This window comes from Doryrhamphus excisus, chromosome 8, assembly GCF_030265055.1.
Source record: "Doryrhamphus excisus isolate RoL2022-K1 chromosome 8, RoL_Dexc_1.0, whole genome shotgun sequence".
Classification (NCBI taxonomy): domain Eukaryota; kingdom Metazoa; phylum Chordata; class Actinopteri; order Syngnathiformes; family Syngnathidae; genus Doryrhamphus; species Doryrhamphus excisus.
In genome coordinates, this window is record NC_080473.1 from 15,793,969 (window position 1) to 15,849,458 (window position 55,490).

At 40.3% G+C, this 55,490-nt stretch overlaps 4 protein-coding genes across 7 annotated transcripts; 3 read left to right on the top strand and 1 right to left on the bottom strand.

Annotated features, from left to right (window-relative positions):
* Positions 1-514: 514 nt before the first annotated feature.
* dmac2 (distal membrane arm assembly component 2) lies at positions 515-2,204 on the top strand. Of its 2 annotated transcripts, none has more exons than XM_058080254.1 (6): positions 515-568; positions 809-999; positions 1,304-1,384; positions 1,475-1,614; positions 1,709-1,871; positions 1,977-2,204. In XM_058080254.1, the coding sequence occupies exons 1-6, from the start codon at positions 551-553 to the stop codon at positions 2,098-2,100; spliced, it is 717 nt and encodes a 238-aa protein (XP_057936237.1). In that variant the 5' UTR covers positions 515-550; the 3' UTR covers positions 2,101-2,204. The 2 variants fall into 2 exon arrangements, with proteins under 2 accessions (XP_057936237.1, XP_057936238.1); XM_058080255.1 differs by lacking the exon at positions 515-568 and adding an exon at positions 606-639.
* A 2,657-nt stretch (positions 2,205-4,861) lies between these two features.
* Positions 4,862-10,192, top strand: sirt2 (sirtuin 2 (silent mating type information regulation 2, homolog) 2 (S. cerevisiae)). Of its 2 annotated transcripts, none has more exons than XM_058080252.1 (16): positions 4,862-5,212; positions 5,353-5,399; positions 5,495-5,543; positions 5,766-5,876; positions 5,955-5,996; positions 6,089-6,195; positions 6,274-6,330; positions 6,435-6,503; positions 6,582-6,711; positions 6,791-6,850; positions 7,402-7,457; positions 7,535-7,611; positions 7,723-7,774; positions 7,879-7,946; positions 8,900-8,966; positions 9,391-10,192. In XM_058080252.1, the coding sequence occupies exons 1-16, from the start codon at positions 5,197-5,199 to the stop codon at positions 9,508-9,510; spliced, it is 1,128 nt and encodes a 375-aa protein (XP_057936235.1). In that variant the 5' UTR covers positions 4,862-5,196; the 3' UTR covers positions 9,511-10,192. The 2 variants fall into 2 exon arrangements, with proteins under 2 accessions (XP_057936235.1, XP_057936236.1); XM_058080253.1 differs by having other exon boundaries at positions 4,862-5,188.
* A 139-nt stretch (positions 10,193-10,331) lies between these two features.
* rinl (Ras and Rab interactor-like) lies at positions 10,332-21,962 on the top strand. 2 transcript variants are annotated; one of them, XM_058080250.1, is made up of 12 exons: positions 10,332-10,894; positions 11,004-11,093; positions 12,473-12,638; positions 14,336-14,447; positions 14,704-14,776; positions 14,926-15,014; positions 15,417-15,499; positions 16,668-16,899; positions 17,028-17,684; positions 17,783-18,100; positions 18,159-18,290; positions 19,571-21,960. In XM_058080250.1, coding segments are annotated over exons 2-12 (2,205 nt in total). In that variant the 5' UTR covers positions 10,332-10,894; positions 11,004-11,091; the 3' UTR covers positions 19,912-21,960. The 2 variants fall into 2 exon arrangements, with proteins under 2 accessions (XP_057936233.1, XP_057936234.1); XM_058080251.1 differs by having other exon boundaries at positions 10,332-11,093; positions 16,668-16,881; positions 19,571-21,962.
* Positions 21,963-26,299: 4,337 nt separating this feature from the next.
* Positions 26,300-40,443, bottom strand: meis3 (myeloid ecotropic viral integration site 3). Its single transcript, XM_058080653.1, has 13 exons — positions 39,549-40,443; positions 39,348-39,438; positions 34,112-34,251; positions 33,703-33,877; positions 33,577-33,627; positions 33,452-33,502; positions 32,660-32,809; positions 32,442-32,550; positions 32,033-32,178; positions 30,712-30,788; positions 28,970-29,028; positions 28,802-28,888; positions 26,300-27,273 (listed from the first exon to the last, which is right to left on the bottom strand). The coding sequence occupies exons 2-13, from the start codon at positions 39,357-39,359 to the stop codon at positions 27,074-27,076; spliced, it is 1,257 nt and encodes a 418-aa protein (XP_057936636.1). The 5' UTR covers positions 39,360-39,438; positions 39,549-40,443; the 3' UTR covers positions 26,300-27,073.
* Positions 40,444-55,490: the final 15,047 nt, after the last annotated feature.

Sequence of the window (55,490 nt, forward strand, 5' to 3'; positions counted from 1 at the left end):
CATCATGTGTTGTTAGCTAATCGGTGATACCAGCAAGTGCCAGACATCTTTCACATGAATGTGATATTTGTGTGTGTGTGTGTGTTTTAACAGTGTGTGTTTTAACAGTGTGTGAGTGCATGCAATGGAGTCATACTGGGGTCACATCTTCCAGCTGAGCGTTTCACCTGCTTTTGTGGCCGCTCTCCCAAGGTAATGCAGAAATGTTCTAGTTGATGTTTGGAGGTGGAGGACAATCACCCTGCCATCTTGCAGCATCACATCTATTTCTGATGGTTATATTATATCGAATGATTAAACAAAATGATTATAATTTTCGATTTATTTAAGGTTAACATTTGTATTTGAAGAACTACTATGCTTAACACCGATTCTATTTTCTGTCGAGCTTGTTTAATGTAATAACTAAAGTGTGTGCGTGCATATTCCATGCTAGCTGTAATAGGGAAGGCACGTGTCTATAGCGACCTCGTGTGGTCAAGAAAGGAATAACACCCTGCCTCATAATGCGGAAGACACATTTGACCCTCGTGGCTTCCTGTAGAAAAACATGTCGGCCCCGGTGGTGGTAAGTTACCCTTCACGTTCGGAAATATTAGTAGAATAATCTACAACTACTTTACGGAGAGCGACATAAAAGTAGAGCGACAGTATTTCAACGTTTATAGATCATATGTTGTGTTAGATATCTGTTGTAAATGTTCTCTTAGGGCATGCGCAGACGTGTTTGCTACATTTTGTGTTATTCATTTCTTTTGCACATCAATGGTGAATGTAATACTTATATATGTTCCATGTCTCTGCTCAGGCTCTACTTAGGTGCTGTCAGCGGTCATCTCGGCTCATTGTTGCTAAGCGACCATGGAGCTCCAGCTCTGTGAGTTCTCCTCCTCTGCACATAAGGATGCTCCTCTTCCTCACCCAGCGTTTCTATGACGTCGAGATGTTCCTCAGCTGGAAGGCTCGGCTAAAGAGGAGAGGACTATTGAAGAAAAACGCGTGAGAACATTTCTTGCACCGTTTATGCCATTATTACTGGACAATGTGTAAGCAGGAAATAGCACAGTTGGTCACATCATTAGGTATACACTACATCAGGTCCAACGTTAACGATCCATCACAAATATTCAGTTTCTTCTATTAGAATGTTGATGTATTTGTATTAAGCCTGTAGTTACGCCTTGAGAATACAAAACCCAGGCAAATCTACTATTTATTTCCGAGTGTCATTTATCCTTTTATGCAACATGCATGATATGAGATGTCTATAATTTCCTGACCCAACTGTCTCCTTGCCTTTCAGTTACTACAGCTACACTGAGAGCCGTTATGGGGCTGACATTGCAGCGGCATATTATGTCTTGAATTTAAAGGGAGGATTTCGGTAGGTGTCGTCTGAGATTGTTGGTATTTTGGTACAAAGTACAAATTTGTTGCAAAAAATCTGTTCTCCACATCTCTTCTGCATCGTCAGTTTTGTTGGACAATTGGAATGGTTCCGTGCAGACCGCAAGGGCAAGTTCAATTGGGACTTCTTGAACTATAGAGACACACCTCTTGAGGAAGTGGACATGAGCTATACAATTATTAACTACACTGGACTGTCCAATTTGGGTAAATATTACTTTATTTTTTCTTTAATATATTGATAACATGTGTTATCACAAGGCTGTTCATTTTGATTTGTGTTTTGTATGTTCCGTCAAAGAGGGGCAGCGATCTCTGCAGACTCTGACCTTAAGAGGATGTCCTGAAGTGGATGACTGGTTCTTGGCCCGGCTCCATGTATTCCAAAACTCTCTAAAGCAGCTGGACATCTCTCATTGCCCACGCATCACCATCGGCGGGCTGGTTGCCTTGAGGAACCTCAAGTAATTCATACTCGTATCATAGATGATCACACGTTTCATAAGTAATGTATCTGATCACTTCTATGATGTTAAATACTCATTTTTCATTGAACCCATGTTTTGCAGGGGCCTGCGCCGTTTGGATGTGTCATCCCTCCCACAGATTTCATCTCCTGGTTTGGTGGTCATCCTGCTTGAAGAAATGCTACCACAGTGTGAGGTCGTCGCTAATGGCTATAACTTCAGCTAGTCAGGGAGTCACTGAGAAGTGCAAGAAAAGCTAGAAAAAGAGTTCACACAAGGACAAAACATTATACTGTATTGCACATGGTATATATGTAATGTAATTGTAATAAATACATTTTGATAATCAAGCAGTGATGATGATTATTTGTCAAGTCAAGTCAAGTCAAGTTTATTTATATAGCCCTTAATCACAAAAGAGCCTCAAAGGGCTTAACAAGCAGGCAACAGAAGAAGACAGACAATAGACGACAAACGACATCCCCTGATCTGAACCCCCATCAGGGCAAGGAAAAACTCAAAACCCATTAGGGAAAAAGAAACCTTGAGAAGGGACCGCAGATGGGGGAATCCCCCTTCTAGGATGACCAGGCTGCAATGGATGTGGAGAGGTTAACATGTGACAGTTAAATATAAACATAGAGTATAATAGTCCAGGTCCAAGATGTGATGCCATTAGGACAGTTGGGCAGCCACGGGTCTTGAGATGATCACTATCCCTCTGCTGCAGCGCCTCCAAGGTAGGCCACGACCGATGTCCAGTTTCGTCAAGGCAAACTTCCAAAACAGCCTCTCCTGGACCCCCCCCCCTCAGCCGGGGGGGGCGGTATGGGAGAGAGAAGGAGCGGCAGTCAAAACAGGCAGGGAATATTTTTAACTAAACGCTAAAGTATAGAAATGAGTCTTAAGTCGGGACTTGAACATTTCTACTGAGGTAGCAGCTCTAATATTAACAGGTAGATCATTCCACAACGTTGGGGCCCGAATGGAAAAGGCTCTAGAGCCCGCATACTTCTTTCTGGCTCTCGGGATAGTCAAAAGACCGGCGTGTTGTGAGCGTAGGTTTCTAGACGGAGCATAGGGTACAATTAGGTCCACCAGATAACAAGGTGCCAACCCGTGTAATATTTTGTAAACCAGAAGCAGTACCTTAAAGTCACATCTTAAATGAACTGGGAGCCAGTGCAGGTTGGCTAGTATTGGTGAAATATGGTCACACTTACGTGTCCTTGTAAGAAGTCGCGCTGCAGCATTTTGTACTAACTGCAAGCTTTTGAGACTCGCCATTGGAAGACCAGAAAGCAGTACATTACAGTAGTCAAGGCGAGACGTGACAAATGCATGGACTAGGGTCTCTGCATCAGAGGTGGATAGAATAGGTCGTATCTTCGCAATATTGCGAAGATGAAAAAATGCTATTTTAGTAACATTCTTAATGTGTTTATGAAAGGATAGAGTCGGGTCCAATATCACACCCAGATTTTTCACAGAGTCACTTTGGGAAATTATGCTATTATCAAAACTCAGAGTGGTGTCCTTAAACAGGCGGCTCTGTTTAGCAGGGCCGATGATCACCATCTCAGTTTTATCAGAGTTCAGGAGTAAAAAGTTACAGGACATCCAATGTTTAATATCAATGAGGCAAGCCTCCAAATTAGAGCAGTCCCGCGGGTCAGTTAACTTTAGTGGGACATATAGCTGAGTGTCATCAGCATAAGAGTGAAAGCTAATCTTATGTTTGCGAATGATGTCGCCAAGCGGCAACATGTAAATGTTAAACAAAAGAGGGCCGAGCACTGAACCTTGTGGAACTCCACAAGTGACTCCACAGAACTCTGAAGTCATATCATCACAAACGACACGATGCGTCCGATCCTTAAGGTAGGATCTAAACCAAGAGAGTACCGGACCAGTAACACCAATATATGTTTGAAGGCGTTCCAGTAGGATAGAGTGATTGACAGTGTCGAAAGCAGCACTGAGATCAAGTAATAACAATATTGTAGATGTGTCACAGTCCATAGAAAGAAGAAGATCATTCGTCACTTTTGCAAGGGCTGATTCAGTGGAATGGTTTCTCCTGAAACCAGACTGAAAAGGTTCAAAAAGATCACCCAAAGCCATGTGGTCATTGAGCTGTTGTGCTACAATTCTTTCAAGGATCTTGGACAGAAATGGGAGGTTAGACACCGGCCTATAGTGGGAAATACTCCCGGGGTCGAGGGTTGGTTTCTTCAGCAGGGGTCGAATCACTGCAGTCTTGAAAGCTGCAGGCACAGTGCCAGATGAGAGTGATAGATTAAATATATTTAAGAGTGAGGGGGCTAGAATTGGGAACAGTTCTTTAACAAGTTTCCCAGGAAGCGGGTCAAGCAGACATGTTGTCTGCTTTGCTGTACTGACAAGTTTTGTAAGCTCGTCCAGAGATACTTCCTCAAAGTAGGAGAAACTAGTGGGACAGAGGCTGGAAGTAGTCCCAGCAGCGATCATGGCGGTTGACATGTAATTCAAGATATATTGTACTATTTTGATGTGTCTGTACAGCCTCAGAATCATATTTGCCTTTGCATATCATGGATTAAATAACGGTTGATATAATATTGAATCAGCATACAGTACATCCTAATATATAAATCTTTAAGTCATTTAAATTATTTTAAAATATACAGTACAGTATTTATTGTAATGCCAGTGAATCTAAATAATGTATACTGGGCAGACTCTTTTTTTGTCTTGTAATACATCTTAAATTGTACCTGTTTTACCTAATATGGGCGATGCACAGTATTTCCTGTAGCATGCAGGCTTATGAGTGAAATGTAAATCTCATAATCCATTTAGAGATTGATCATGCACAGGGCAGTTGAAGATGAGTGCGGCTGAGAGAAGAAAAGGGTGAGTTTATGTTATGTACAACGCCATTTAATGGAGTGTTTTGCCAGCATTATGATTACCTTTTGTGTAGTAGTACTTTCACTACAGAACATGTGTTCCCCCCCTTTGGTGACTAGTGGAGATAATCCTGCACCTTCCGCATTCAAATGTCTGCCCACAAACTGCCCCTTACTCCAACTAATTGGATGTTTTTATTTAAAAAAAAAAAAACATCCCCGTTGGGGTCAAAACATTTCATGGGTAGGAACCAATAACGTCTTGGCGCTAAGAGACACCCGGATTGTATTTTTGGGCGGACAATAACATAGGCCAACTGTCTCGAGACTATTATACGTAGATAGCTGTCATAATTGTTAAAAAAAAACGGTGGGTTTAAGCAGGTTGTCGTTCGGGCCACTTTGACAAGAAAGAGTCCAAAGGTGAATAAATGTCTGAATCTTCAGGTAGGACAATAATATCACTTTCATGTATGCTTATTCAGATGACGTTCTTCGTGGTGGTTTAGCTAGTAGCTTCTAGCTAGCCTAAAGCCACTAATGGATTCTCAAGGCATTTCATGTGAACTGATGTTTTACGTTTTTAGAACTGCCTACTACAAAGGAAGAGGAGGAAACTACATCTGAACCAGAGGTATTAAAAAAGGTTTCTATCCAACAAGCTGTCATTGTCATGAGTTGACATGATTCCTATTAGTACAATGACGCACTTTGTTGTTTTTCTGCTAGGAGCAATCCGACGATAGTAGTGAGGAGGAAGCAGCTGGAAACTCAGAGAGTTTGTCATAACCTCTTTATTTATTAGTTATCTTTCAGTTATCTTTATAGCGCTATAATTATGTTGTTTCATATGAAATAGTAAGGCAATTCCTATTATTTATTACTATGTATTACTTATGTTTACAATACTGTGCAGCAAATACAAGCCACCATTACATCTGTATGTAGTTAAGTTTCATTACATTTACATCTATTTTACTTGTTCCTGTCGTCCTGCCAGTGGACTTCCTGCGGAACCTGTTTTCTCGCACTCTGGGCCTCGGCTCAACTGAGAAGGTTTTGGATGATTTGACCCTGGAGGGAGTGGCACAATACATTCTAAGTGGCAAATGTGAGTTTCCATATGTGCTCTTTCATCAACTCTTGCATCGACTATGTGTGGAGGTTTACTAGGATGTGTTGCTTACAGGTAAAAATATCATCTGCATGGCTGGAGCAGGCATATCTACATGTGAGTATTATAAGGAAAGAAAGCATTTACAGATACATACATTTCGGAGTAGTGCTGATTGTAGTTTTACTTCTGTAACTGAACGTGCGCAGCGGCTGGGATTCCTGATTTTCGCTCACCTGGTACTGGCCTGTATGCAAACCTGCAGAAATATAACCTTCCCTATCCAGAGGCCATCTTCCAGATTGATTATTTCAAGGTAGGTTGAATGTTTGATCGATAAATTGCATTCATTGTATTTTTTTTGAAAAGCAAATGTCATCCTGATCTATCCTAGAAACATCCAGAGCCCTTCTTTGCCTTGGCCAGGGAGCTTTATCCAGGACAGTTTAAGGTACAACCAAGTCAGCCATCACATCATAAATGCTTTTTAAATCATCACCTCGGAAATGGAATCGCTTCAGTTGTTTCTTCTTTTGTTGATGATTTCTGTGACAGCCGACCGTCTGTCACTACTTCATGAAGCTGCTGAAAGACAAGGGTCTCCTGAAACGCTGCTACACACAGGCAAAAAAAAAACACAATTTCATTTCCTACAAAGTCTTCCTGTTGCTTCATAAAATTGATGTGATCGTGATTGTTTAGAATATTGACACCCTGGAGCGTGTGGCCGGGCTTGAGAGCGGTGATCTAATTGAAGCTCATGGAACCTTTTACACATCCCACTGCGTCAAGTTCACTTGCCGCAAAGAGTACAACCTGGACTGGATGAAAGGTGTTTATTTTCTTTTGTTTCACACATAATGTTAGTTAGACTTTCAGTGTTTGGGACCAAAATGTCCTTGTTTTTGCAGAAAAAATATTTTCCGATGACATTCCCAAATGCGAGAAATGCAGCAGTCTGGTCAAACCAGGTCAGTTTTTTCCCTTTACAGGAGCTCTTATGGTTATGAACGAGTTCCGTTTCTAGATTGTGATGCAAGTTGTATTTTAGTGTAAGTCAATTATACCTAAATTAACTCTTAAGTCACTCACACTGTATACAGAACACACAAACAATATATGAAAAGCAGTTATAAAAACGTTAAATACAACAACTCAATGGAATACTAATAAAGACAAGATAGTTCAAAGACAACAACTCCTATTTTTTATCCCTGTGGTTGTCTTGCAGGCTTTTATATCTCCTTAAATGATTATCTTCAGTTAGTGCGGAGGCGTAGCCTCCTCCCAGATCTCTTTGTAACAGCACATGGAATCCATGACCCCTCTCTAGCATTCATTAGCACGCAATAATCTTTATCCTTAATGATTCTTTTGACAGTTGAAATCTGGAAGATTTCCAGATTTTCCAGAGTGTGCCGTAAACTGAGGAACACCTGTATTTTATTTTAAGTATTAATTTGCTCCACCCTCAAAAATCCACCATACTTCAATCATAATCCTCTATATCCCCTTTTCCAAGATATTGTCTTCTTTGGAGAGAGCCTACCTGTACGGTTCTTCACCTCGATGAAGATGGTGAGCTGATGTGGAGGCTGCATTTGGAAAGGATACGTTGCAAAGTATCTGCATTCATGTCCTTTTCGCACATCCAGGACTTCCCCCGTTGTGATCTTCTCATCGTCATGGGCACGTCTCTGCAGGTCCAGCCTTTTGCAAGTCTGGTCAGCAGGTACTGCAAATCGTTTCAGATGAATGAAGCACACACATTACGGCACAACGTTATCCAGCGTAGTTTTGGTGTATTGTAATTCTCCCTTCCTGTGTTGTTTGCCCCCCTCAGGGTTTCAAAAAGCTGCCCCAGGCTGCTCATCAACATGGAAAAGACAGGCCGGGTGAGGTCCCAGCCATGTATCTCATAACTTAGCTTCAATTGATGTTGTTTGTATTGTGCTAATTGTATGCGGAGTGTGCTCTAACAGTATTGTTGTATGTGCAGTCTGACCCTATGTTAGGTCTGCTGGGTTTTGGAGGAGGAATGGACTTTGACTCAGACAAGGCTTACAGGTACCAATTTTTTGGACCAATATCGATATCGGTGCATGAAAAAAGCTGATATTTAAAAATGATAAAACTTGACAACCAAAATGAGAAATAATCAAAAAACATACATCACGTTACTAGACTTAATACAAGGAACTAAGGAACTGTATAAACTTACAGCTAATTACATTACTTGGAACATGGAAGTATGAAGTAAAGTGGGACACTTTGTAGTAGTCTTATTTTATAATGGAGGCTGCATGGCTCAGGTAGTAGAGAGGCCGTATCCCATCCTCATGGATGCAGGTTCGATCCTCCGTCCTCCTGTGATCATGTCAAATATCCTCGGTCAAGATGCTGAACCCCCAGTTGCTGCATCATCACTAGCTTAATGTGCTAACAGTGCCAAAGCACTCTGAGTACCTTGGAGGTGGAAAGTGAAAGACCATTTACTATTCATGATGGCTAGGCGAACAAACAGTCGTATGACGTGCACCTTTTGGTATACACCACCAGAGGACGCCAAAGACAAAAATATCATGTCTCATTCTCTCTACCGGAAAATCATGTTTTCATTTGGTGTTCGGGACGTAACACCAATTTGGGAATATAGAAACTAAGAATTATTTAAATGACAACACATTATGTGGTATCACTTGTTTAGGAATAATATTTAGGATTATTTGCAGCATTGTACAGTAATATATCCACAGTGTGACAAAAGTGCAAAAATACTTTTTATTGGCATCATTTGGAAAACAAAAGCGGCAGGAAAATAAATATAGAAAATATAAATATAAAAAAGAGAGACAACAAAAAAATAAAGAGTAAATATAAGAGTAACTAGTTTGAATTGACATAAAAGAGGACGTAAGATGTGAGTATTTGTATGTATGAGAATTAGTATCAGTAGTAGCTGGTAGAATATTGATGATCCAGATAATACACTGTGCCCCCCCTCCCCCCTCCCCCACCAGAGATGTTGCTCATATCAGCACATGTGATGACGGCTGTATGGCACTAGCTGAGCTGCTGGGATGGAAGGTAATATCAATTGTTGCACTTTTCAGTTCATTCTCATATTGTTTTGGATGTACTGTAAAATCTCAAATCCCTTTTTTTTCTGACGCTTGTGTACTACAACATATTTACTGATAGGTGTCAGTGTTTTGCTTCAGTTAGGCAGAAGAGTACCACACTCTTTTGTTTGTTTTGATTTAGATTTGTATTTTACTTTCAATATAACTTTTAAATACGGACTCTCTATTCATATTCTCAATGCACAGCAACAATGTAAGCCAAAGATGGTGACAACTTAAAATGTAAACTGTGTTCCTGTGCTCTGTGGTTGCTCGTCACCGCTGTAGAGGCTCTTCTCACTTTATGCAAAGCATTGTGTTGCTTCTCTTGTGTTGCCTCATTGTCATTCATTTCAGTTTGAGTCACAAAAAGTGTCTTGTGTCACCAGGCTGAGCTGGAAGAATTAGTGAAACGTGAGCATGCCAGAATCGAAAAGCAGGACAAGGAAGCAAAGTCGAGTGAGAGCCAAGGAGCAAGTTCCTCTTCAGGGACACCAGGGTCCACATAAGAAGTGTGATCATTTGGAAGTTGGTGGTGGTTGAAGGAGATAAATATATCTATATTTATTGTTTACAAATGAAGCTTTGTGTTCAGACTGCATGTATTACAACTAAAACACACTCACAGAATTCCTCTGGCATGCCATTGATTTTTTTCTTTTAGCACTTCAATAACAAAACTTATGTCTGATTTTCATTGTTTGGTACCTTGTATGTGTTCCTCTATGGTCTACATAGAAGGTTTTTACTGCAATGGATTTTAGTGTGTGGATAGTCGGTTTACTAAACAAATTGGGAGCAGATTCACTGATGCCTCATCATACTGGCTAATCATGCTGTTCTCTTGTATCTAACATTATTTCTCTTGTTAGTCTTAATAACAATGGATGTCTTTGTCAGTAAAGTGGAGTGTGGGCCATCAGTAAGGAGTGAGTGATGTGGCAGTTTTAAAATGCCTAATTTTGTTCTTTGCTTCGACAGCTAGGCATTGATGAGATGAAGTTTTGCTTCTAATATTGAGCAACACACTGTGTGTGTGTGTGTGTGTGTTGAGAAAAATAATGGCGTGGCATCCATTAACAGGCTCACTGTAAACTGTGTGCAACATCTCTTATGTGGGCAAATTCAATATTAACATATGCACAAAAATAATGGAAACTAATGCAATAAATTTTACCTTTGTAAAACTCATTCATGGTTATTGTCTCATTGAATACGCACTTTATTGTTTAAAACGAGGACTAAATTATAAACATTACTGCTAAAAATGGTTAAATTAATAAAACATGCAGGGTAAAATTTGCAATCTGTGATTGTGGTATCGCCACAAATGTTGCATCAATAAACTTTCTCACAGCAAAATGTAAAAGTAAAACTAAATATAAGGAACTACACCCATATTGCAGAGTGAGGACGTGGGACAAAGGAAGGTTACATTGTGATGGGGTTCTAAAACAAAAAGTGGTTTTATTGCGGTTAATTGCTTGTAAACCCCTGAATTTCCACAAATTCAATATTAATAAATGGAATATTTGTTAATAGAATAAATAAAGAAAAACTGTTTATTTTTTTGATGTGAAAAAACACCCCAATAAGCACCTTTTACACTATTATTTTTTCTGCGTTGAATAAGTTTGACCTGGAAGAATTTGACTAGGCTGCACAGAGCCCTGATCCCACATCAGTCACCTCTGAACTTCCCTGCACAGACAAACTTGTTGATGTAAAATGGCTTCACTCGAAAGACAATCTGAGTCATATAAATGTCATCCATTTCTGTATTTCAGGTTGCAGTCATCTTGTTCTCTTGTGCAGGGCTAACCACACGGACCCAGACCACAGGTGAAGAGTTTCACATCAGCCTGCAAGCATATTAAAGGACACAAGCTGCAAGTGAAGGCGACACTTTATATTTACATTTTTTGCATGTTTCTTGGAAGGTTTTTGACAACAAAGTTAGCTTCCTATTTTAGTCTCTGCTGAAATGAGTTGTGCCATGCAGAAAGGAAGAGAGGCTTGCAACAGGTGGAGACGTTTGCAAACAGTCCTGAAGAGCCAGAGAGCCCACATGAAGTGAAGCAGCTCAAAGCATGTAAGTACCACTAAGGAATACACAATTTCAATCTATTTTGTTGAACTTGCTGTTGTTTCACTGTGTGTGCACATACTGCATTGTGAGGAGCACTTGAAGAGCTTGCAACCAAAAGGCGCTAAATCCATTTTGACTGATTTCGAGAAAATCAATGATTTTTAATTACGCACATATCAATCTATTTGGTCATCAAGTCTATATTGCAAATGAAAGAGCTATCAATATAGGTCATAAAAATGCATGCTATAAAAATCCTGCACACACCATGTATTTTATATATTTTTTTTAATTATTTTTTTTCCCGGATTTAGCGCCTTTTGGCTGAAATGATGGATTTAGCGCCTTTTGGCTGAAATTAATTTGCAGTCACCTTTAACTTCTTCAATGGCATTGTTGTAAAAGAATGTAAGGTGCTTTAATGTGCTATGCTAATAAAATAATTACAACACAGAAGCCATTCTCAACATACAATACACCCCCCACACACACACATGCACTCGTTCACCTTCACACATTACAGAAACAAAATGTTATAACCTACCACTAGTACACTGTTACTGATAAATTTTGTTAAGATATTATAGCACACATTAACATCATCCACATTCCATGATGATCAGCTTTAACACAACTCAACATACCCAATTATACAAGACAATGGTACAAGACATGTCATACATGGCAGGTGCATTCAACCTGTAGGCTGCAGTAGAGCGACACATGAAAAATAACAATTTGCAGACAATAATAAAAATTTTATTAAAAGCAGTGCTCATATTTGACTGCACCATGAAGGTGACAGTGACAAAAATCATCTCATTACAAACTCTTTACATTGTATGTTTTTTAGTACAAGTAAAATAAAGTTGGAGGTGTGAAGGTAGAGACAGAGCCTTTTATGGCGTAAATTTTTTTTCCATGTTACAGAATACTGTAAAAACACAATTTGTGTTCTCCTGAATTGCATAACATACTGTAACTATCATACGTGTACTTAATGTACACAAACAAAACAGGATGCACACTGATACTGGCTTTCTGTATGTGCAGTGCCAATTGTATTCTTCTCTCTGATTGGTCAGATTATCAATAGATGGGAAACTTGGGCCAATCAGAATAAAGAATAAAGAAAGGGATTTAGCTCCTTTTGGTTGAAATCTGAAATGGAAATAGCGCCTTTTGGTTGAAAGCATAAATTTCATATCACTTCTTTCATATTTTTTAAAATGATTTCAAGACCAAAATATGTGATTTGGATACACATGACAGAGGTCTATTAAACTCATGAAAAACATGCAACTTAGTGAAAATTGGATTTAGCGCCTTTTGGTTGCAAGCTCTTCACTTGTTGTTCATCAGTCCCCCATGCATGTGTCCAGGGCGGATCACAGTCCAGTTAACGGGACAACTGCTGATCCATGGAGGAGCAGAAAGAGGAAAACGTTCCTCCTCGACCATCTTCGAAGCTGTCAGAATGCCTGGTGTCCCATGGCGCCCTGGGATAGAGAGCAGGCCCATTCTGCCCTCTGTGGAACATCTGCTGGGGTGAGCCACCATTATTTCAATGGGATTCCACCTCTGGAAAAATTCAGAGCAATCATTTTCTATTTGACAATTTGCAATTGAAAGTAGTAGATGTCCATCATAACAACTTGCTGCTTCTGTTCCAATTAGGTTAGCTATTGTTATTCTTAAAAATGTACTCAAATAGATTGTTCTGCCCCTGCTAGTCCCTTCCTATAAAAGGACATGTCGCTCTTTCACAAACAACTGCAGTAGTTCCCTTTTTCTGGTTGGGCATCCAATAACAGAACATGCTTTAATGTACTGGTGGAGTCGATTGCACAAGTACTTGACTTTGTAGGACTTCTTCAATATAAGTGGGTCCACGTCCATGCATTGACATATCAAGCTGAGAGAGGACTAGATTAACAAGGTAGACTCTGCATTTATCTACTTTTTTTTAATGAAAAAGGCATCTAACTAAGCGCATATCGCTAACCTGAATGAAAGTGTTTACATGCTGATATACGCGGCTTAGTAGTGTGGAAGGCAGTAAGGAGAAAGCGACTGTCTGAGATTCTATTGAAGCTTTTTTTTTTTCCAATATGCATTGCTGTAAGTTACTTGTTTGCTATTCTCTTGCTTTCATGCACTTCATTCTCACATGCAGAGAACAATCGGGTTCGCTCAAGTAAGCGCAAGCCACTTCCTGTGCAAGTCTACATTCAAAGTTGCAACGACGCAAGGAAAAAATGAGACATGCTGTATCAAAAAACGCAGGAATGGCATCGGATTTCATTCTCCCATTGTAATTCCTACTTATAATTTCAGACATTTAGAATTGTATGGATGCCTGAGTAATATGACAAACAATAATCCACTATTATGATCAAAATGACAAGCTAAAAAAAGCACTTGAAATATGTTATTTTGTTATAATACAGTGGAATCTTGGTTAGAGTTTTTAAATTCCAGTAGGTCAGGAAAAACCCGAAATTAAAAAACTAACCAAATCAGTTTTTCCCATGAAAAATAATGCAAATCTAATGAAATCATTTCAGACATTCAAAAACGGTGACACAAAATACTTTCATCAATTCATTCATTTTCTACCGCTTATCCTCACGAGTGTCATTGGGGTGCTGGAGCCTATCCCAGCTGTCTTTGGGTGAGAAGACTAGTGGCCAGCCAATCCCAGGGCACATATAGACAAACAACCATTCACACTCACATTCATACCTATGGACAATTTGGAGTGGCCAATTAACTAGCATGTTTTTGAAAGTATGTGCGACAGCACATACTATATTGTGCAGCAACCGAGACATGTCCTCTAACCAAATATTTTGTGAAAAATGAAAATATGACCACTGGGGTGTACACTAACCAAGGTTTCACTCTACCTGGGACTGGATGGATTAATACTAGTCATTCCATCATGATGTTCCCTACTTTTTCAGAAGCCATATGCAGATATAGTCCAGCTCATCTCATATTAAAAAGCCTCCCTAGTGAACATGGTACGTCCATGTATAATGCACGATGCCTCTCTTGGTGAACTGACACTAATTCTTGTAACTGTCCACTTTCAACATGAAATTCATTCTGCTGAGTCACAGAGAAACTCCGTCTTCATTTCTTCTATGTTTTCTCATTGCTTTATTGAGTGTTTCTCAGCATCGTGATGTCACATTTTTCCGCATGAAATACTGAAATGAGTCATTCTGTGTCTCCTCTAGAGTTTTGTGGTTGTGCGGGATGGTTTGACATCTCTGCCCAGTTTGCTGTGTGTGTCTGCAGAAGGAGACGATGAAGCGGTACTTGATTATGATATCACATGGACAGGCACAGGTATGGACTGACGATGACACCTAACCCAAATTATTAGGAATAGATTTGACTGTGGCTGCACGGCGGATGAGTGGTTAGCGCACAGGCCTCACAGCTAGGAGACCCGAGTTCAATTCCACCCTCGGACATCTCTGTGTGGAGTTTGTTCTTTGCATGAATATATTATTATATATAATATATCGATTTTGTATAGGTTGTATAGGTTTGCATAGGTGGCAAAGTACAATGATGACGAATTTCTCTGTTTCTTCATCAGTATTCCACCTCTCTGGGTCTTTTCTTTCTTTCTCGGATTTGGCTCAACTGGTGTTCTTCTACTCTTTGAGCAGGTGAGGTCTTCCCGTCTTGGTTGTTTTATCATTGTGGGCATTTTCAGTCACATAGACTTGCACTGCACCACATTGGGAAGAAATAACGTCATCAAGTGACATTCGGGTATTGAGTGTTTAAAAGATACTATGTCTATCCTCTGTGGTAGGGACGTGTTGGCCCTCTGTCTAAAGATACCTCGTTGGATCTACAATGTAACTGGGACCACCAAGGACGGTCTTTCCCAGCTTCAACCCAGTGAGTCTCCTATGCGGGTCTTAATGTAACCCGGCCTGGTCCACCCAGCCCAGTGTTGTGTTGTGTTGTGTTCTGTTCCAAGGGTCTGCAGAATGAGAGTAAATAGCGCTAGCCATCGAGCTAAAAGCTCAACAAAAAATTATAATAATAATGATTAGATTAAATGGGAGCACACATAACTTTTAATTTTTCTTGAGAGTGCTCAAATCCAGGATTATTATTATTATAAATTATAAAGGTTTTACTCTTGTATGTGAAGTATGTAAACTATACTATATACTATACTATACTATATGTAAACTATGTAAAGTATACCTGACTGCAACAGTGTTCCATCAGTGATTTCCTGTCATGGACCAACATCATATTTGATCAATGTATCATGTCACTTATGTAATGTAGAAACCTGGCTCAGCTCACCACCTGACCAGATGTCTGATGATGGGAACCAGTTGGAGCCAAACATCATAATGTGCTCCATACAGGTACTATGTATACTCGCTAAAATGAAAGTAAGAACTATGAACACCTGCACTAAAATAATAATGTCCACTAATGTGATTTATACTGGTTTTTTTGCTAATATAAGTGTTGCATTTGTGATTTACATCATATGGATGGATGGATGGATGGGTGGGTGGGTGGGTGGGTGGTTGGATGGATGGATGGATGGATGGATTGTATGTCCTGTGTGGGTGGTTGGATGGATGGATTGTATGTCCTGGGTGGGTGGGTGGATGGATGGATGGATTATATGTCCTGGGTGGGTGGTTGGATGGATGGATGGATTATATGTCCTGGGTGGGTGGATGGATGGATGGATTATATGTCCTGGGTGGGTGGTTGGATGGATGGATGTATTGTATGTTCTGGGTGGGTGGTTGGATGGATGGATTATATGTCCTGGGTGAGTGGTTGGATGGATGGATGGATGGATGGATTATATGTCCTGGGTGGGTGGTTGGATGGATGGATGGATGGATGGATGGATGGATTATATGTCCTGGGTGGGTGGTTGGATGGATGGATGGATGGATGGATGGATGGATTATATGTCCTGGGTGGGTGGTTGGATGGATGGATGGATGGATTATATGTCCTGGGTGAGTGGTTGGATGGATGGATGGATTGTATGTCCTGGGTGGGTGGTTGGATGGATGGATGGATTATATGTCCTGGGTGGGTGGTTGGATGGATGGATGGATTGTATGTCCTGGGTGAGTGGTTGGATGGATGGATGGATGGATGGATTATATGTCCTGGGTGGGTGGTTGGATGGATGGATGGATGGATGGATGGATTATATGTCCTGGGTGGGTGGTTGGATGGATGGATGGATTGTATGTCCTGGGTGGGTGGTTGGATGGATGGATGGATGGATTATATGTCCTGGGTGGGTGGGTGGATGGATGGATTATATGTCCTGGGTGGGTGGTTGGATGGATGGATGGATTTGACTGCTAAGATAGAGGATTATATGTCCAAAGTGGATGGATGGATGGATAAAATAGAGGATTATATGTCCTGGGTGGGTGGTTGGATGGGTGGATTTGACTGCCAAGATAGAGGATTATAAGTCCAAAGTAGGTTGATGGATGGATGGATGGATGTTTCATTGACAGTATCTTCACCTCTCCATGTGCGTTTGTGTAGTTAACCTCCACCAACGGTGCTTTGTGTGTCATCAACCCGCTCTACCTTCTCGAGCATGGAGATGATTGGCTTACACATCAGGCAACCAGTGTGCAGAGCGCCACACAGCCGTCGCACTACAAGCGAGAGAGGCGCCTCAGTTCCACACGAATATGGGCCGGGGCGGGTCTGAGGAGCAAAAGAGCAATCTCCGTGGACCACGAAGCTGTCTTTGGTAGCACTGAATGTTCAGGTTGATTTTTGTTCCTAATTGTCACATTTGTTCTTCTCTAGATGGCATATTCATCTTAATGTACTGCTTGTGTGTTGGAAAATATGAATGTATTTTTATAGATGTTGATATTTGTGTTTCATATCCAGGCATGGTCAGAGCCAAATCAGAAGAAACGCCACCATCCTCCTCGATGTCAGCCATCCAAGGAGGTGTAATCCTGAGGAGATCCACCCAAAGTTCCAACTCCAGTCTTTCTAACAGAGGTAGCACAGGAAGCTTGCCTCCGTCTTCCAACCGCGGCAGCCCTGGACCTCAGTCCCCTCACAGGGTCTCGTGGATCGAGGACGGATTCTGGCTGCCGTCAGCCAGCAGGCCTTCGTCTTTACTTCATCCACCATCCCCTGAGCTGGACTCGCTGTCTGTGAGCAGCATAGAAGAAGAGCAGGAACATCGGCCGCCGAGTCCGACATCCCACCACCCGTCAGCCCACCGGCTGGCGGACAAAGTCATGAATCGGCTCTCAGCGGTCGGCCAGGCTCTCGGCAGTCTGGTGTGTCAGAAGAGGAGGCTGACCAATCGCGTTGTGGAGCTGAGCGACAGGAAACGCGGACCATTTGCAACAGCCGTCAAGGAATTTGTGGAGGTGACGCTGCAGCGAGGAACGGATGGCGGTGACTTCACGGGGTCAGAGTTCTTACAGGAAGTCAGGTCATTGTTGACATCACTGAGGGAGACTCTTCTGGATTACCCTGATATCCAGACACTTTTGGACAGCATGACAGACCTGAGTGACTCGGAGATAGGTAAGTGATGTAATGACTTATTTTTAACTTCAAATTTATACACAGAAAGTGCAATACCTTTTTCTATACTCTAAATATTTCATACGTATCTTTTATAGATCCCCTGCTTGAGATCTCGGTGCACAAGGTGGCTTTAAAGCCCGTTTCGGCTCACCTTTACTCCTGCATTCACATCTGGCGTACAAATGACGGAAGTTTGCAGCGTCTGGAGCACAATCGGCGTGTTCTGGAAGACAACGGCGTGGAGGCGCTTGGAGGGGCGGCAGGTGTTGGCGTTCCAGATTCAGTCACCCTTGAGCGGATCCAGCAAAGGTGGACGAGCATGCACGAGGCCTACTCCCCCAACAAGAAGGTCCATATCTTGCTGAAAGTCTGCAAGACGATCTACCACAGCATGAGTGCCAACGCCAGTTCAGGTAGTACTTCTTGAAGCGTTACGCAATACATGGCGTACATTTACGGATGTACTTGCAGATGTGGTATTAGGAGCGGATGATTTCCTGCCGTGCCTGACCTGGGTGCTGTTGCGGAGTGAGCTGCTCAACTTGCAGATTGACACGGACTACATGATGGAGCTGCTGGACCCCACACAGCTTCAGGGAGAAGGTATGGAAGATAGTCTCACCCAGTCTCAGTATCACAATTATTCCCATTTATCCCAGTATTCCCATTTTCATCCAGAAGAATATACGGTATATGAGCGCAGGTGTCACTGGTTTTATATGAAAGGGCCTTTCTTGCTTATGGTTGCTTTTTTCACGGGCTGTGGGTCAGGGTTCTCACTTTTTTCCTTACAAAATTCACCCAAGCATGTCTTTGTGGACTTTTGGTAATGGTAATGGTAATAGTAATGGTAATGGTAATGGTAATGGTAATGGTTTTATTTCATTTGAACATGCATCAGATTCCAATTGAGTGCATCCCATAATCAGTTCCCAGTTCCACATGTCCAAAAGGAGTAGGAAGAAGCAAAGCTTATTAAATCCTACCCCTCCATCTGGTACTTTTACAATCACTAACTGTTACATTTGTTCACTTCCTTCACTTTCCTAATATAGTTTAAGTTTTTGGGGTTTTTTTATTTTAAAATTTTGTAATTTTTTGTCAATCAGTAACTGTTACATTTGTTCACGTCCTGCTTTCCTAATATAGTTTAAGTTTTTTGTTTTTTTTTATTTTGTAATTTTTTTGTCAATCAGTAACTGTTACATTTGTTCACTTCCTGCTTTCCTAATATAGTTTAAGTTTTTTTTATTTTAAAATTTTGTAATGTTTTGTCAATCAGTAACTGTTACATTTGTTCACTTCCTGCTTTCCTAATATAGTTTAAGTTTTTTGTTTTTTTATTTTAAAATTTTGTAATTTTTTTGTCAATCAGTAACTGTTACATTTGTTCACTTCCTGCTTTCCTAATATAGTTTAAGTTTTTTGTTGTTTTTTTTATTTTAAAATTTTGTAATTTTTTTTGTCAATCAGTAACTGTTACATTTGTTCACTTCCTACTTTCCTAATATAGTTTAAGGTTTTTTGTTTTTGTTTTTTTGTTTTTATTTTTAAATTTTGTAATTTTTTTCCCATACCAAAGTACTCGGTGATATGAGCATCCAATGCCATAATGGGTACCATAGTAAGTGTCAATATAGTGATATATATAGCACATCATGACTGGTTCAAGACTCTTCATCCTTGTATTTAGCAAACATCAACTGCTTGTATTGTTTCTTGAATTGGCTCATCGTTGTGCATTGTTTGATTTCCTTACTCAAACTTGCTCAAACTGGTAAATAACTATAATTATTGAAGATCTCTATTCAGGTTCAGGTTAGGTTCAGGTTCCTTTTACTGATCCTTAGTGACTTTCTTTCTTTCATTGTTTTCATCAACAGCTGGCTACTACCTTACAACCTTGTACGCCGCTCTCTACTACATCAGCAGCTTCCAGCCTCGCTTGGCCGCCCGTCAACTTAGCGTCGAAGCCCAACACTCTCTCAGCCAATGGCACCGCAGGCGCACCCTGCACAGCAACCAATCCCGTCACAGTCAGCGCAGATGGACCACTCGCAGACACGCTTGTCCTGAGAAGCCCGTGCAGGTAGGTGATGGAGACACTGGGGAAGTAGGAGGAGGCATGATGGAGGATCCACAGACGCAGACAGAAATGGACGCGAATGAGATGGTGGACTCTGAACAGCAGGATGGCCGGGAAGGTGAAAAAGACACCACATGAGCATTGGATTAAATATGTACGCATTATCTGCTTGTAAATGGTAATGCTTTAATTCATTTTTAACATGAGTTACATGTGAGTAGAGTACCTTACGCAGTACAGTTCACAGTCTCCGCATGTCCAAAAAGGAGTACAGGAAGCAATTTGGCTGCCATTATTTTGAGTATCTTTGCCAACAATAACCAATATAACAATGTGATGCAATAACAGTCATGATATATACACTTACTACAAATTGTCATACACATTGCAGCTTATTATAAAGTTATAATACACACCATGCACATGAATAACCCTTGTATTCTCCTCTACAACATGAAAATACATATTACTACATTATATTCTTAAATGTACAAAATGATGATATACGCCAGATTTTATATTAAGGGTGCATATATCCATACCCATATTTTCATACCTGAATCATAACCATGTTGAATTTGTAGCAATTTAACAGTAAATAAGCAAAGAATAATAAATGGTAAAACACATTATGCCGTTGCAATGATGTTTCTCTACCACTAGAGAGCAGTAATAGGCCCTTAGTGAACTATAGCAGGGTTTCTCAAATTGTACTCAGGCCATGCACTCTTATTTCAATCAAACAAAGAAAATTACTCAATATTAATACTCATTACATGTCTAAAGTGCATTAGTGACGCTTCATTAAGGAAATGTGGATGAATTTGTAGCAATTTGATCGTAAATAAGCAAAGAATAATAAACGGTAAAACACATTGTGCCGTTGCAATAATGTTTCTATACCACTAGAGGGCGGTAATAGGCCCTGAGTGAACTATAGCAGGGTTTCTCAAATTGTACTCAAGTCATTAAAAGTGGACCATGTACTCTTATTTCAATCAAACAAAGAAAATTACTCGATATTAATACTCATTACATGTCCGAAGTGTATTAGTGACGCTTCATTAAGGAAATGAGGATGAATTTGTAGCAATTTGACAGTAAATAAGCAAAGAATAATAAATGGTAAAACACATAATGCCGTTGCAATGATGTTTCTCTACCACTAGAGGGCAGTAATAGGCCCTGAGTGAACGATAACAGGGTTTCTCAAATTGTACTCAGGTCATTAAAAGTGGGCCATGTACTCTTATTTCAATCAAACAAAGAAAATTACTCGATATTAATACTAATTACATGTCCAAAGTGTATTAGTGACGCTTCATTAAGGAAATGAGGATGAATTTGTAGCAATTTGATAGTAAATAAGCAAAGAATAATAAATGGTAAAACACATTATGCCGTTGCAATGATGTTTTTACACCACTAGAGGGAAGTAATAGGCCCTGAGAAATTGTACAAATTGTACAAATTGTACTCAGGTCATTAAACGTGGGCCATGTACTCTTATTTCAATCAAACCAAGAAAATGAACATAGGATGAATATGCACACAATTAAATATTAATATTGCTCAACTTAAGATGACAAAATGAGCTATTTGATTTGTGTATATATCATATATCAAGGAGGAAGCTGACTAAAATATTGCTCAAGTTGACTTACCCCTGCTGGTCATTACAAAAACTGCAGCTTCCTGTGACCTTTATGTTCAAAGTATTTCACGTATTAGTACACAGAATCCAACAAATGAGTCCTTCTCGTCTTCTGATCCGTCGAGTTATCTCATCAATAACGTGTCCGCGTCGGAAAAGTGTTGCCGTTATATTTAATGGATGCACATAAATTATGTCGGCACACATGTCAATAGTTATACGCGGGGCCTCTTATGGAAATGAAACACACAAACAGGCTCTATGTACACACATATGGAAGCGTCTTATCGCTGCATTCTTAATGACCCAGCCAATCAAATTTGCTTAATGAGACATCTGGCTTTCTGCCTGCATGTTGATGTCAAGCACAGAAACAGCTGGCTAGCACACACACACACACACACACACACACACGGACAAAACTTTAGAATGGGTTTGGAAGAGAATTATGGCTTAAAATATACTCATACAGTGTGTCACTCTACCATATATTTCATATGCAATATATTATGCATACGCGAGTATGTGTATAAAATACTCACCACATTCATAAATTAGATATATGACTGTGGTGGAGGGAGCGTGTGTGTGTGTGTGTATGTAAAGTGGGGGGGGGGGGGGGTTACCACAGATGGCTGTGCCCTGAGGCATCTGAGGTACTGCTGCAAGATCATGAAGACTGCAAAACACACACACACACACACATGTACATGTGATTTTACAGTATAGAGGGCAATGTCAGGCAAACATATTAAACACATTAATAGAACATAACATTGAGCTAATTAATTCAAACTTGTTAAAAATTTTTGCAATTAATAATGTATCTTGTAATAATAATAATAAATACAGCTGCACGGTGGACGAGTGGTTGGCACACGGGCCTCACAGCTAGGAGACCCGAGTTCAATTCCACTCTCGGTCATCTTCTGTGCATGCATGGCTTTTCTCCTCCCACATTCCAAAAACATGCTAGGTTAATTAGCCACTCCAAATTGTCCATAGGTATGAATGTGAGTGTGAATGGTTGTTTGTCTATATGTGCCCTGGGATTGGGTGGCCACCAGTCCAGAGTGTACCCCGCCTCTCGCCCCAAGACAGCTGGGATAGGCTCCAGCACCCCCCACGACCCTCGTGAGGATAAGCGGTAGAAAATGAATGAATGAATAAATGAATGATTCGGTTGAGCTGGTTTCATAATTACACCTTTTGAGTGTTAAGTTGGTGTGTGATGAGTTTAGTGTTCTTGGTAAGAACACTAACACATTCCAAAAACATGCTAGGTTAATTAGCCACTCCAAATTGTCCATAGGTATGAATGTGAGTGTGAATGGTTGTTTGTCTATATGTGCCCTGTGATTGGCTGGCCACCAGTCCAGAGTGTACCCCACTTCTCGCCCCAAAACAGCTGGGATAGGCTCCAGCACCCCCGCGACCCTCGTGATAATAAGCGGTAGAAAATGAATGAATAAATGAATGATTCGGTTGAGCTGGTTTCATAATTACACCTTTTGAGTGTTAAGTTGGTGTGTGATGAGTTTAGTGTTCTTTGTAAGAACACTAACACATTCCAAAAACATGCTAGCTTAATTGGCCACTCTGTGACCCTAGTGATGATAAGCGGCTTAGTGGATGACAACTGCCAAATAAATATATGAATTTCTGTGAAATGATGTACGTTATAACCGTCTGACCTCAGAGTCCATTTCTACTGGGACCTTTCAGCTGTCGTCACCATCCAACAGCTTGCCTCCGTCACACACACACACACACACACACACACACACCCTCCCAATGCTCTCCCTTTTCCAGTCCTTTTCTGCCCTCTTCCTCTTTTCCCAGCTGCATTCCTCTCTTCCTTTTGTCTCTCCCTCCGCCTCCCACTCACTTATTTACACCCTCCTCCCTCACCCCTCTCTCACACTGAACTCTGACAGGTGTGTAATTGAATGATTAATGACCGGCAGAGTAGCCCCTCCTTACACACACACACACACACACACACTTGTATTTGTACCCCCCCACTACATGGCCTGTGCAGCAAGTAATGGACACACGATAAAGACTCTTTCTGCACACTCAGCTAAATATCAAATAGGATGTTGCTATTTTTAATGGAGTTATTACAGCATTTGGCTTAAAAATATTTCACCTTTTTGCACAGCACACAGCAACACTTTGCATTCTACACACACACACACACACACACACAAACATTAATAGTGTACATTACCTCAATTCCCTGCTCCATTTATCAATAAAGTGTGTGTCCTTCGGCCTAATGCAGCCTGTTGTGTCCATCAGACTGTTACACTAGTTTCTAGCTAATAGCTGATGGGAATGGAATATTTTACATCCCAAAAAATTACATATCACCAAAATGTTGCCTTGGTTTTACACGTGACAAACTAGTCCGTTTGCCATGCGTTGTATCTTTAGCCAATTTGACTGGTGACCAATCAAAGCATCCTAAGCATTGGTGGTTCACCGCTTATATTTTTCTCATTGAATGCAACTGCTAAATAACCCACCATGGGGCCAAGGAATGTTGCAAGTGGCAGCAATTTCATAAAAAAAAGGTGAATTTGCAGATGTACGGCAAGTCCATATTGATATTATGTTCAATCTTTACGTCATTTATGATTGTTTTTGCATTGTTTTTTTCATGTAAAAGGACAGTCATATTTTATATGATAATATTTTTGAGTGGCCGGATGTACATTATTTTCCAATATTACCTCGGTTTTAGTTTTTTGTCTGACCCAATTATTTATTATTATCTAGCTTTTTTACGAATATTTCTAGATATTCACAGTGTGTTTCCAGTCAACCCAGTTGATGCATCAATTATCCTCTTTACAAAAATGCTTCCTAAGGCCGTGTCCTTTGTCAACAAAAAAATGAAGAAAAAAATGGTCAATTTATATAATATTGTAATATTGTTAAGTTCATCATGAAGAGAAAACAGAACAAAAACAGATGCGTGGTTCCGTCAAAAAAAAAAAAAAAAACAAAGAGTGGGAAGTAAAATTGGTAAGGAACCGTCAAAGCTTCGACAGATAGGACTTGGTATGTCAGATAATAATCGGCTGACTAATATTATTGGCATAAAAATAAGATATTGGTTGCCAACTCGGCATGTCCGTTGTCTGAAATGAGCTCAGTCATCGACTGCATTAGTTCCATATTTCATACTTTGCACTTGACTTTGTTCTTACACGGATGTTTGTGCCGCATAGTAATGTGCATTATATGTGAATTATACCTGTTAATCGTAGAAGAACATGTTATTTTAGTTGATTATTATTACTATTATATATTATTTACCAGTGTCTTTTGTCTCATTTTGCACAAACAGTATTTATTTATGAAAAGCATCCAATGGCATCAAGTAAAACAAGCATAATAATAACAAACAAGATGTGATCTGAAATTAGTTTGAGGGAAGAGCGGCTGTCGATATTAGTATCGATTGATAAGTAAGTAAGAAAGCCAATATCGAGGTAGTATTTAGTCTGTACTGGTGTAGAGGGGTGTGGTCACATGGGTACACGGGTGTGTACTCCTACACCGTGTACAGCGGCTAGGAAAAGAAGCAAAGAAGGCGAGAGGAATAGCTGGCTAGGAAGCCCTCATTTTTGTTGACTGTTTTGTCAAACATTAGCTGGACAGCGCGGAGGGGGGGCATCGGGGGGGCCGAGTGAGCGGGCGCCACAGTGGAGGTGAAAGGACGAGTGGGGACGGAGGGCGAGGACGGGCAAGGAGAAATGAAAAGTGGAGGGGTGCTGAGGTCAGGACCTCGGTACCAGAGAGAACAGCCATTTCCTGTTGACCTCAGTTTGAACTGTGGCCCCTGACCCCCCCTATTGCTGCCCCGGGCCCCACTGGGGCGGGGGAGGGTGAGGTCTAAGGGGGGGTATTCAGGTTTGAATGCGTTGCTGAATGTTGAGAGTGAGGATGAACCCTGGGAGGGATTGTGACTTGAAAATGATCCTCCTCCTACAAAAGTCCCACCACCTGAGCTTTGGTGGGAAAGACCCAAGACCCCAAGCATTTTACTATTTTCTAAACCACTTTGCATGGTCCAGGTCCAGATGTATGATAGAAACTATCCCGTGTATCAGGTGAGGGCTTTTCTCAACTTTTAGGTGAAATTAAAGAGATTAATTCGCTCAAGTAATTCCAGATTAATTAATTAATCTCTTGACACCACTATCTTAAATTAGCATTATTGTTTAGTAATCTCACAAACCTTTTGCTGAAGAAATCATGCATTATTCTGGAGTCCCATTCATTTTCTACATAACGCCCTCATTTGGGTCACCCACAGGTAAAAGCTGGAGCCTATCCCAGCCGACTTTGACAGTTAGAATGAAAAGATTAGCGTGATCAAATGTTCTGTTTTATTTTCACACCATTTTTTCATTGGTGCTCTGGGATTGAACGGCGACCAGTACAGGGTGTACCCCACCTCACGCCCCCGGTCAGCTGGGATAGGCTCTTACTTACTTTCCATGACCCTAATAAGGACACTAAAAAAGATGCAGACAACTTGAACAAAAAAAAATGAATGTTTTTGTTTTATGTTAGGGCTGGATTATTTGTTGTTATTTGTACAGTAAGACACAAAAAGTGCTATTATTTTATATACAAAGGATACAATTTTTAAAAAATATATAAATATATAATTTTTAAAATTATATAAAAATTTTAATACATTTTTATTTAATTCAGGTATTTTAATATTATTTTTGCAACACTGAAACTTGGTATCAATACCAAAATCGCCCAACTCTAGTGTCTACTTTGGGTTTTTTTCCCCCCACAGATTTGATAGTTCAATGAATGAAAGCACGGCCAACACTCTGAAAGACGACCAATCAACACTCGGTAAAAAAAACATTTTAATTCAATGAGCACATCATTCAGAAATAATGTTTCAGCAGTCCGAGCAAAGTCGAGCGGGAGCAGAATGTTTAAGTCCTTTGGTTGCAGCTCCGCCCTCAAACACTAAATGTCATCAAATGCTTAAAGAGCCTGTCTCGTCAGTGTGTGTCCTTCTATGTGTGTGTGTGTGTGTGTGTGTGTGTGTAACGGACACCTGTTGGCATATTAAGGAGGTCATCGGTACGACAGCGAGGCAGACAGGAAGTCATTCATTGCGTTTTAGCTTCATGCCGAGGAAGAGCGCTAACATTTGAACATTTGAACATCTGAGCTGCATCCGCCAAGATTTAGCACACATAAATAGAAAAATAGAATAAGTAGAAACTCAAATGGGTCTTAAATAAAACGTGTGAGGAGAGTGGGGGGTGTCCGACAGTCACGTGTGCAGGAAGACGGAGATGGAAGAAGGCATACGGTCACAGGTTCGAGTCCCTTTTAGTTGGTCTCCAACAATGACGTTTAAAGCGTTGGTCTTATCCGTGGGACACAGTGGAGTGGAGGAAGCACTTCTACTCTGAGAGAGGTATGGCTTACATCAGAGTGTGTGTGCATGTGTGTGTGTGTGTGTGTGTGTGTGCTACATTGAGGTTGTTGTCTTCAGGGTAGGGAATGTAAACTTTGGAGCAATTTGTCCTGTTTTTCTTTAAATATTATCTCCGAGTCATGCACCACAGTCACACCGACTCCCGTCCGTCCCGGCTAGTGTGCATGGATGTCCAGTCCTTGTGCGAGGAGGGGCTCTGCCGGGTGTGCATGTGGCGGCGGGTGGAGTAGCATGGCGGCGTGCGGGTGCGGGCCCGGGTAGGGGTGGAGGGAAGGTCCCGGGTGGGGAGGGTAGGCTGCTTGGGACAGCAGAGCACCAGGGTAGTCTCCCTGCAGGGATGGCATCCCCTGGAGACCTGGGGGGGGGCACAGAGAGAGACGGAGGCGTTATTTACTATTCAATTCTACATCATCTAGAGCAGGGGTCTCAAACTCAATTTACTTGGGGGCCACTGGAGCTAGGGTCTCGGTGAGACTGGGCCACATCAGGTTTTCAAAATTTAAAAAAACACATTTTTTTGTATAAAAATATATAAACTTTTTCAGTGCTTTGGTTCCGATTTTCTACAATAAAAGCTCTGATAAAACATTCCACTGTTCTCAAATATCTTAATTTTTATTTTTCTACACAAAATAAGATGAAAAACAAACAAATCAAGAATAAAGAAAATCAATCAATCAGTAATAAATAAATATAATAATAATAATAAAAACTTAAGAAACCACATATAGTTGGTGGGTAGACAAATGATTTTTTTCAGATTAAAATGAACAAAGCATTATTAGAGCCCTGTAGACATGACAAAACACGACTATAGTCACATTTATACTCTTTTTATTTACAACATATTGCGCAACTGCAGGGTCTTGAGACACATGCTAACTTGCAAACTAGAGAGCTAGCGACCTAAACGGTAGCCTTCAAGTTATTTCCTTTCAACTTAAATAGCCAAACACTTACCACTTCCACACGGATAGGGAGGATAACTATTAACAGTTATTTAACCTTTAACATGAACATTAATCAAACGTAATAATTTTTTCTGGGTACATGATACCATACAGCATCCATATCAAACTTGCGCGGGCCGCACTAACATTAAACTTTCATATCAAGGCGGGGGCCTCAAACTAGTGTCCTGTGGGCCACATTTGGCCATAATCTGGTACAGTCTTCCAGAAGATGTGCCATAATCCTCAACTTTGGCAATGTTCTAATCTAAGATGAAAACACTTCTATTCTGTAAATCACTTTGAATTACCTGAATAAAAACATCAGCTACTGTTGTGGCTGGAACCCACCCCAAGATTAAAATCAAATTCAAACCCCACATCCTGTCCACACCACAGTGAAACACAAGTCTTGTCTTAAATGGCGTATTTACTCTTATTATGTATATTATATTGAATAATACAGGTGTAAAGGTGACTATAGGGGTGTTAGTATTTGTCTGGAGAGCTCTAATAATGTTAAAACTGTATTTTGAAGATCATAAACTGCTCTAACCACAAAAATATTCTATTTATAAATCAGGAATGCTTATTTATAATTCCGTTATTACGGGTGTGGAACCAATTACCAGTGATAAACGAGGGATTAGAGTCATTTCCTTTTGTCAGGTACTGTATAATACAAGGCAAGGATGGGGATGTTTTGTTCAGATATCATATTAGCATATATTAATCTACATTGGGTTGCTTTTATCATATTTACTGCACAAAATTTTCAAATTTAAATGATGAAATCTAATGTGGGGAATTTATTTACACCAATCTTCCATGGAGATTCCTTCCATTTTCCTGTATGCTGCCATTGGTGGGAAAAGTCTGGACACCCCATTATCATCATCATCATCATCATCTTAAAAACTGTACTGTGAATACCTGCCGCTCGGAGCCCGAGGTGGGCTTGTCCGTCAAGCCCGTAACCGCCAAGCGCTGCCCCCTCTGGGCTGTAGGGACCACCCTGACCTGTCACCATGACGTATAAAGGAAACGTCAGATATAAAAGGAAGACGTTTAAGGAAGGCGGGCTGAATGTCAATCACTAACCTGAGCGATTTGACTGGTCGATCATGGGCTGAACAATCCTCCTCCTTGCATTGATGAACCTGAAGCAAGCGTGAGCGAGGAAATGGAGGAGGTCAGTTAATGAAGGAAAGGCCGACCCACAGACTGTTAACCTTTTCTCTTTTACAAGCACTTAACCCTTTCAGGGGGGGGAGTAAATCAACGTTAGGAAGGAGCACATATTGATCACCCTTGGAATAATTGATTGATCTGCATTGATGGGATTGCTCTGCGTGTCCGTGGTCCATGTTTAAACATGTGATCCTGATTACACAGCCTGGTATTAGCCATGCGGTCCGGACCGATTCAACTGGATGACTTGGGTATTATATGTTTGTTTTTCATTTTACAAAAAGGCTAATAAAATCTATTAGCATGTATTCACAGCCAAAGCTTCCTGTTATTAATTATTAATGTCAACAGGTCAGTTTTTGTCCTTACATTGTGTCTTTTTGCTCTATTTTAGTTTTATTTAGTAATAAAAATAAAATAATAAAATCTATTAGCATGTATTCACAGCCAACGCTTCCTGTTATTAATTATTAATATCAGCAGGTCAGTTTTTGTCCTTACATTGTGTCTTTTTGCTCTATTTTAGTTTTATTTAGTAATAAAAATAAAATAATAAAATCTATTAGCATGTATTCACAGTCAAAGCTTCCTGATATTAATTATTAATGTCAACAGGTCAGTTTTTGTCTTTACATTGTGTCTTTTTGCTATATTTTAATTTTATTTAGTAATAAAAATAAAATAATAAAATCTATTAGCATGTATTCACAGCCAACGCTTCCTGTTATTAATTATTAATGTCAGCAGGTCGGTTTTTGTCCTTACATTGTGTCTTTTTGCTCTATTTTAGTTTTATTTAGTAATAAAAGTAAAATCTATTAGCATGTAATCACAGCCAACGCTTCCTGTTATTAATTATTAAGGTCAACAGGTCAGTTTTTGTCCATACATTGTGTCTTTTTGCTATATTTTAGTTTTATTTAGTAATAAAAATAAAATAATAAAATCTATTAGCATGTATTCACAGCCAAAGCTTCCTGTTATTAATTATTAATGTCAACAGGTCAGTTTTTGTCCTTACATTGTGTCTTTTTGCTATATTTAACTTTTATTTAGTGTGTAGTTTGACTTTTCTAGCATCTCGTGGGCCGGTAATGAACAAGTCACAGGCCAGGAAATGGACCCTCCCCCACACTCTGCACACCCCTGCTGTAAAGTGTTACGTTTTGCTTTTTGTGCATTCATTACATTTCATGAAATATACGTGTAGTAGTATTATTCTTCTAGGGTTAACATTTTTAAATTGCCAAGTACTTCAATGAGTGTCCTATGAAATTTTGATTATAGGTTATTGATTTGCTGTTGGGTTTATGAACTTGAAGCCCATAAGTTTTACTGCCCCTTTGCTCCTGTAAAAAGATGCCTGGTGGGATTTTCCTTCTCCTTTGTGAAGCTGCTTTATTTTTTTGTAGAATTCATTATTGTCCCATAAAAGCGCTGCCTTTTATTTAATTCACATTTATATCCAACAAAATCCCCTCGGCTAAGCTATAAAAAAAGCTAGAGGAGCTCCGCACCGGCTCGCCAGTTGATGGTATCGATGCAGCACGCTCCGCTTGACAAATGACACTTGATATATTTAACCAAGGCCAAGTGATTATTGATAAAGCGCACAGAGCTCAAATGAGCGTATTGATTGGCGGGACACTGACCAGTTGTTGACCTGTAAGATGGTCAAACCCGTGTCCTGCGACAGCTGCTTCTTCTGCTCCTCCGAGGGGTACGGATGCTGCCGGGGGGACACACAAAGAAACCGTTAAAGAAGAAGAAACACCTTTCTTTTTTAATGCGACTCCATTTCAGTCGTATTTGTGGGTCACTTGAGGTTTTAGTTCAAATCCAGCAAAGTCCAGTACAGGAAAATATCACGGTGAATACCAACGACCTCACATCTGTGCTCCCATTTTTAACTTCATGTGTGTGTGTGTCGGAGCACGGTGGAGCAATTGGAGGGAAGCGACATTTAATCTGGCTCATTTAGTCGCTAATTACCAATATAACAATCCCACTGACAATTACTCACTCCATTTATTTAATTTCCACAATTATTCAGTGGCAAGCATATTCATAAAAGCACTTCATCCCCATGTCTTCATGTAATTTAATTGACCTCCACCATACACTCGCTAATATGTCCATCCTGTCTCACATCCAATGCTCTCTTTTAACAATCATTCTCTCAATTGTTGAAGCTCCGTGGTCACCTCAGTGGATCCCCGCCTGGTGCTGATTCAGCATATTTGCAGATTGCTTAAACACATTTTTGATTTTCATCATAAACTAGTCAATCTTTGGGACTTTGCTGTTCGATAACGAGAATCTTAGCATCAATGCCCAGAGTGTGACCAACAGGCATCCATTTTGGCATGACCCAAGCTCCAGCCAGGAGTCCAGACTCCAGCAGAAGGTACCGACACACTCGCCCTGCCCCAGAAGCAACAAGCGCTCAGCATTTTAATCCATTAATTCTGAACTACTAATCATTTAAATAATGTTCAGCTCTCATGTCTGTAAGGAAACGATAGTTCTTCCTTTGGCAGGAGCCAATCACAAGCTACAAGGGAACTCACAACGATCATGTCAACGCATTGGTAATTGCAGGAGATCATTACTCAGTCCGACTCACCGCATCATCTTAAATCATCACACAGCAACTTAACACTCAAAGGGAGCTAAGAAATATACAAGACATGTACCAATACAAGTTTAAAATAAAATATACAACTATTTTAACTTTTTCCCATTATGAATTTTTTCCAGCAAAGTAGTTCATTGGCCGTTCATTGAGTCAGCCGCCTGTGTCCGCTAGAGGGCGATCATGAGCTCATCTCCAGAGGAACAACACTCGCCCATATGTGCATGACAATCACAAGTGTAAAGCAAATAACCCCAAACAACGTGGAATACCATGGAATTGCTGTAACTCTTATATGCCCCCCCACCAGAATGGAAAAGGTGTGTTCAATGCCTCACCGACAAATGCTGGAAGAGCCAAGCTCGCATGATGTTGGTGGCCACTTTGGGGAAGATGCCTCTCTTCTTGTTGTTCCTCCTCTCCCTGTCAGACTCGTCGTCATCTCCTGTGCTTGGGGAGGCCACTCCAGCATCCAGACCATCTCCTGCAGGGACCGTAAACGTGACTGTCAGACTGCAAGTGTGTGTGTGTGTACGATGCACTCATTTGAGCTTCCAGCATTTGCAAAAAGTTACATATTTCTAGGAGATGGAACACGCTTTTGTACTTTTTTTTGTAATAATTGTTTGATTTATTTTGAACACAAAATGTATGTGTTCTGCATGTATGTAGGTACCTATATCTAGTACTACAGTTGTCTGCTGTATGTATGTATGTATGTATGTATGTATGTATGTATGTAGGTACCTGTATCACTACAGTTGTCTGCTGTGTTGTGTGAAGGCAGCCCACAGGTTCCTGGCGTTCCCAAAGGAGTGGTGGCACATTCATCAGGCTCACGTAACCATGACGCATTCTTCATCACCGAGAGAGGGAGAGAGATAATATCCAAATGATATTATTATTCAAACATGCACTGATGATGTAGAGAGAAATGCTTTCAACGTGGAGTTACTTGGTCTCACCTGTTCGGACAAACTGGTGCAGGATCCATTAAAGTCCTCCATGTCAGACTTGGAGCCCCCCTCCCGATCATCCAGGACCAGGTCTGTGGGCATTTTGCCCTTCAGACAGGTGATGTAACGATGGCAGAAGTTATCACAAAGGTCGTGCACCTGAGAGAAAGAAAACAACAAGATTGTTTACATTTTGTACACCATCCCATGTTTTATATAAGAAGTATTTCAAGAAAAAACTACATTTGAGGCTTTGTGTTGTAGGGGACACATTAGTATTATTAATATCAGCTTTCACCTAACAATATACTTTTTGCATCATTTTGCAAACTGTTTTTTTAAATAATATTTCAACTAGATTTTTCCTCATCCTTTTATCTTTGCTTTGTTTTCATAATTTTACTTTTTACCTACCTAATTTTCCAAAAGGCGCATTGTTATTATTTATGTTGGGAGATATATTACCACTTCAAAAAACATATTTCTTTACTATTTTAACTTTATGCTTCTAAAATATTTTTTTCATCATTTTACAACATAAGTGTTGTAAAATGAATACTTTTCTTCAAAGATGAAAACTTTTTTCTGAATATTATAACCAAATGTTCATAATATTTCAACCATGTTTGTAAAATTACTGCTCTTTTCTTTTTCTTTCATTTAATTGTTTTATTAAAATGTGCCTACTGTGACCACAAATGGCCCCCAGGGTGCATTTTGGACACACCTAATCTACAGCTATGAGCATAGAATAATAATAAAGATCAACCTATCTTTAAAATAAATGGGGCACCAACCAACCTTTTCTAACTCCAGCAAATGAAAGCGAAGAACTTGAATTGCCTGGATCATCTACAAAGAAGAAGAAGAAAGCATGGAAGGGATGTTCTTGTATTTCATGTATTTTATGCCCGAGTGCATCCTACCAAGTTGTCCAGTTCAGGATTGGAGGAAAATATGGGTTTCTCTGAACGAATCTACAACACAAGCAATAGAATGATTTTTAGGGTTTGAACTCTGCTCCGTCATTGGCTCTCTGGGCTGTCACTCACCTGTTTAGCAAATGCAGCAATGTCATCGTTGAAGGACTCGGAGGAGCACACGTCGCTGTGGTTGGTCATGCCGGGGAGGTGGGAGGCGGCTGACAGGGAGGAGGTGTCACGCGGGGAGCAGGTGGCGAGCTCACACTTTTCAAAAACTAAGGCCAACAGTGGGAACAGTGGGTGACTGTGGACACACACACACACACACACACAAACGGTTAACATATTTGACATAAACGCGGTAACAGTTGACACACAGTGCCCACACCATACATTCGCAGGAGGTGTGAGTTATTCTATATCACAGTATTTATGAAAGTGACAGCTGGAAAGTGAACGTTAATGTGCTTCGAGTGTTTGAAATAAGTCACAGCCCCCCCCCAACACATCGATATCAGGATTCCAGCACAGGACGCACCCATAGATCTGGTCCTTGTGATGTTTCAGGGAGTCGGGGATGGCGGCTCCATACTGAGCGGGTAGAAGTGGTCTGACATCGTCCCCGTAGACCCCCAGCGACATGCCCTCCGACCCTGAGTACTGCACCAGTTCTTCATACTGAAAACACAGTTGGAGTGAAATTTACATTTGTACATATAAAGAAAGGCCACAATTATAGTACTCTTGGAAAAACACTAAGTACAATGTGACGATACAATAACATAGAGAGTATTCCTTCAATTTGTATGAGATCCAATTATTGATCATATTGATACCAAAGACCAGCAAACTCATATAACGGCACCCACCAGTACAGTCGTAAAAGGTAGGAACCAGACCAAAATACCAAGTAGCTATCGGTGTCTCCTTTCAGACACCTGCAACAAGTGCTAGCAAGCAACATCTTGTAGTAATACTGCATTCCTGACGGTCACACAAATAGTCTGACACTCTTTTGAAACTTTATTGCCAACCTTAACACGACAACACCGTGCACACGTTTCACCATCACACAAACGCAACAGCACTTCCACCACCAATCACACTCACAGGGAGCGAGGTGCATTCATGGACAGCGGAATTCTGAACATCAACATTACAAGACAAGCAGTCTATAATGAAAATTTTCATACTGTATTTATATTGCTGAAGTACTCCAATTATTATTCTGTTTGACTGTATGGTTTTCCATTTTTTAAGTACCAGTTCGAGCGCTGTTTAAACACTGATACAGTTTCCAAAATACCAATTTGGTACCAGTAATGGATAATATGTACACGATATCCAATACTAACCAAAAGAAGTACTTGTATCTGATCAATACTAGCGTGCTGGCATTGATATTCGTTTATTTTCCCAAATATCTGTGTATTTTTTGCTTGTTTGTGTGTTGCTCGTCAAATATATTGGAAATATTTACAGTATGTAGTTATATTGTTAAAAACTCAGGTCAGATTTGAATGTGAGCCAATAGTTTTTGTTGTTTATCTTGGAATTTTTTTCCTCAAACAATTGTTTAATAAAATAAAATATTGTAAGATTGTTATTGTATTGAAATTGCTATATTACCTCTTTTTTAGGCCTTTTTTTTTACCTAAAATCTTTGTCTTTGTTTCATTATGATAATAATCATGCACAACAAATTATAGGAAAAAAAAAATCAGAAATTTATTCAGGGATTTTGAAAAAAGTTTAAGTAAAAAGTATTGGTATTGGCCATTTTGACCGTGTATTTAGGCCTCCTTGGCACATCCATACAGTAATCCTAGTACACCATGTATGAGACAAATATCACATTTCTCACTGAATAATGCATGAATCTTATTCACAAACTCAGGCGTGTGAAAAGTATCTGCACTGCCAGCTTTTGACTTGGGTCAAAAAATGACGTCCATAAAAAAGATTTCACTCGTTCTCCATGGGGGAGTGAAATATTAATAATCAACAATAATACAGTTTTTTATATTACATAAATATTTTTTTTCAAATGCAATTAATGGTATTTCCATACTCTATGTACAGAAAATCATGTATGAAATGACAATGAAGATTGAATTAATTTGATTAATCTGAATTAGTACTGAAAATCCCCGCTGGTGGCTTAAAAACACAAAAAACAAGTAAAGTTTATAAAAGATTAACTCCACTTTTCAACACTGTATTATTTGTTTGATAGACAAAAAAAATATTTATGGAGTCACTAACTTTTTATTTCCCAATTAATTCAGTCCACATGGACTTAGTATATGTTTTTTATCGACTATGAATATCATAAACCATGCTGCATGGTACTTCCATCTTTTTGGATGGACAACAATATCCAAAGCGGAATGACTCTACATGCAAAGGTCTCACAACTCCAGACCAGACTGGACTGCCTAAACGGGGTCTGCTGCCTTAATGTAAACAGACACGCACGCACGTCGGCCCACAGCCCAGCATCCCCTTAGCAGTACTTGCACACAAAGCATCATCAATAAACATGTGCCATCCCGCCCCTCGTGCTCTTTCTATCGTGTTAGCGAGCTGATTTGTGCTCACTGCAGCTTCTCAGGTCAGCAGATCTGCTCCTGCTTCTCTTTCTGCTGGATTAAAGGGACTCGTGTCGCAGTCCCGCAGGGCCACTGGGATCACAACACTGACAGACGGCGGCCTGGCCCGGACCCATTCTCTCTATACCGTGTTATTTTAAACACGCCATAAAAGTTATGATGTGCTTGGTGTGGTTTTTGTACACGATGGCCAACCGCAAGGGTTATGATTTAACACAGGAGTGCGTGACTTTCTGCAGCGTAGCTGAAGAGGGGAAGTGATTCCCTGACATCAGGGGAGTCCCGCTCAACCCAATGCAATGAACAGTACTTCAAAGTGGTCGCACACCCATCATAAAAAACAACACAACATGCAATCATTTGGCTCTTTCCTCACGTATTTTTTTTATGTATTTTCAGAGCTGCTTTTATTCTTACTTTTTATTTAAACCTGTTTTAGTCTGCAAGCTATGCTGATATTGTTACTGCTGTCTCATGTACTGTAGACTACACAATGTGTTGCTGCTATTGGAACATTCATTCCCAAAGGGCACACACCCAAGGGATCAATGACAATTCAAACACAGAAATATTAGAGAAAAAAACACAAATAAAATGAAACAAAAAAAATATTTTTTCACACATAACCAGAAACTGCTTGTAATACTTTGTCATCTTCATTAAGTAGATAACAATAATTTTACATCAAGAAATAATTGTTACATTGCCATTTTTGTACTATTTAGTGACAATTGATGATTAACATATGTTAATCACAGCAGGTCAACATATACATATAAGGACATTTTTCTGTGCCTCCTCTTTGTAATGATCTCATGTGGGCTTAAAAATCCTTAATGATATTCTTAGAGCATACACAGCAGTAAAAAAAAAAAAAAAGCTGCAGGCTGCATTTTGGATGCTCCTGCTTTACATATATTGACATAAACATCTGCCCTAACCCAGCTCACGTGGGGACATATCGCCAGTCACACATGAAACGAGTAGTTTTGTATTGATTTTCGCTCATATCTATACAACAACACAACACCCAATACAGCAGGGGTGTCTAAACCTTTATTGGGGCCAATATTGATATTTGTTTATGTTTTAAAGAAGCCACAACCAACCCATGTGTATATGATAAAACATAGGATGGCCAAGCCTATGTTAGTATTAGTATTAACTAAAGATGAAACAAATAATCAGTGAATCAATGATTAATCGATTATACAATTAATCGACAACTATTTTGGTATTTGATTAATGATTTGTTATGCAAAAATCTAAATAGCCTCTGAATTCAGCCTCTCAAATGTATTTTTTTTTATGAAAGCCAACATATGATGGCTGTGTTTTTGGCAAAACAAGATATTCACATACATTAGCATTTTGTTTAGTGTTTTTGTCATGTTGACTTGCTCCGTTTAGGACCTAACCAATTACTCGATTAATCGAAACAAGCTTCAGATTAATTGACTGAGAAAATAATTGTTACTTGCATCCAACTTTTTCTTGTGACTTTACACATTTGGTCATCCCTGGTGATGTAATGGTTCAGGCTTCAGGCAGAGGGCGACGGTTTAATTCCCGGCCAGGGTTGCATCAGGAAGGCAGGAAGGTGTAAAAAAAAAAATATGCCAAAAGCATTTACAGTGGCTGAACACTGACAGGTACAAACCAAAATAGAAATACATTAGGCCGTTTAAAATGTCTGCTGTTGTTTTTTTGTTTGTTTTTAGAATGTAAACAAAAAAGCCACACTTTGGACATCCCTGCAATACAGAATCTTTACAAATACAGCATAACTGATACTGGCAGAGGAATGCAACATACTTCTGATTGTACTTGTGTGTGTGTGGTTGCAGGGTGTAGAACACACACACTATATGTAAATGAATACACACCAAAGACCCCCAACTTATACCTAGCTGCACTGCCCCCTCCATGTCCATCTGCAGGACCGCTGGAGCTGTCTCCCAATATCCCTACTTTGGAGAACCAATACACTGTCCAACACGGCTTATCCCGAATTGTTGTGTTTCATAGTCCCATCTGGCCACCGGGAACAGAAAGCACCTGCTTTGAGGCCCTGGTCCGCAACACCTTCTAGTTTTATGGAGGCCGGCTATTAACACAATCACCACTATCGGATTGCGCGTCTCTCTTTACGCATGGACCCGGATCAGGTTTCTGTGCGTCAAGATGATCAAAGCGCATTGCCAGAGATGACAAATTCCGCAAATTTTCCCCCTTTTTAAGTCGCAGTGCTGGTCAATAGGCTACCAGGGGCAAGAACATATTTTATGTGATTGTGTTTTTTCTACAGATATTACACTTGACTCACAATGACTAGTTCCACTGAGGAGAATCCACATTAAAATGTTAGATTTTTATAAAATTCCCCCGGATTAACTGTTTTAAGATACAAGATTATTATTGACAATTTTTATTATTTTTGTTAATATTTTTGGAGTATGTTTTTTTCCTCAAATACTTCACTTTAATGACCAACAAAAAGTTATTGTAAGTTAACTCAGTTGTTAGAAGTCCTATGGATTTCAAAGATAATCAACTTCAAGTACAACAAAAAAATAAGTAAAAGGTGTTTGAAATGGATGTAAAAAAAAAAAACCTTGCAAACCTCTAAATATATATATATATATCTGTGTGTGTGTGTGTGTGTGTCCATCTCTAATTGCTCCCCTGCACTGTGAGGTCTCAGCCTGCAGCCTCACTTCTCCTGCTCCATGCCTCTGAATCAGTGTAGCAAAAAAACTGACCTACTTACTGAGTTGAAGAGCCGCCGCTGCTCTCCTCCTCTTAATGACCCGCACTATCTAACCCTTGTGTGCATTTAGATTGGCACAGCCATGTCCTCTCAAGAGGGCATAAAAACCCTACAAACACACAACTGCCTCCACAGTTTGCAGCTTCCACATTCCACTAATGTCCACCTATTAGAAGTTCTAAACTCTAGTTGTTTTTTGCAGCATGTATGAACAATGCTCTAAAACCCAAAGAGCTTAGGTCAGCACCCCTAAGGTCCTCTGGGCCTGCAGGTTTGTGCAAAAGTGGACCTTCCTAATTAGCCCTGCGGTTAAAATAGTCAATTGTTGGTGCAAACCCCTAAACGTGAGTAAATTAAATTAAATTAAAAAAACACACAAAGCATCGACCTACCCTCTTCTCCATGCGACTCGCCAGTCGGTCCTTCCCCGGAGATGATGATGCTCTGCCCGGTTATAGTCCAGCAAGCTCAGCCTCGGTCCTCCTGGAAGAGATGGAACGTTGTTTTCAACATTCTTGCAGCTTCCCTTGTAGCCAATCGCATTTCATATCATGCAAAAAATGTAAATATATATAATATTTAAGCATACTTACAGCGGTGCTAAATATGTACAACACTACAAAATGTCGCACCTAAACGTAAATATCTCCCAGTTGTGTGTTTTTTAAGTCCAGAGAAGCAGCGGCTTCCTGCAGCTCCTCGCTTCCGCCTGCAGCGCCTCTCGGTCCGGCTGTGCTGCACAGGCGGCGGGGGAGGCGGGGATGCTCGGTGCCGATGGAAGAAGGAGAAGGTCCAGCGAGAAGGCTCGTCGTCCGCGCTGCAAAGTGCAAAATGTCACCGGAGCGAAGGAGCGATGCTGGTTTTCAGGCTCCAGAAGAGAGGAGGAAGAGGAGGGGTGATGATGGTGGCGGTGTGCGGGAAGGTTTCCGAGGGTCAAAACGCGACGGGGTCTCTTGCTCCCCCTCTCCTTCATCCCTCCGCCTCTTCCTCTGCCTCGTTTACTCCTCCTCCTCATCATCATCATCACACACACAAACCCCCACGCTCGTCTTCTTTTTTTCATCATTTAATTGTCTCCGCAGCTGCATTGTCATGAAGACAACTGTTTCGTTGAACTTTAGTTGGTGTCCATTAGAAGGTGAAAATGCGACGTTTAGGTTCCGAGTGACCCCGAGTCTCTTAAAGAGATAAAATAAAGAGTCTCTTTATTAGGAACAGTCGAAGTCCAAACAAAACCCACGGAAAAAAAACAGAAAAGGGTGGAAGAAACTTGGCCATGCTAGGCTGAGAGCCATGCTAGGCTATACCAAAAAAAAAAAACAAACACAGGTAGTAGCACGGAGAATAAGACAAAACATACCAATAAACAACTACAAACGCTAGCTTAATGTCAAAGGATAAGAACTAACTAACTAACTCCAGCGAAAGCTGCTTAAATATGACACTAATAAATCATCAGCAGGTGAGTTTCTCACACTGTACATTCCATACCATATTATAGGAGGGCCAAACAGGAAACAGAAAACAATCGGTGGGAAAGAACAGGAAGTTGTCAAATTAAAACAACAACAACAAAACACAAACAAAAGAAAGTGTATTTGGACACAGGAGTGATTTAGGAACGAAAAGCTGAAGGCTTTAAATGGGTATTAATGATTTTTTTGCTTTTATTTACTTAGTTGTTTACTTAGTTGCATGACCGACTTTATTTTGTTCCAGCAGTACAACTGTATTGTTGTCTTGTTAAATTGTTTACAAATTTGTTTGTTGATGAAAATATTGTCTGTCTGCCTAAAATATTTGTCCTGTTTTTTATTTTGATTATAATAATATACCAATGATCTAATGGTAAAATCATCAACTTAAAAAATTGAAAGAATCAGTATTGGTGTCAGTGTTACTGGCAATATCGATTGTATCAGTCGATACTCGCATTAAGAGTGATTTTTCACTTCTCTTCCATGTGTAGGGTTACGTCAGCAGGGGCAGCCGCGGTAAAAATGTAAAAATTAAATTAAAGTAAACCAAATTATTCAGAAACCTGTCTACATTTTGTTTGAGAGCACTTTTCTTTTGGCATGGCATATAAAGATGCTGATTAGACAGCATGATTCTTGCACAGGCGTGCCTCAGACTGGCCACAATAAAAGGCTACTTGAAAATGTGCAGGTTTATCACACAGTACAATGCCACAGATGTGGCAAGTGTTGAAGGAGCGTGCTGTACAGGCATGCTGACTACACAAATGCCCACCAGAGCCGTGAATTGAATGTTCATTTCTCCACCATAAGCAGTCTCCAAAGGCGTTTCAGAGAATATGGCGGTACATCCAACTGGCCTGACACCATCCAGCATCTTCACCTCCAAAGGTACTGTATATCCAAGACCAGCCGCCTGGACAGCTGCTGCAACAGTCTGTTTGCATAACCAAATCATTTCTGTCAGAAGTCGTCTCAGGGAAGTTCATCTGCATCGTGTTCTCCACCTGACTGAAGTTTGTTGTCGTAAGTCAATTGAATGAGCAAATGTTCGTATTTGATGGCATCTGGCATAATTTCGCTTGTACTTCTGTATAAGTGACAAGAATAAAAAATCCTGTTCATCATGTTGCAGTATAATAATGCACGGCTCCTTGTCACAAGAATCTGTACACAAATCCTGGAGGCTGAAAACATCTCCAGTACTTGGATGGCCAGCATACTCACCAGATATGTCACCCATTGAGCATATTTGAGATGCTCTGGATCGGCGTATACAGTAAAACAGTGTGTTCCAGTCCCTGCCGATATCCAGCAACTTTGCACATCTGTTGAAGAGGAGTGGACCAACATTCAACAACCTGAGATGTTGCTGATACTTTTCCCATTTTCAAGACAGTACTCAGTACTACTTCAGTATTTTAGACGATTTTGTTTGATCTTTCAAAACACACAGAATATTGTGTTGCATGGCTATGTATAAACATGGAACCCACAAAAATAAAGATTAGCTTCCCGTCTTGCATCAAGAAAAAAAAAAGTTTATTTCTACCTTTTTCCGTTCTTTAGTAGAACATAAGTGAGTTTCAGGAAAATATTGGTTCCCGACTAGAAAAGGGATAACAATTTATTTACAAATATAACACCATTAGCTATCTACAATTTTCACATTTTGAAATGCTAGTCTAGGGTGTACCACACTTCTCGCCCGAAGTCAGCTGGGATAGGTTCCAGCATGCCCACGCGACCCTAGTGAGTTTCTTCCGGTTCACCAAATGCACTTCTGCCACCTAGTGGCCATCTTTATGGCTTAAATTGCTCTGAAGCTAAATCTCTTAGTGGGGAGTTGCTTTTTTAGCCTCTCGTGTAAGAAAATGTAAAAGACGTTGTTGGGATGGGGCGTTGAAGTTTATAAAAACACATAACTACATCGGGTATTGAATCAATTCATTTTGGAACGGCCTTTTACTGTGGCCAGCCTAAGGCAATAATCAATAAATAATAATTATGCAATAATCATACAGAATCTCAAGACAAAGGAGGATTTTGGGGACAAAATGGCAACAGATTTAGTGGTTTTTGCTTTTGTTTAGTTATTTTACACTACTGACTTTATTTTGATGAACAATTGTATGGAATAAAAGGGTGTATATGTTGCTTGATATTGTTACATTGTTTTATATTTTTGTATTTCGTTAAATTTGATGATCAAAACATTTTGTTTCATTGTGATTATAGTCATCATGATAAATGAAAGTGAAAATCACCAAATGATCAATGATATCGATATAGCTGAAGTATCTGTATCAGTATCAGCAGGTTGGCTCTGTATTTAGTATTTGATAGGGAAATTTGCCTATCAGCCACCCCTAATGAGGCTAATTGCAATAAAGGTTGTCACACAGAGGAGGTCATAAATACACTTAAAGTGTGCTCGGTGACGTGGAATTTATAGCGTGATAATAGCTTTTAAAGCGTTTTATTGTGGCATCTATCCTACCGCGATCAGCCTTTTGACGCAGCCCAAATGTCACCGCTTGGTCTTCGTTTTTGGTGAGAATATTTCATTTTCACCGAAGAGAGAGAAAAAAACATGTCACTGCGGTGGAGAAGTCTTGTGTTGTAAATGACACCTCAGTAACATAATAATTATTCCAAATGTGCCTCTTCGCCGGCCCCCGCTGCGATGGCCAACAGGCAGCTGCACTTCAATCACCGCCGGCTTGGCAGGGAACAGCAGCCCGGGCAGGAGGCTCCGTGGGCGGCATGGGGTTGGAGCGCGGGGCCGCTGGTGAGACTGCGCATAGTGCTCATGCTGCAGGACCCCGGGGGGGACTTTCAACTCTGCGGGGTGCTGGTTTTCTAAAGGGGGTGATCACAGTCCTCAACCCCCATCGACACTGAGCCGGTGATACCAAGCGTGACTGAAAAAAAGTTGCTTGTTTTGACTTGTTAACAAAGAATCAAAAGGATTAACTTCTACCGCTTTTTTTTTTACCTATCTGGAATGCTTTGTGCTTATCCACGCGTTTCAACCATGTTATCACCTAAAGTAACAAACTATTGATGGAGATGACACACATTTACATTACAAATACTCCAAAGGAAAATGTCATTTATCACATCGTTTGTGTCTCAACGCCTCATTCCTACATATAATAATGCATATTAATGCGTAACATATTCAGGACATGCGCAGTTGAGTTTGTGCTGAAAGCATGTGATTTATGGACACACTGAAAAAGGTCCATACATTTAGATTCCATCAAAATACATTATATCAGAATACACCACATTTACTTCCACACGAATGAGATCCTCCATGAACAAGAGTTATTTTTTTTGCCTTTATAAAGATAATAATTGTCACTCATCACATCATCATCATCATTCAGGATACACAAAATAAATAAAATAGCCTTGCATGAACCAATACATAAAACCATGTGAGATTAAGTTAGTTAAATAAAGGAATAACAGTTGCTAAAAACATTTTGCGGTCATAAATAAGTACAGGATGCATAATAAATGATACCTTAATAAATAATAAGTAAAAGTGAGTGCAGTAGTAAAACTGACATAATGAATACATAAGTACAGGTAAGCTAAATCAAAACTGGCAATATAAAATATGTAGAAAAGTTGTTTAAATTGACACCACCTTTAATGGATTATTACTTATTTTGATCATATACAGTATACTGTACATACAGTACATACACATGTACTGTATGTACATTGTGAGCAATCACAAGATAGCTGAGAGCCTTACCTTAATGAATGCTTAATGAATGCTTGTACTGTGAGACTGCACTTATGTGTTCATGTCCATCCTGCCAGTTATGATAATATTTCTGATTACATGAATCCCTCGTTTATCACAATTACTTGATTACTTGACTGCGAGAAGAGAATTTCCCCAAAGTAGTATCTCTCATTTATAAATGGAAGATTTCCACAGTTGGAGTGTAGAAACCTAAATAATTGTTTCAACATTATTAGAGCCCTCTTGACCTCAAATAACACCCCTATAGACACCTTTACACTCATATTCCCTAATATATTTTAGTAGACATAATAACGGAAAATAAGGAACATAGCATTAGGAGAGTTTCCCATCAATGTAGCATTACTGACACCTAGTGACTAGTTTAGAATACTACATATAATGTCTTTCAATGCATCTCCTGAATGCCTGAATGCTTGAAAATGCTTAATTTAAGCCAAGAATACATGAAAATTGATTAAATATGCATATTTTTTTTCCTAATGATAGGCCATAGTCAACTATGAAACTGTGATCATGAAGTATGATTTTATTTTGTTATTTTTTTATTTTTAAGTACTGTGATCGAGTGAAACCACGAAATTTGAAGCACAAAGTTGCGAGGGTCGACTGCATTTAGTGAACTCTTTTCAAGTAGAATGCTGCCAACAAAGAAGGAATGTGCTAAAACGAGTGCAGATATGGTTTGTTTAGCTCCAAAAGAGGTAGCCTGCAAGGCCACCCAGCCTTGTTGACTTCAGTGACTCCGCCATTAAGAAAATATGGCCGCCTTGACCTCTGGAAAACCTTACACAAGCACCCAAAACATCAGAGAAGTGTGACCCTCCGCCGCCCGCATCATGACGGAGTGGGAGTGGAGTGACGGAGAAAGAAAAGACGAGGGAAAGAAACAGAGAGGGCTAAAAGTTAAGAGGGGGAACTGAGTGGACTTTTATGGGCTGCACCTCTCCGGTTTCTGGGTCATCTGGCCGCATTGAAATATATTTTCGACTCCTTCTTTGTTCAGCTTCCCATACTTTTCTCAGCAACAAATCCACTCTGATCCACGACGCCTGCAGCCTGATTGGAAACTCTGCGGAGAAACGGTGGGTGCATCGATCCAAACATGGATAGTATTAATACCAAGGTTAGTATCAGTCATCGATCAATGCTCGCATGACGGAGTTTCCATGCATCCATGCATTCCATGATGCTGAAGCTCATCCCAGCTGACTTTGGGCGATAGGCAGGGTCTAATTGGCAGCCAATCGCAGGGCACATATAGACAAGGAACCCCTTACATTCATACCAATGGGCAAGAGTCTCCAGGTAGACTATTTTTGGAATGTGGGCGGAAACCGGACTACACAGAGAAAATCCACTCACACACGTGGAGAACATGCAAACTCCACACAGCGACGCCCAAACCAACATTGGAACCTGGGCCAGCGTTTGTTTGCTGTGTGTTTTATTGTGATTACACTCATGATCAACAAATTAAAGGCAGAACGATTTAATGACGACATACAGGTTAGTCAAAGTCAAGTGGATTTTGGCCAATGTGAGTGATTGGATCCCAAAGCTTCTGCAGAGGCAAGGTCCACATACACTGCAAGACAATTTATTGCACAATCAATAGGTACAGGACAAGTAAACACAAATCGGAAAAACAGCCACCCATGTAAAAAGCCAAACCGCCTCCTGATCTAAGAACTGAGAGATACATACGTAATGTACAGAAGGACGGAATACCAAGTAGTGAGGAACAAACAGGTCTTACGGGTCCGGCAGGGGTTGCATGTGACCATATGGTCCACTCACGCCTGGGGCTCAAACCAAGATCCACCGAATTAGAGTCAAGATCGCTAGCCATCGAGCGAAAATCCCAGTGTCCAGTACAATTATTACAGCTTCACCAGCTGGCATCCGTTATCCTGTAGTCAAGGCAATACGCCATCCATTACATCAAACAGCAACAGTGCTGAAGAACTAGTTGGAATACAGATGTGCAGCAGGTGCGAGTCCCCAACGCTGGGAAGGGACAAACTCAACACAACAAATAAACCAGGAACAAACCAAAAACAGCCTATTCGCAATATTCAACATTTTGCGTATTTTGTGTATTTTTTAGCCCCAAATTTTGGTTTGTAGGAAAACCCGCCCACTTTATTACCATCTGATATCCATCTAATATCCATACATCCATTTTACTATGCCGCTGAGGGCTGTGGGGGTATGCTGGAGCCTATCCCAGCTGTCTTTGGGCTGGCTGGACTGGTCGCCAGACAATCACAGGGCACATATATATACATTCTCCTTATTTCTAAAATCACAAATACTTCAACTTGCTGATATAGTTCATCTTCAAACAGCTAAAATAATGCATAAGGCTAAAAATAACCAATTAGCTAAAAATGTCATATAGTACTTCTCTACAAGAGAGGAGAAATATGATCTCAGGGAAGAAGTATATTTGAAACACTTCTATGCTAGGACTACGTTATGCTAGCCATAGCATTTCAGTATGTGGAATCAAACTATGGAATGGATTGAGTAAGGAAATCAAACAATGCACAACGATGAGCCAATTCAAGAAACAATACAAGCAGTTGATGTTTGCTAAATACAAGGATGAAGAGTCTTGAACCAGTCATGATGTGCTATATATATCACTATATTGACACTTACTATGGTACCCATTATGGCATTGGATGCTCATATGACCCAGTACTTTGGTACGAGGTACATTATTAAAAAAAAAACCTTAAACTGTATTATGAAAGCAGGAAGTGAACAAATGTAACAGTTACTGATTGTAAAAGTACCAGATGGAGGGGTAGGATTTAATAAGCTTTGCTTCTTCCTACTCCTTTTGGACATGTGGAACTGGGAACTGATTATGGGATGCACTCAATTGTAATCTGATGCATGTTCAAATGAAATAAAACCATTACCATTACCATTACCAGTACCAGTACCATTACTATTACCATTCATATACCTATGGACATGTCAATGAACCTAACATGTTTTTTGGAATATGGGAGGAAATCTCTCACAAGGATAATATGAGACTGGAATATGCAGCATTAGAGGAACACCTAGCTGGGGCAACCTAGCACCTACCACCACTAGCTGCTTTCAAGGGAGATGGCGGCAGTTCCACAGGAAACAGAAGCACAGTTGTCGCAGTAGCTGGACGACCAGGCTAAAGGCAAGACCGCAAGTCAGATTCCACGTGTTCTCCTATTGAGCATCTTTCATTATCATGCAGTGGTAGCGAATACTTATACATTTGACACATTTTATACATTGGAATTTATTGCTTTTATTGTCATTATACAAGATGTACAACGAGATTGAAGTAAAAAAAGACAGTTTAACAAGATATATATACATACAAGATATACACATAATATTACACAGGAGCAGATATGTATTGCAGACACCAGAATATATACTAATATTAGTGCAAATAATGAATAGTGTATACAGATGAGTAAAAGTCACATATTTAGTGTATTGAGTTGTTAAATAATGTGTGTGTGAGTCATGTTTTTGATGCATGATTTGTATGTTGTGAGCATCTACTGTATCAGTATTGACAATATTTGCAGTATTGCTTAAACCTACTACAGTGTTGTCTTTTCTCTCCTCCATTGGAGCCATTCCACGTTCTTTCTACCTGTTTGGCTGTAGAGCTTCTACCTCTACCCCACATCTCTCCATCTCTTTTTGTTTATAGTAAACCAAAAGTACTTCTCTCCCTTCTGCTATGTTCTCCATCTCCATCTCCCTCCCCGGCCCTGCCTCTTATAGATGGAGATTAACTGGGGAGCGCAGCGCCATTCGTCCTCATGACTGTTTGTTGTTAAGGAGATGGATGGAGGCTCCTTCTGCCAGCCCCACGCAGCCGCAATTACACCGGCCGCCATGATGGATGGAGGGGAGGGAAAGGGCGGAGGGAAGAGAAGGAGATGGAGAGAGGCTGATAGAGAGAGGGGCATCTATCACGCCCCTTAATCTACCTGTCAGTGCACAGGCATGGATGGAGGGGGTCGGCTTTGCCCCAGCTGTTGGACAGAGCTTTATTTCTATTTCCTTACTCTCTATTTTGTTCCGACTCATTTTGGTAGACTTACGTCTTAACAGAAGTGGACTTATTAAGTCTTCATCTGATAACTGTTTGTGAGCGCTTGGTGCAATAGATGGAATGGAACCTTTCTCTGATTATATTATACTTTAAATCAGGGGTCTCAAACACACGGCCCATGGGCCAAATGTGGCCCGCAGGACACTAGTTTGAGGCCCCTGCCTTGATATGAAAGTTTTTTGATATGGATGCTGTATGGTATCATGTACCCAGAAAAAATGATTACGTTTGATTCATGTTCATGTTAAAGGTTAAATAACTGTTAATAGTTATCCTCCCTCTCCGTGTGGAAGTGGTAATCTTTTGGCTATTTAAGGAAATAACTTGAAGGCTACCGTTTAGGTCGCTAGCTCTCTAGTTTGCGAGTTAGCATGTGTCTCAAGACCCTGCAGTTGCGCAATAAGTTGTAAATAAAAAGAGTATAAATGTGACTATAGTCGTGTTTTGTCATGTCTACAGGGCTCTAATAATGCTTTGTTCATTTTAATTGGAAAAAAATAATTTGTTTACCCACCAACTATATGTGGTTTCTTAAGTTTTTATTATTTGCCCTTTTATTATTATTATTATATTTATTTCTTACTGATTGATTGATTTTCTTTATTCTTGATTTGTTTATTTATTTTTCATCTTATTTTGTGCAGAAAAATAAAAATGAAGATATTTGAGAACAGTGGAATGTTTTATCAGAGCTTTTATTGTAGAAAATCGGAACCAAAGCACTGAAAAAGTATGTATATTTTTCTGTTTTTTTTGGAAAACCTGATGCGGCCCAGCCTTGCCCAGACCCTAGCTCCAGTGGCCCTCAGGTAAATTGAGTTTGAGACCCATGCTTTAAATGCAACTACAGTAATAAACGTGTAGATATTGGGAAAGCCTCCAGGTGCCGTACTTGCACTGTGCATTTACATTTATGCACCAGACAATTCATTAAGTATATCTGCACAACCCAATAAGAGACAATGTAACAGCTGGTTCCCATATTGGTTACATCCATCTAAATATGAGGGAAGCGTATTAAGAAGACGTCTCGTATGATGATGGATTGGATCCAACTTCAGTCAAACCTTGGTTTTGGACCACCCCCGTTTTTGTATGATTGTTTTCAACAAAACTTTCACATATATTTTGCCTCGGTTCTCATACAATGTCTTGGTTACCATACAATGTCTTGGTTACCATACAATGTCTTGGTTATCATACAATGTCTTGGTTATCATACAATATTGGCACATCATTTTATTTTACCCTTTAGTACTTATAGTACTGATAGTACTGACTTGGGACTTGAGTTGACTTGGATTTGACTTGAGTTGACTTGAGCTGACTTGAGTTGACTTGACCTGGCTTGAGTTTACTTGACCTGACTTGACCTGACTTGAGTTGACTTGAACTTGCTTGAGTTGACTTGGATTTGACTTGACCTGACTTGAGCTGACTTGAGCTGACTTGACCTGACTTGACCTGACTTGAGTTGACTTGAACTTGCTTGAGTTGACTTGGATTTGACTTGACCTGACTTGACCTGACTTGACCTGACTTGACCTGACTTGACCTGACTTGACCTGACTTGCCCTGACTTGAGTTGACTTGACCTGACTTGAGTTGGCTTGAATTTGACCTGACTTGCATTGACTTGACATGAATTGACTTGACATGAATTGACTTGACCTGACTTGACCTGACTTGAGTTGACTTGAGTTGGCTTGAATTGACTTGAATTGACTTGAATTGACTTGGCTTGACTTGACTTGACTTGACTTGACTTGACATGACTTGAGTTGACTTGACATGACTTGACATGACTTGACATGACTTGACATGACTTGACATGACTTGACATGACCTGACATGACTTGACATGACTTGCATTGACTTCACTTGACTTGGCTTGATTTGACTTGACATGACATGACATGACTTGACTTGACTTAACTTGGACTTTGACTGACTTAAACCTGCACATCTTTAGTTTAGCTCCCGCCTCTGCGAGGTACCACTATATGTTGAGCAGGAAGTGGAAGTATAACTTTTTCCCTAAGATGGCCACCCACAGACAAATTAAAGCATACGAGGGCCACATATATTTTGAACATTAAAGATGCTCCATATGTTTTCCATATCTGTGTTATAGATGCCAAAACTATGTTTCATTTATAATGAATTAATGACACTTTGACTATGTGCAGAGTGCCAATAAAAAAAAACAAGTCACCGCCTAAAAATGGCCCTCAGACCACACTTTGGATACCACCGCACTAAGCGGTCCATCAGCCATGTGTAGACACATCGCACCCGAGCATTTCATCCTGATAGCTGTTTGGGCCATCAAAGAACACCACCATCTCCGACCTACGATGGGGAGAATCTGCATCCAAACGATTGCTGCAACACTACAGAAATATTATGAAAACTAATCCCCCCCCCACCCCCTCGCATCCTCATCTTCCTCCCTCGCACTGCATCATCTGTCCAGAGTAGTGAGAGATGGGACGGAGGGTTTAATACTCTTCCACCCCCAGCCAACCCTGGGAATGATGGATGGACGGATGGAGGAAGGAAGCAGAGGAGGACAGAAAGATTAAAGGAGAGAAGTCTGAAGGTTCATAAATCCAAAGTGGGAGACCTGGCCCGCATCACACACTAATAAGATCTGCTGGAAATCCGTGATGTGGGAGAGGGAGACAAAGAGGAGATGGGGAGCGCTGTAATCGCATTAGATGGAATCTAATCACGGCAATAAGATGTGAATGGATGAGCGTGATTATGTAAAGGAGCGATGGCGGCACCTTGATGGAGCTCGGAGGCGTGAGGACAGGCCTCATTATTGGACGACGGTCCTCACCGGGGACCTGGCCTTTCTCCTGGGAAGAATCCATGACAACAATGACTGACTCTTCCCCGTGGAGTTTTGTTTTCTCTGTTGAATTTTCCCAAGAAAGTTGTGCACCCTTGCAAAGTTGCCGTGCGTACATTTGTTGGCGTGCGTCTGCGTCGTACGGAGAGGTCATCGCGATGTTAAGCATCCACTGTAAAGTGGATGAAACGCAGCCGCGCAGCCGTGACCTGACTGGGATCAGATAAAGTGTTGGGTCACCTCCCTCCCCTCATCCAGGACCCCGCCAGCTTCCCCCACTTCTAACCTCCTCGTCCGCCGGGGCACATTTTTCATGGCCCGGCTGTCGGTGGGCCGTGATTGGTTGGCTCGGCAGACAGATAGCCGATAGGTTCTGATTAATAGTTGAGGCCCAAGAACTTCCTCATTGATCAACAGGACAGGCTGGGGGAGGGGGGGAGGTTGGGGAGAGAAAAAGCATGCCCCCGTCGCTCTGCAAGTACTGGCTGATAACACTGATAGTGTGTGTGTGTTTGTGTGTGTGTGTGTGTGTACATATATATACAACAGTGCAGTGAAAACATCTTGCAGATGGATCTGTTAGGTGGTCAGAATCAGAATCAGAACCAGAATGGCCTTCGGTATGAGGTACATTATTTTAAAAAAAAACCAAAAAAACAAACTGTATTATGGAAAGCAGGAAGTGAACAAATGTAACAGTTAGTGATTGTAAAAGTACCAGATGGAGGGGTAGGATTTAATAAGCTTTGCTTCTTCCTACTCCTTTTGGACTTGTGGAACTGGGAACTGATTATGGGATGCATTCAATTGGAATCTGATGCATGTTCACATTAAATAAAACCATTAACATTACCATAAATAATAATAATAAATAATAATACATTTTATTTGTATAGCGCTTTTCAAAATACTCAAAGACACTTTGTGCTGTTCAAAAGAAGTGTCAATATATGTACATACAGTAACAAAATGTAGAATTGCAGTCAAAAATAATAACCTGTACAGCAGGGGTCTCAAACACGCGGCCCGCGGGCCAAATGTGGCCCGCAGGACACTAGTTTGAGGCCCCCGCCTTGATATGAAAGTTTAATGTTAGTGCGGCCTGCACAAGTTTGATATGGATGCTGTATGGTATCATGTACCCAGAAAAAATGATTACGTTTGATTAATGTTCATGTTAAAGGTTAAATAACTGTTAATAGTTATCCTCCCTATCTGTGTGGAAGTGGTAAGTTTTTGGCTATTTAAGTTTAAAGGAAATAACTTGGAGGCTACCGTTTAGGTCGCTAGCTCTCTAGTTTGCGAGTTAGCATGTGTCTCAAGACCCTGCAGTTGCGCAATATGTTGTAAATAAAAAGAGTATAAATGTGACTATAGTCGTGTTTTGTCATGTCTACAGGGCTCTAATAATGCTTTGTTCATTTTAATCTGAAAAAAATCATTTGTCTACCCACCAACTATATGTGGTTTCTTAAGTTTTTATTATTTGCCCTTTTATTATTATTATTATATTTATTTATTACTGATTGATTGATTTTCTTTATTCTTGATTTGTTTATTTATTTTTCATCTTATTTTGTGTAGAAAAATAAAAAGTAAGATATTTGAGAACAGTGGAATGTTTTATCAGAGCTTTTCTTGTAGAAAATTGGAACCAAAGCGAAGTTTTTTATAATGTGTTGTTTTTAATAAATCTGTTTTTTGGGGTTTTTTTTTGGGGGGGGGGAACCTGATGCGGCCCAGCCTCACCCAGACCCGAGCTCCAGTGGCCCCCAAGTAAATTGAGTTTGAGACCCCTGGTGTACAACAAAATGTAGTATTGCACTTGGATGATTGAATCTTATTGCCCATAAGTCCAGTATTTTTAGCATTATTGTACATAACAGTGAGGTGTATGTTTTAGTAGTGCAAAAATAAGTATGTTCATTTATGGATGTTCATTGCAGTCAGGTCAGGTGTCCACACCATAAATAGCACATATGAAACGTCATAAAAGTCCAAACACAGACATGAATCATACATACTACGTTGAAGTCCTATCATGTATTTTTGCATTTGTGAGTTACTGTATGTTGGTGTGTTCATGTGTGTATGCGCCCCTCCTGCGGCTCTGGCCAGCCTCCAGTTGATTGATGATCTGCACTCCCACAGGGTCAGTGGGGTCACGACCTCCCACTTTTGACCCCCCTACTGAGAGGTTCTCTCTCTCTTTCTCTCTCTCTCTCTCTCTCTCTTACACACACACACATGAAAACAGATGGCCTCAGGACAACTGGCTGTCCGTCACCTTCCCCTACAAAGCGTCCATCCCCTCATGCTTTCCCTCCAAATTAGAAATATAACAATCTCACTCATACACTTATACTCTTATGCTTATTTTTGTTTGTTTTTAATGTCAAATGTGTGTCAAATGTGTGTGTGTGCGTGAGTGAGTTTTCTGTGGCTACTCCAGCTTCCTCCCACATTCCTAAAACAATATTCAATATATTTCACATTAAAATGATGCACCTTTATTTTCTGTAATATGCATGCAGACAGTATGTCATCTATTTTCATTTCTAGTTTTAATTTACTTCGGTACGAGGTACATTATTCATTCATTCATTTTCTACTGCTTTTCCTCACAAGGGTCGCAGGGATGCTGGAGCCTATCCCAGCTGTCTTCGGGGCGAGAGGCGGGGTACACCCTGGACTGGTGGCCAACCAATCAAAGGGCACATATAGACAAACAACCATTCACACTCACATTCATACCTATGGACAATTTGGAGTGGCTAATTAACCTAGGAAAAAACCCACGCATGCATGGGGAGAACATGCAAACTCCACAACGCCGAGGGTAGAATTGAACCCTGGTCTCCTAGCTGTGAGGTCTGTGCGCTAACCACTCGTACATTATTTTTTTTAAAAAACTGTATTATGGAAAGCAGGAAGTGAACAAATGTAACAGTTACTGATTGTAAAAGTACCAGATGGAGGGGTAGGATTTAATAAGCTTTGCTTCTTCCTACTCCTTTTGGACATGTGGAACTGGGAACTGATTATGGGATGCACTCAATTGGAATCTGATGCATGTTCAAATGAAATAAAACCATTACCATTACCAATTTAGAGTCCCTGGCACTTGTTCATTGATATCCATATCTTCTATGCATTTCTATTTTATTAGAGGAATTATTTTGAACCAATAAAATATGAATGCACAGAACTACTTAAGAAAATACTAAGCCATGTTCACATATTTTGTCTTTTGGTGTAAAATAGTGGTTTGACAGCTCATATTCCATGGACCAGGTCGAAGAAACTCGCCCACATGGACCAACCAGATGCCTTCTAGTCAAAGGTTTTATGGCCAGATAAGACCTAGGTGGAGCTAATTGGCCACAATGATAACAATCTTGTTTGCAGGAGTCAAGGAAAGGCTTTCAATCTTTGTAAGCAACTATCGATCATGGTGGTCGTATCGTGGTAGCATCACGCTTCCATCCAGCTTCTCCAGCTTCACCTCAAATCAACAGTTCGATGGTGGACACTTGAACACAATCGTGTGTCCCAACAGGATGATTGCAAACACGCATCGGAACTGCTTCTGGTCTTCCCAAAGTCCCAAACCTCAATTCTATTGAACATTTGGAGACTTTGCTTTCAGGCCATGTCTGCGTCAAGAAAACTGGGGGGGGACATTCAAACCAGTAATATTGGTATATATATCCTACTTTCCCCGTCCCATCCTAAGGGACTTTAGGTACCCTGGACTGGCCAGCAGTCAGCCAGAGGGGATATATACGTATATATATATATTTATATATACGTATATATGTATATATATAGACCAACAAGCATCCACACTCACATTGGCACCCATGGACTATTTACAGTCTCCAGTTAGCCCAACATGCATGTTCTTATAGCACGAGAGAGTAAACATCCAAACTCCAAAAAGAGATGTTCCTACGGACATCAAACTCCAAACATGTTCACCCAATTCCTGTTTTTGTCCAGAAATCTTTGAAAATGTTGGTTGTGTTGTTACACCATCCTCTGATTTTTTTTTTTTTTAGAAATAAATAAGTCATGAAGGGCCCTCAATTCATATGCAATTCATTGCCATGATGTGTATGGAAACTTCTGACGAGAACTCTACGTGTATTTGTCATATTCCTTGTCAGTGCTCAATGCTGTCTGCACTATGAAATATGGGATTTTTATGTTGTTTTATTTTGTTATTATGAATGCATTATTGCGTTAATTATTCTTGATTGGTTTGTCTTTTTTGAGTGT

What these genes read in the sequence shown, in the direction of transcription:
- dmac2 (XM_058080254.1), top strand. An exon ending in GGACTATTGAAGAAAAACGC is followed by an intron (nt 1,000 to 1,303) that starts GTGAGAACATTT and finishes CTTGCCTTTCAG; the next exon opens with TTACTACAGCTACACTGAGA. An exon ending in CACTGGACTGTCCAATTTGG is followed by an intron (nt 1,615 to 1,708) that starts GTAAATATTACT and finishes GTTCCGTCAAAG; the next exon opens with AGGGGCAGCGATCTCTGCAG.
- sirt2 (XM_058080252.1), top strand. An exon ending in TGAAACGCTGCTACACACAG is followed by an intron (nt 6,504 to 6,581) that starts GCAAAAAAAAAA and finishes GTGATTGTTTAG; the next exon opens with AATATTGACACCCTGGAGCG. An exon ending in CTGAGCTGCTGGGATGGAAG is followed by an intron (nt 8,967 to 9,390) that starts GTAATATCAATT and finishes TTGTGTCACCAG; the next exon opens with GCTGAGCTGGAAGAATTAGT.
- rinl (XM_058080250.1), top strand. An exon ending in TCTTTCCCAGCTTCAACCCA is followed by an intron (nt 15,015 to 15,416) that starts GTGAGTCTCCTA and finishes TATGTAATGTAG; the next exon opens with AAACCTGGCTCAGCTCACCA. An exon ending in GAGTGCCAACGCCAGTTCAG is followed by an intron (nt 18,101 to 18,158) that starts GTAGTACTTCTT and finishes ATGTACTTGCAG; the next exon opens with ATGTGGTATTAGGAGCGGAT.
- meis3 (XM_058080653.1), bottom strand. An exon ending in CACAAGGACCAGATCTATGG is followed by an intron (nt 33,878 to 34,111) that starts GTGCGTCCTGTG and finishes GTGTGTCCACAG; the next exon opens with TCACCCACTGTTCCCACTGT. An exon ending in CGACCAGTCAAATCGCTCAG is followed by an intron (nt 28,889 to 28,969) that starts GTTAGTGATTGA and finishes TCATGGTGACAG; the next exon opens with GTCAGGGTGGTCCCTACAGC.